The following is a 58,869-nucleotide window of genomic DNA, read 5'->3' as shown; positions in this document are numbered from 1 at the left end:
AATAATAATAATTTGCCCATCTAAATGTCACCAAATTTCTAAATTTCTAAATGAAAATAAAGTGTGTGTATGTGTGTGTGTGTGTGTGTGTGTGTGTGTGTGTGTGTGTGTGTGTGTATATATATATATATATATATAATATATATATATATATATATATATATATATATATATATATATATATATATATATATATATATTCTGTTTATGCTTTTTTTTTTTTTTTTTTTTTTTTTTTTTTTTTTTTTTTTTGAGAATAAATTAATATACTTTTTTCATAATACACTTTGGGACCAGAAAGAACAAAAGAAAAAACATCACTGTCCAAAAGTTTGGGGTTGGTAAGATTTTTATGCTTTTAATTTTACCATATATTGAAATTACACTACTTGTCAAAAGTTTGGAATAATTACTATTTTTAATTTGTTTGAAAGAAATCTCTTATGCACACCAAGACTGCATTTATTTGGTGGAAAAAAAATATGGTATAAAAATAGCAATATTGTGAAATATTATTATAATTTAAAACAACTGATTAAAAAGCATTATACAATTAGCTAAAATATTAAATAAATTAAAGAGTAAGAGAATATGCAGATATTTGTGAATGATGACTAAAGTAATAATGTTTATTGCTGGAAATGTATTTGTATTTAAAGGCATAGTTCCCCTAAAAATCAGTCATCATTTTCTTGTCTACATGTTATTCTAAACCTGTATGACTAATCTTATATTTTGTATGGATAAAACAGACACTTTATTCAAAATATCTCATTCTGTGTTCCTAAGAAGATGGAAAGTCATGACATGACATGAGGGTGAGTAAATGAAATTGTAATAATTTTCATTTAGGGTGCACGTTCCCTTTAATTCCTTTGACCTGACCCTCAGAAGTCGAGTGGTCAGGAAACACACACTTGCAACTCAGCACCTTGCTCTTATAGGTGAGAGGTCAAAGAAGCACAGCCGTAACTCTCTATGAATCAACCCCCTGGGAGTGTTTACGTGTGTGTTAGCCCCTATGTCAAGGAATTTATTAAAAACACTCAAGAGTAAAGAGCAGTCAAGAGAGAGAAAATATAAGATTGTGCATGCAAGCCTAATTAAGAAGAAACACCTTTCTTCTCACTTCTTGTCTCGCTTTGTCTGAGTGTGAGATACGGAGACAATATGCGTGAAGAAGGAGAATGTGTGTTGATTGTGAGCATGTGTGAGAGAGCGCTTATGTGTGAGTATGTGTGGTTGTGTGTGTGTGTGTCTCATCACCATACAGCTGAGACTGCAGGTGGTGGATCTTTCAGTGAAAGACTGTCTCACTTCTCATAAGAATCACTGCCAGATAACACACACAGGAGCCACTGTTTATCGCACACACACACGACTGCAAATGAAGAAATAATCAAGCCTGATCGCAAAACATCTTGGACACATTAAACACGATTACATAGTGGATCTCCGAAACAGATGTCTTAGAATGTATTAAGCATCTATCGCTCATAATTCTCTAAATGACTATAAAATATGTATCAATTAATGCTATAAAGCAGCACTGGTTACATAAGTACATCATTAAAAACAATGAAATATGAATTATGGGATCCAATATTGATCATTAAAAAAATTCAACCCATCTTGGGTGTTTAATGTGTTTTTTCCCCACCAGAGAGGCAGTGTGGAGATTAATTAGGGTCTGAACACACACACACACACATGCCGCTCAGTGCATGGGTACTTTCACTGTATTTTGTTCCTGTCTTCTATTCGAACATCGCTAGCTCAACATTATTTCTTTATCATTCTCTCTCTCATTTTTTCTTTCGCACACAGTCTCAGTTTCATGTTCCTCCGTCTTCTTTGTCTCGTTTTCTCCTCCTTCACGGGCTAAAACAGTAGAGGGACCATTAGACGTATAGCAGAGTCCCAGAAACAGCTTTGATCATCTGTTCATTAGATCACATGGGAATATCATGGAAAAGGAGACAGATACGGGGATGGGCGTTGGAGCATTTTCAAGAGGATGCACCAAATTTGTAATATCAGAATGTTTTGCACCCACAAAACTCCATATAAAAATCAATTTTACCACTTACATTTACTCTGACTATTTTCAATATTCAATAAAAAAAGAAATATTATACCATTTAAAACATTTATTAAATCATACACTTGGTGACCAGATAAAAAAAAAAAAAAAAAAAAAAAGAAAGAAAACAAAATATTTTTTTGTTTTAATTGGGCCTTGAAACCTACACTACCCTTCAAAATTTGTTAGTAGTTGAAAAACTTTTACCAGTAATATTGTGAAATATTATTACAGTTAAAATAAAGTGTTTTCTATTTTAATATATTTTAAAATGTTATTTATTCCTGTGATAGCAAAGATAAATCTTCAGTGTCACATGATCATTTAGAATTTTTTTTCTAATATGCTAATTTGGTGCTTATTATTATCATTCTTGAAAACAGTTATGCTGCTTAACATTTTGTGGAAATTGTGATACATTTCATTTTTTGTAACTCTTTGCTATCACTTTTCATCAATTAAATTAATAAAACTATTCATTTGTTTCCTTTAATTTCTCTGTAAACATATTTCTTTGATGATGGGAGTTCAAAAGAAGCATTTATTTAAAATAGAGATCTTTTGTAATATTATGAATATATTCACTGTCACTTTGATCAATTTAATGCATCCTTGCTGAAAAACAAATATTACAAATATAATCTTTACGACCCTGAATGTAATGTTATTTATGTGAAACGTTTATATCAAACTGAAAGGTACTGTATTTGTCGTCTCTTTTGCTTCGTAAGGGATCATTCATCTCACAGCTGGACCATACAACATTACTCTGCTTTTGGAATTTCACAATGTCTTTAATCTCTTCCCATCCCAAGAGAAATGGCACAGGAGCCCAGACCACATGACCTGTGTTATTATATAGGACAAAGCCAGTGTCCACCACTTACAGCAGTGCAATGGTTCACCCTTCTGTTCTCTCAGATGACATTACGTCCACCATATCCCCATTTCCAGATCCCACTGAGGCTTTTTTTCATTCTGGCAATGGAAAATGAATGATTGAAACCCATATCATATTTTCTTGAAGCAATCCACATGGACTGTAATGACATAACGCCAGAGGCCTGTCATTCTAGGCACAACTTCCCAGGCTGTTTGGCCAAGGAACCAGATTCAGGTGTCATGTTGATGAAATTATGTGGCCACATCCAAATGGCAGCATGTAAACACCTGCTCTTGTGTTTTGTACAATATATGACTTGACCAAACCACAGTACAGGCCTACACAGATACACATTTGTGTATACACTTATTACGTTACATATACTTTTTTATGTTTTTTGAAAAAAGTCTTGTATCAGTGCTGCATTAATCTGATCAAAATACAGTAAAAAGAGTAATATAATAAAATACAGTATTAAAACAATTTAAAGGATTTTTTTTAATGTAATTTATTCTTCTTCAATGTCACGATCCTTAAGAAATCATTCATGCTGATTTGGTACTCAGTTATTGCCAATTATTATTGGCGCTCAAATTAGGTTCTTCTTGTTAATAATGTTAAAAACATTGATTATTATTAGTGGATCAAGGTTTCCACACAACTATTAAGCAGCAAAAACTGTTTTCAGCATTAATAATAATAAGAAATGTTTCTTAAGCACCAAATTATGATTTCTAAAGGCTCATGTAATACTGAAGACTGGAGTAGTGGCTGCTGAAGATGAATCAAATAATAATTAATAAGGAATAAATTACTTTTGTAAAATAAATTCAAATAGAAACCAGATAATTTACATTTTAATTATATTATACTTTATTAATGTTTGTGTTTGTTTATTTTTTTTGTTTTTGTTATTAAATGCAGACATGGCGTGCATAAGAGACTTTTTCAAAAACTCTTTAAAAAATCTGAATTATTCCTAACTTTTAACCGGCCATGTACTTTCAACATATAGTCAAATTAAGTGTCAGACTGTTTTCATTAAAAAACAATTTGGTATGTTGATTAAGCCGTTTTTCTCGTGGGAACAGTTAACTGGCCCTCACAATGTGCTGCAGCTGATTTTAGGTTTAACTATCATTGTGGGGACATTTGGACCCCCAACAATGTAGGCTAAATGTGACCTACACACACAAAGAGCGGAGGACCTGCTGTTACGCTCAGGACAATCATTCTTTCTAACACTATAACCTTCAGTCAGTCATTTACTTTAACATTCATCCATCTCTCATACTCACGTATACACTCAAATCCATTAAGACTCAGGAAGCTGGGATAGCTGGCGTTAAAGTTATGAGTCATTAAAGTAAATCTGAGACAGATCAGACCTTAAGACATCACTGGAAAATGCAATACCGTTATACACTCAAGTGCAGCTCTGGTGTAGAAACACACACACACACACACACACACACACACACACACACACACACACACACACACACACACACACACACACACACACACACACACACACACACACACACACACACACACACACAGGTTTTTTGACTGGTAGGTAGATGCTCTTACACCCTGGAGGCAGCCTGACCCAATTCTGCCTCAGAGAAGATGCTAAGGAATCTTTTCCCCTCTCTTTCCTCCTGTTTCTCTCTCCTTCTGTTTCTCGCGTTCGCTGCAAATTATGCATGCGATATTATGCATGCGATAGTGACAGTTTAAAACTATAATATTACAAATAAAGAAACAGAGGTGTTGGTGTGAGAAAGTGTGTAAATTATGGAGAGCGAAGGGGGAGGTGTGAGTGGGGACATGCTGATGTAAGGTTTAAGGTTTCACATCGATGAAATGAGGGGTTTCTATAAAGCCGCATGCACCCTCTGCTGACAAGACAGCGGTACTGCACTCTCGTTTCAGCACCCACCCAGGTTTACCTCACCGTTCGTGTCTCTTTTTTAATCCCCTCCGAGTCTTTCTTTGTTTAAAGTGGGGGTGGATAGGAATGATGAAAGATATCTACCTCTGTGACTTACTTGAGTATGTCTGTCTCTACACTTTGTCTGTGATAAATAATGATCGCGTACACTCCCTCGCCCTCCCACGGCAGAACACTCTCTTGACGTGCTCGTGGACCACCGAGATTGTTCAAGGAAGGGACGCAGATGATTCAGGAGGAACATCAAACAGACCACCACCACACATTTATGAAATATTAATAAAGGCATCCCTCTTACATAATATACAATGCTTATGTAAGAGCTCTATTTAAGTAGAGGATATTGTCTAATGAAGAAGCAGGGAAGAGCCCTATGTGTCGGTTCCATTGATTAGGCTACAGCTGAGATAACTAATATGATCAGTGTTGCCAAGTCCGGCGGAATTGGGCTACTTTAACTCTCTGCAGGTTGTGTCTCATGTCCGCGGGTTGAAGCAACCCCAGTAGTGGTATTTAGACCCTGGCATGTGAATTGTACCAGGGAAACCCAGTCAAAAAAACGTGGATTTTATTTTACCCCACGGATTTTTACCTGGGGACCTCCCTCGAAACACGACTGGGCTAGTAATGGGCTAGTTTTGAGTAGCAATCAGCAGGTTTTGTTTTGAAAACCTGGCAACCCTGAATATGATCCTTGGTAATGAAGCAACCTGGACAGGGAGCCATGAATCTGAGCAAGTTCTCATATCGACTATTGAGTAAACTGAATCTGAAAAATTTATTTGGAATTTGCAGCTGGTGGGTCAATCTTGAAAAAAATTTTTAGATAGAGCTTTTCTTAATCGATTAGCTCTATACCAAGCTAGGATAAACTGTTAAGTTGCTATAGCGAAGGCTAACTAAATTATAGTTAAATAGGCGTATGTAAAACTTAAAAGAAAGAAGATTAAAAACATAAACAGAAATTAGAAATTGACAAAAGCTACAAAAGTACAAAAGAGGTACAGAAATTAATAAAAACATAAACCAATTCTGTCAATGGCAAAATGTTATAAGATAAAATGAAAAATTTTCAATTAATGTTGTGTTGCTTGCAATATATATGAAAGTGATAAAAAGGTGAAAGTGACGTGACATACAGCCAAGTATGGTGACCCATACTCAGAATCCGTGCTCTGCATTTAACCCATTCAAAGTGTACACACACAGCATTGAACACACACACAGAGCAGTGGGCAGCCTTTTATGCTGCAGTGCCCGGGGAGCAGTTGGGGTCTAAGTGCCTTGCTCAAGAGCACCTCAGTCATGGTATTGCCGGCCCAAGACTCGAACCCACAACCTTAGGGTTAGGAGTCAAACTCTCTAACCATTAGGCCACAACTTACCTGTATGTAGTATCTGCCTATTTTAAAATATATACCTATTTTGAACATATTTTCTTAAGAATGGTTGTCAATAAAATATTCTTTATGGCAGCAGAATTATTTTACAGCATCCACCAGCAGGGTTTGGGCCATACTAGTCAGTCAAACCATGATCCTTTATTTGGACCAGATTCAAGTAAGAGTGGATTTTCAATCTGTTTGCTTTCAGTCTGAAGGTATAATTACATTGTATTAAGTTAATGACATTCCATTTGGATGACATAACAATCAATACATTTAAGACCTTACAATCCATATTTACGTCCATAAATCACCATGGCAGAACATCAATTACTTAAACTATAGAGATTCTATTTTAAAAGTAACACTTTGGACAAGTGCCCTCATGCATTAACTATAGATTTAGCATTTGTATAATAGTTACAGTAGCTAGGACATATGTTCATTTTTGATTTTTGAATAGCCAAATCAGTTGAACAGTCTAATTTTTGTGCTCCTAAAGTCCACATAAAATGACTGTTTTCAAACAGGTTTCCCCATCTTCATTTGGTCAGATGGAAAATCGTTTATTGAGTGTGTAGTTACAGCAACTACCAGCAGGCCATGCTAACCACCAAAAACCTGAGCTAAGATATTGAGAAAGTAACATCAAACAAACCCTAAAATAGATAGGTCTACTGTTTCAATAGTAGGCCTCTATTCTCCTAATTGGATTAGACCACTGAAGTGAACAGGAAATGAGAGAAAGCTTTCAACAAAATATCCCTGTTGTTGGGAACAATCTCTCTCTTAGACTTGTGCAAACATGCTTACAAACACACAGCAAAATCAGTGTTTCTGTCGACTGGTAATGCTACGGTTACTGGCTCTCTCCTTTGATAAGTTTCCTAATGAAGGCTGTATAAATTTGAAGTTTCTCTCTGAATATTAATAACGCATATATCATTGGCGCTGTTGTTTCTGTTGCTTCCATGGAGCTGATTTACATATGAAAAATGGAAGCTTTCTGAAAACAGAATTTCTGAAGTTTTTGACCTAAAAAGATGCCCCAGATACCTCGAAATCCACATCAAACATGCTCCTCTCCCTCTCTTCCTCTCTCTCTGTTCCACATGTACACGCTCACTCGCAGGGACACAAGCACAGCCAACATTTTTAGGTACCATGACATCATCTCTGTCAGATTTTCAAAATAATTAGTTGCTTTCTTCATGGCTGGCATACGCTATAGTGAATCATTTTTTAGCTGAAGTTGTCATAATGATTCAAATGAGAGACTTTGATCACACCCTGTATTCACTAACGATTGGGGTGTTTAAACCAGTCATGATGTCTTTAACGATGTGTTTTTGATAGCATTTATGCTTTGAAAATTCCTGCAGCTACATAATCGTACTAGAACTATGCAAACCGTATTGTTCATGACTTTCACAGGGATTCTACTGTAAGAAGATGAATGTGATGAATAAACTATTTTGATCTCTGTCTGCAATTACGGTATTAGAAATGTGTGCAAGCCTACTCTCTCTGTATAACTCTCACTTTTGTGCATAGAGTGTCTTGCATACTGACATTAAGCTGTGAAGGCTAAAGGAGAGCCTGCACTTTGATATAAAAGTTAGATGCAGATGTCCTCCAAAAATCCCTTATGTTGTCATCATTTAGTGTAATGTTGTGGAAATAAAAGGTTCAGTTACGTACTATATAAGAAAAAAACTTATATTTTGATGAATATGTTTTTTTTAATTAATTTATTTTGTTTTTTTAAAAATGTTTTTTTTCTCTCTCTCCATGTTTCTGCATGTTGGTTGCACTAAAAGTTTTTCCAATATTAATAAACTGTGAAGCAGTTAAGCTGTATTTTTTTCTAAGAAATAAAAATTTAGGATTTTACATTAGCATTTAGCAGACACTTTTTATCCAAAGCAACTTACTTAAGAGGAACAAAAGCAATTCATCAAAGAACCAACCATATTTGTAATACACAATGCCAGGATTATTAGACAACTAGATTAGATTAGGTTAGATTAACAAAATTTGCTTTTCAATCATTTAATTCCTTTAATGAGGCTTTTCTTCATTATTTCTTAATGCTCTACCAAAAATAAATAAATAAATAAATAAATAAATAATCAATCATAGAAACTGTATCTGACTGTATGAATTGCATTTTTTTTTTACAAAACTTTTCAATAAATCAATAGATAAGACAAAAAAAATAGTGTCATGCATGGTCCCAAAAGCATTCCCTATGGCAGGGGTTCTCAAACCTCTCCATGAAGTACCCCCAACATTGCACATTTTGTATGTCTCCCTATATCTGACACACCCATTTCAGGTCTTGCAGTCTCCACTAATGAGCTGATGAGTTAAATGAAGTGTGATAATTGAGGGAGACATACAAAATGTGCAGGGCATGGGGTACTCCAGGTCAAGTCTGAGAACCACTGTCCTATGGCATTTTTTAATGGTGATCTCTTATCTCAGATCACACTGTCTGTGCGTATATGACAACATTTTCAAAAAGTGAGCAGCACAATAATGTTCCCTTTGAAACTGAAATAAAAGAATTGTTTATCCTTGTGAATTTCTAGGCCTCTAGCAAGTGTGTTTGTGTGTGTACGTTCAGCTCCCTCCTGTTGTATGAGTGTGTTTGGGTCTTGCGTTGCATGGCTCAGTAATCCCAGTGCAGTCACAAGCTAACAGTGTCTCTCTCCTGCCGGGATTTAGCGCACACAATGTGAGCGGCATGTGACTGCATTAGCATAGCTCACTGTCAGACTACACTGGTCTAATCTCTGTACAGTCACGAACCACAGCACCAACAAAGCCTAAGAGAATAATAAAGCAGGAGGAAACTCTCGAAAAAGAAGTATCTGTCCGCAGCGGTGGGTTACACATAGTTTTTGTTATTTTGGAAGCAACAAAACACTATTTTAATGCCCATTAAAAATTCCCTTGTGCCCTTGATAACATCATCGCTCTCACCAAGACCCATTGATTGGGGTCTGTCCTCTCTCACCTTATTCTATTTCCCTTTAGGAATACATTAAGCCTTCATAAAACTCTTTTATAAGAGCAGTTTTGTCATATGAGCGACGGAGCGAACGTTATCGGACACAAAGCGACTTTTATCAAAAACACTGTGTGTAAAAAGTGCAGGAACCAAACTTCTTACAAAAAAGTTAAGGTTCTCATGGCTGAGGCAATGTACCAGGAACTATGATGGTCATGTGAACTAGTTATGATGTGAATTACAAACTAATGACTGAAATCATGCCTGCTTTTGGGTCCCATTCAGAACAGTGAACTTCAGGCAAGAGCATTCCAGAAATTCTTTGATTTGAAGGAGTAAAGCCCAGCAGACCAAACGCATGAGGCGTTCAAGCTGCTGTTCATTAGTGAACAGAAGTTTTAGGTGCAAAAACTATTTTAATTAAATATCTGTCATTTTAATAACATAACAGAGCCAAAATTAGAAACTTTATTTATTGTAAAAGTGCCTGTAATCAGCTGTGAAAAAAGGCCTGTAGTGCATTCAGTTTTTAATCTTGATTTTCAGCATGATTAAATTGTTTCGGAATGAATGAATGCATAAACAAACAAACAAATAAATTAAATTTTCAATATATCTGAACTGATACTTTATACTATTTTTTAGCTATGATTCATAGCTATGATATAGGGTCAGTGCATCTAATGCAAACTGTTTTCACTAGAAATCACTTTTCTGATAAATGACAAAAATGTATCATAATACAGAACTATATTATTTAACACAAAATATAAAACTGACATAGTCACAGCCCTTGAGTAATACATGAAAAAGTCAATTCAATTTTGTAAGTTTATTTAATTTAATTTAGTTTAATTTAATTTAATTTAATTTAATTTAATTTAATTTAATTTAATTTAATTTAATTTAATTTAATTTAATTTAATTTAATTTATTTGTATGTTGTAAGTATGGTACCAAAAATATAATGGAAAGACAAAATAAAGGTAGAAAATAAATACATTTTGACCACATTTATGATCACAATGTCAAATGTTATTTTCTTGAACTTATGATCTTACACAATTTGTGTAAATGGACTACCTTTATGCATTGTAAAATAATGAGTAGCCACATTAGCATACAATGTAATTTATATAGGTTAACCAAAGAACAATAAACTGAGTACTTTCACACTACAATAGCAGTTTTGTTTACCCTCAATCAAAGTAAAAATGTTGAAGTTCCATAACAAAACTGTAGCACAAAACACAGTAGTCTAAGTCAAGACATGTCTGTCAATATAAATGTCAACATCTGATAGTAGGAATAACTTCCCTGTAGCGTAACACATACGATATGGGTTTGATTCGTAGGGAGCATGTATACTAATAAAACATATAAAGTCTTGAATTCACTGCTGTTTGCTTGGAATAAAAGTGTTTAGAAAATGAATTCATGTAAATGTTTGCCATCATATTTGCACACAGCGGTATCCTCATTGATGAGATCTCCATGATGATGTTCTCTCATTCTTGAATTGCCCTAATGTTCTGCCCTGATGAACTCACAGGCTGGCCTTAATTACTACATGAGTGAGATATGTCATCGTGGCTTGGTGCGATTCCCAACAAAATTCTGCAAAGCCTTGCGACTTTTCCAGGCGAGGGCAAATCCTTGTTGTTCCCAGTGCCAACTCAAAGAGAGATCGAGGATCCCAGTCCAGAGACCTCCGCTTTTGAGTTCAACACACCTGGAGCCAGCTAATTCCCTCATCCATCTCAAACACGTTAGAAAAAAAATAGACCCTACAAAAAGAAGGCAGTTTTGGACATCTGTGGTTTTCCACCATGGGACTGTGTTCTCATAATGGATTGTTAGTGATGTTGCTGTTTCATCTTTGCCAGGCACAAGGTATAGTAACATTTTCTTCAATGACACTGTGAAATTGTGCTTGAAAGCAGGTGTTAAGGAATCAGATTACAAAGTCTATATAAAGACTAGGAAAAGGATACTATATTACCCTTAGGACAAAACAGCTTAGTCTATGTTGAGTCAGCATTCGATTTCAGTATGTTTCACTGATTCATGGACTGCATCTAAGGTTGAAATCAATTTCTAAAGTGCTATCTGCATAATCAAATTTCCTGGTTATTTCCAAAGGCAGTTTGCTGATGATTGGCTTAAAACCCACTTTTCAGCATGTCAACCAGTTCTGAAACCAATAACAACTTCAAATCAGTTTGTCAAGGCAGAATGGTAACCACAGCACTGGCAGCCTCAGCTTGAGTTTGGCTGTAGTACAAACAAACTAATATCTCTATAGACCAGACTGAGATCCCATTAGCTTCTTCATTTCGGTTATAAAAGTGATTCAATTGCTATTTCCCAGCACTGCAACACCTTCATGCAAATCAACTGTGAGATCTCACATTTCATGGGAATTCACACTTTCCTTTGAAAATTACTGTGAAAACAAAGGCCTAAACAGAAGATGTCTTTTACAAAATATGTTACACAGAAAGTAAATATATAGTTTGGTACAGTAGTTTCTTGTTTATTAATTCAACTAATATTCTTTTCTTTCTTTTTTAAATATCTACTTTTTCTGTTTCCAAAGATAATTTGCACAAGTTTAATAAGTCTCAGCTTCTGACGATTCTTATGAGTATTTTCAGGCTCAGAGCTCAAAATGCACATAGAGTCACGATGTACAATCACTATTTTAAGAAACTGCAATATTAAAAGTGAAAACAACTGTTACCTTAGAGATAGTGTTAAGCTACTGTAAGTCTGACTGTCATCACAAATATAATTGGATCTTAACAGTATGATATTTGTTTTACAAGCTTGTTAAAGGCTTCAGATTTTAACTGTGGTCTCCAGTGACCCTGTGCACCATTCAGAACTTAACTTAGAATGGCTTAAAATTAATATTAACTGAGGTAGCAAAGACCATCAGAAAGTATTTATATATATTTATATATACTGTTATTTTTACATATATTTTTTTTTCAAGATATGCTTTAAATATTGGCTCGAGTTTAAAAACAAGCTGAAAGTCAAAATTATGAAAAAATATATTTTATTAATGCATGTTGTAGATCTTTTAGTGAGCTAATCCATGAGCATGTAAATTTGTCATAACAAATGTCATAACTCGATCTTCTGGTGATAATGAGTTCTCTCTGGGGATGTATGCAAAACATTTTAAATGCTTTAGTAAGCTTGCTCATGTCATAAACAAAAAAAAAAGTCCCAATTTCCTTTAGTACACTTAGTTTCTTTTTCGATAATCTGTTTACACTCGGATGCATGTCACAAAAGGAAGGAAAAGATATATTGATATTTATGTTTCATTGCAACTTTAAAAAGTAAGATAGAGATATAGATAGATAGATAGATAGATAGATAGATAGATAGATAGATAGATAGATAGATAGATAGGTGCTATTCAAACTCACAGACAGAATGATGTGATGTGACCCTGCTGCACTTTAGCAGCTTGACAAAGTTGACCTGGTCAATTTGCTCTAAAGTCTGAAGTTCTCTTCCCTGCTTTGCACAGATGATGCTCTCCCCTCCCCTGACCCCGAGCCAGCCCCACCAAGCCTGGATGATGTGATTGATGCAGTGAAGGCAGCATTTGAGCAGGCAGTACAGATCTCGACAACCGGCAAAGTACGCGAGGCCTTGGAGCAGGTCGAAGGTGAACTCTCACCACCGAAGACTCCAGAAGAGCAGTCTCCAGTGGTAGAGACCACAGTTGATTATATAACAGAAGTAGCAGCTAAAGAGGAGGCATTGGGGCTTACTGCAGGAGAACTTGATGCTCATTTGTTAGAATCAAGTGAACAGACATTTGAGGAACCAGCTCAAGAAGGTTTGACAAAAGATATTGAGCCTGCAGAGGAGATTCAAGGACTGAAACCTCAGGACGAATCATCAATTTCAGAGCCAGATGAGAAATCAGTTATAAAACCAGGAGAGTTGGTCCTTGAGGCAGTAGATTCAGTTCAGGAACCAGTTTTTCAAGACCCTGAGATTGCTGAAGTGGGTGAAGCAATGACTGAGGAAAGCCATGCAGATAAATCACCTGTCCAGATGTATCCTGATACACAAAAAGAAAAACAATCAGAAAGAGTAGCTGCAGAAATGCAAGTGGTTGACGATGCAGAAGAGCCAGAACAGGGATTAATTGAGAAGGAGGCTCAGTTGTCTGAGATGGAAGAGAAAACTGCAAAGGGGGAAATAGAGAAAGTAGAGGTGACGATAAGTAGGGGAAAAGTTAAACTAGAAGGACAACAAGAAGAAGAATCTGTGGAAAGGCAAGATACAGAATGGGATAAAGAATCAGAGCATAGTCAAGAGGAATGGCAGGCAGTAACAGCACAGATGGGTCCAGATGGTGGTGTATTTGGTATGGATGAAGTAGAACAGGAAGAGGAAGAACAGGAAGTAGCGAAGACTGAAGAAGGTGTGATTGAAGTTGAAGCAAGGAGAAAGGAGGTAGAGGCTGGATCTGAGGCACAGTTCCAGAAGGTTTCAAGAGAGAAGGAGGTTCATCCAACTGACAAAACAGTACTGGGAGAAAACTCAACAGGAACCAGGTAATGAACTTAAAATTAATGTGCATTTACCACCCAAGACAACTTCATACCAATAAAGGTTATAAATTTCAACCTCTAAATACTAAATGACACAATTTTTGCTTTCTGTTAGAGGCATAACATTTTCTAGACCAGTGTTGTACGCCACAGAAGCAAAATATTTAGTTAGCTATGGTTTCCCCAATTGTGATGATGTTTCTCGCTGCAAACCTAATGCAATTAGACTTTCACTGTCTGATCTTTGCACTTACAATAATACAGCAAAGGAACAAAGCTTCCTAAGGGCATCCCTTCAGTTTATAACAGCGAAAAGACTCATAACATGTATCTCTGGAGATGTCTGGCTCCTGGGTGCACTCTGAGTCATCTATCCACCATTAATTACACAGTCACACTGAAATATGCTGAAATACACTGCTCACTCAGGCTGTGCACGATGGGGATTTAGATGGTATTGTTTTATTTCAATTCTGGGCTGAATAGTTTGTAGAATTTTCCTAAACAGAACAGAACAGAACAGAACAGAACAGAATAGAATAGAATAGAATAGAATAGAATAGAGTGGCAAAACAGCAGTTGTTTTCTTTAATCAAAGGATAAGTATCTTTTGGGAGTATGGAGAATAATTAAGCCCACACAAACACCTGCAAACACTAATAATATCTCCTTCTACATGAGGAAAAGGTCACCAAAACAAATTTAAATAACTGAAAAACGAAATTTCCTGTCAGTGTCATTTTATAGCCTGATGTCAGTAGTCATATGTATTTGCACATAACATTTAAACATACATTTTACTATGTTTGGATATGTGCTGAACATACAATATGGCCATATTAACAGAATTTAGAGCATAAAAGTATTTATAAAAGTAAGTATTTATTACATCAGCTTTTTAAATCTTTATATTGTAAATGTAATAGTATTCATATGTATTTTTACATAACGTATTTATACATTATACAGTTTATGTATGTTTGTATATATACAGAAATATGCATATACACACTGACAATTACTGTATAAATATATTGGTTATAAATCCACCCCTGCCCAAAACTCGACAGTATGTACAGTATTAGACAGATAAATGTGATAAAAGTGATAAAAGTGACAATTCAGTTACATTGTATTTTTATCTATATATATATTTTATTATTATTATTATTATATTATATTGAATAAAAAATAAAAAATGCTAAAGTATAAATATAAGCACAAAGAGTGAGTGTGTGTGTGCGCATGTGTACACAAACACACACACTACACATTCATTTACATACTGTAAATTCAATATTCTATTAACCTAAAAGCATTCATAAACTTTTGTATGCCTCATGTACATATTATTCTGACAATATGTTTATAACATTTTGGAATCTGTACGAATATACAGAAATGTTTGTGTGTTAGAACCACACTCAGTGAGCAAATATCCTGTACTATATTGATTACTAATGAGATCATGTTGCATTTTAAGATCTGCCTAAACAAATGAGAGTGTGGTCTGTTTTGGTGTCTGTCCAAAGCTCCAGAGCCTAATTTCTAATGAACCACTGTCCTATATGTTTCTGTTCCTGTGACCTACATACAGAAACACATTCATCCTGCTGAAACTAAGATACCCCTAAATCTTAATTCCCACACAACATGGACTTTACCCTCCAATCCTCCTAAAAGCACTTCATGCTCCACTGAGTCAAATGGCCTCTGTCACAGTTGGTTGTAGTCAGATAAAGCAGACTTTCTTCATTTCTGTGCATGGGATAAATTTGTGTTTCAAATGTGCGTCTGTTATAATTGATTTAGTGATTTGAAGATGTTTTATGAAAGTTACAATTTCACTCAGGTCTTCATTAAAACCAGTCATTAGTTGCTTACCAATGTCTTTGGCCATTTAGGTCTGGGGGAAAATTTCCAACATCGTAGAAAATGGCTTCACATACAATATATAGCGAATAAAAGTAATCTTATCCACTGACAAACAAACATCTCTTTGCCAAAGCTTCTAGGAACCTATATTGTACTCTTTTATACCTAGTCGCTGTGTCTCACACATTTAAGTATATACTGTGAGAGCGTCATTTTAAATTCCATACGTATCCTCCAGCTCTCATCTCATCTTTCTTCTGCAATTTTCACCACTCTGTTAAATGTCTCCCCTATTTCACAACAGAGGTCACCGTGGATACTCAGGGACCAATTAAGCTGCAGGAGCCTGTTATTACGAAGTCAAAAGCAACAGGCGGTGAGACTTTTAATGACACAAATTCCCTGTCAAACCTTCAGTCGCCTGCTGTCTATTTGTAACACTATGAATGTGTGGAAACTTCTTCAGATTTTACAGGTAAAACACATGAGGCCAGTGATGTAAATGAGATTATCACCTCCAGAGACCCGAACAAGAACAATCAGGGTGTACCAGTGTTGATGAACACTGTTGAGGAGCTCCAACCAACACCAGTTCTCAAACTGAGGCTTGGAGATACTGATGCACCAGTGGAGGAACTTGTTGACTCTACACGTACGTATGTCAACTACATAAATATAATTTAAACACTCCATATTTAAATGTTAATTAAACAAACTTGCAAAAACTATTTTTGAAAACACATACAACCTCTCATCAATGTCGGTTTGATAGTCTGAGTACATCTTTCAGTAACATCTGGATATACAGTATGCTGAAACATGCTGTATTTGTATATGATATGATATGATATGATATGATATGATATGATATGATATGATATGATATAATATGATATAATACTATAGACTATTATAACTCCACCCCGACTGTAATTGAGCAATTTCAGAATTATTAATTTTTTAATCAAGATCGTTCTAGACCACAAGCCAATTGTTTATTGATTAAAACAACAGCAAAATCACCTAAATTAATGTTTTACTCAAAATAACTGCACTTGGACATTCTGATAACACAGTTGCAAAATCGCAAATGTTATAAAAATAACTAGAGAATAAAACAACATATTATTTAGTTGTTGCCAATCAGTATTTTCTTAAGGTCGAGCACCTGCCACTGACTATTTGTTTAAAAATATATATATATTTTTGAAGAGTTTTACTATTTTGTGCTCTATTTGTGGAAGGTGCCAGATGGTAGTCTCTACAGAGAGGCACACCTGCGCATTTCTCTTTTTTGATTTATTTAACTTTCTATATTTGACAGTACTTTCTCTTTCACGCTTCAGAGACCAAAGCCATAGGGCAGGAAACATGGAAGATAGGAGCCATAGCAGCAGCTTTCTTTCTCATTCTGCAAACTGCTGTCACCATTGTCTACATTCTGAAGTGCAGGCGAAAGGCAAATAGGTTTGTGTGTGCTTTGTAAGACTATAAGGAGTTTTGAAAGGAGAAGTGGTTATTGGAACAACTGCAATAACTGATGTGATATATATTTATATGTACAATATAGACATACATCTATACAGAGTGTTAAGAAGTACTTAACACACACACACAAATGATTTTTATTTTAGTGACCTATAGAACAAGATCCCTAAGACTCAAACCCACAAGTGAACTACAGGAACATTGGTTTAATGAGTTTTAATCCTTGTCTGATAGCTTTGAAGCCACCTATACCATTCAAACATTTGGGGTTGGTGAGATTTTTATTGTTTTTTTTTTAAAGATTCTCCAATGCTCACCAAGGCTACATTTATTTAATCAAAAAACAGTGAAACAGTAATATTCTGAAATATTATTACAATTTAAAATAGCTTTTTTTCTATTTCAACATATGTTGTAAGTGATCAATAGAAAGAAGAACAGCATTTATTGAAACAGAAATATTTTCTAACACTATAAATGCCCTTACTGTCATTTTATTAATTTAATGTGTCCCTGCTGAATAAAAAATATTTAAAAACAAATAAAAATAAATTATGTAATAATAATAATAATTATTATTATTATTATTTTTATTGACCCCAAACTTTTGAAGAGTAGTGTATATTTATGCTCCTAAAATTTTATGTAAATTTATTTTACTTTTATAACATACTTTTAGCAGATAAATGCAGTTAAAATTAATCAGTTGTCTTCTGGGAAAAAAATATTGATGACTTTCAGTACATTGCACTCATAGTCATAGTCAAACTGTTTTCCTACAAAATGCTCCCTACAGCATCGAAACAATGATATCTGAAAAGTGGGGGACACATTATAAGCCTTATTGTGACTCATGAATATTTTATGATGATATAAAGTTTGCACTGTGGGTGAGTGTGTGGGAGAATGGGTTGAATTGAGAGATTTCTAAGAATTATAATGATTGAATGAGAACGGTCCTCGCCCTAAAACCACCTGCCTATGGCTAATGATAGATTCTGATACTGAAAGATCTAAAGTTAATAATATGTTTGTTAGCAGCAGTGTGGCCTCAAAGAACCTGTGTGCTGGAGAAAACGGAGGCATAGAATGTGATGCAAACAACACAGATACCACCATTCCAATCGATGAACAGTGAGTATATATGATCACACACATACTCACCCTGATTATAAGAAACATAAACACACACACACACACACACACACACACACACACACACACACACACACACACACACACACACACATATGCATCGTGACTGATTGTTTGTGCTTACAGAACTGCTGTAGACGACCTTCCAGAGTACTCAGAGGTCCAGCAAGAGGACGTCGCTATGACAACTATCCAACTGGATTCCACAGAGGAGAATTCGTCCTATGACCCCAGAACCTCTGTTGTTTAGCATTGCTGACCTTAAGGAGAATGGGTGTAGATGTGCAAGTGTGTGTGTAAATGACTGAGTGTCTGACTGTGTGGAATTGTGTGTGTGTGTCTATATGTGTATCGAATGATCTGGTTATCCTTGACAGCAAATGTCACTCTAGTGTTATTCTTCATACAGTAAAACGACCTGTTATCTGTGGAAAATGCAGAGTACATATCATTTTTAGGCTGGATTCTTGTTTAAAATATCTAAAGATTCTGGGAAAAAGATGAATGTACTTGAAAAGCAAAACTGCATAAAATATTAAGGCTTGTTTTCAGAGAATATATTTAAAATTTAGTTTTTACTGAGTTTTTTTCTTGTTTAAAACATCTATAACATTTAACATGGTTTATGCTTAAAATGAATAAACAAACTAACTATTTGCTATTTTGCAAACTATTTGCACTATTTTCCCTTGCTTTTCAAGTATATGTATCTTGTTTTAAAGATGTTTGGTTATTTTTCTGAAAAACAAGACTAAATGCTTTTGAACAAATGTATTGTCCCACACTCTGAGTTAAATATTAATTTCCATCCATTTGGATTATACAGTTTTAACAACAACAACAACAACAACAACAACAACAAATGGGTTTAATGTGATACATAAATTAAATGAAGGAAACAAGTAAGATTTATTTTATTATTATTTAGAAAGTTTATTTTGAATTATTTGGAAATACATTTTAGTTAAATCATAAAAATCATGAAATCATATTTTCAAAATGCTCAAATTGCTTAGGATCTGCATAAATCTGTTAATTGTGAAAACACTTAGTATGAACATAGTTAAAATATGCTAACTCTGGAACAATCAATATAGTTAAAATGTATGAGACAGACACAAATTTGATTTATTAATGATAAATATGTAAAACTAGTTATTGTGCATTTAAAACACGTTCAGTTTATTTTTTGTTTCTTGATTCATTAATGTATAACTGGCAAATGGGGATCACATTAATTTATAAAACGGATATAAATATGGATGGAAATTTAATATACAATTCAAATACATAGGCCTTAATCATTTTTGGATTTTGATTTTGTACTGTTTTGTATTGATGAAGCAGAACAATATTTACAATACACATACATTTATTGCATTTAACAATTTCCATTTACTTGTAAATGTATATCCAATTTTATAGAAAAAAACAAAACTTGTTTATGTTTGGGATATGTACTAATTGAAATTTAAAGAGTTCAAAATAAAAACAATTGAAATGTCTTTCTGTTTCCTGCATAATCCTTTAATAACAGACTTGAGACACGTGTCTTTTCTTTAATAAATGGTTTGTTTCTGTCCATTATTTTGGCTGTTATGAAAACAAAGACCACTGATCTATCAGACCTTTGAAAAGGTCAAACCAGCAGACGCAAATGAAGAGCCACTTTCACTGAAGAGAAAAGAAAGTTGTAGGCTGTATTTTACCCTTTCTCTCTCTCTCTCTCTCATCTCCCTCTCTCTACTGGCTGCTGATCACGGGATGGAGGGATCAGAGAGATGAGTGCAGTCAGGAGGTGTGTAAGTATAAAAGAGTTGGCCAGGGGGCAGCACAGGGGGGCACTACAGTACAGGAGAAAGACAGAGTGTGTGAGAGTGGGGCAGAAAAGAGAGAACGGATGATATAAGGTACATACTTTAATTTGATCTTTCTTTAGTTGTATCGTTTTATTTACTCTTTTTTTAATCATTGTTTGAAGACTGACTTTGTGGCCCACTAGGGCATGCCATAGATGAATTGTTGTTTGATAAATCATTTCAGAATTTATGATGAGCATAGATACAGGATCTTTTGCCATCATAAGAGTCAAGATGACAAATCAATAAAGGAAATAATTTATTTTATTTTTGTAAGAACCATTAATACAATCCATGCGTGGGGGTTTGCTCTTAGGACATAACTAGTCAGCAAGTTAGACAGTCTGACGTGGTGAAGTTGGAACAGACTATATCCTATATAGGCTGCTATACAACGGCAAGCCTATTCTACTGAAAAAAAAAATACAATATTAAAGAGAAAGAGAGAGAAAACAATCTGTTGCTTTCCATTGTTTCTCTTTGACAGGGTAATACATTTCTTACATTTTTCAGATCGTCTGCTGTAGGAATGGATCTTACTGGGCACACCTTTTTTCTCTCTCTTTTTCACTAACAGTTAGAACCAGAGTGATTCTCATTTCCCTGAACCAAATTATAACACTAAATGGTGAAGGAATGCTCTCAATTCATGCTTACTTTTTCCTGTTTAACTGCAAAATAAAAAAAATATATATATGCAAAGAAATTAATAATAAAAATAAATAAATATTTTTAAAAAATTATACGTAAAACATAAAACGTTTTCCCAACAAGATAAGAAAAATAAAGAACTCAAATGAGTAAATTATTAATTAAAGATACATATTCTGCAAATGATTCTTAATATGTTTTCCAATTTTTTTTTCAACTGCTTACACACAAAATCTTTACCTGTCACACAATTTCTGAAACCTGGCACTCAAACACCAGAACCACACACTGAATCTTCAAAACCATACAATAATTTTTGGCCTTAGACTCAGTTTTCAATTTCATAAAAAACTTTAACACACAATTCTTTATGTAACACAAAAAAATTACAGGAACTAGTATTATAGCAAAAGTGTTTGCAAATGTTTGCTTTTGTGATGTGTTTGGGATATTTTGAATGCAGTGCTTCATTTTGCATTCTGTGTGTGCAATTCTTAGATTTATGTGTAAAGTTAAAAAAAAGAGGCAAAGTTTTGAAAATGTTTGTAAGCAGTCCAAAAAAAAAAAAAAACTAATGCATTTATTTAGTTATCTGATGTGTAGATACCATATATCTTTTCATGGAAAAGAGACAAAAATACTTTTTGTATACAAATAAAAAGGGTTTTTAAAGTGTTCTAATTGAATAGTTTGCTGATATTACAAGTATAAACTGCATGAATGACTAAAAAGCTGATTATCATGATTGATAGATACTGACCATGTTAACTTAAGTTTCACAATCTATGCACTTTTGGAGAGATATTTTAACATACCAATATATTTTACTCAACCTTATGCTGCTCCAAACCCATATGATTTTCATTCTGCCTGGCATCTGTTCTACAGATGAATCAAAGTTATACAAGTTTATAATAACATGCGGTTGAATAAATGATGACAGTCAATGATGAAATTGTCATTTTTGGGTGATCTATCCCTTTTAGCATATTTTAATGCATGTGGGGCCAATATATGCCTTTCCAGGATGTGGAAGAGTGTGTGTTTAGCGCTAATGTGCGTTGTGCTGACACACGCTCAGTTCCCACGTCAGTGTGTGACACCAGAAGGTCTCCGGAGTGGCACCTGCTGCCCATCACCTACTGGACTGCCCAATGATGAGTGCGGATCCAGTACTGGGAGAGGTCAATGTGTGTCAATTGCTGCTGACCGCCGCCCACACGGGCCTCAGTATCCTCACGATGGGCGGGATGATAGAGAACGATGGCCACTGAGGTTCTTCAACAGGACCTGCCAGTGTAACGGAAACTTCAGTGGATTTAATTGTTGGCGATGCCGACATGGCCTGACAGGGCCAAACTGTGATCAAAGAGCCACCGTGGGTGAGGACAGAAATACACACAATACAGATATGTACTGGAAATCCATACAATATGTGATGTTTGTGTGCTTTGATTTCTGTTTCATCTGGGTCTGTGTGTGTTCTCAGTGCGTCGTAACGTTATGCAGATGTCTACAGATGAGAAAAGAGCCTTTGTGAATGCTCTGGACCAGGCTAAAAGAACCGTCCATCCTGACCTGGTCATCTGTACCCGTCGCTATCAGGAGATTTTTGGCCCTGATGGAGCAAGTGTACAGTGTGAGAACATCACCATTTATAATTACTTTGTCTGGACCCACTACTATTCGGTCAGTAAGACTTACATGGGTCCAGGCCAGCAGAGCTTCGGAGGTGTGGATTTCTCTCACGAAGGACCGGGATTTGTCACTTGGCACCGGTATCACCTGTTGCAACTGGAGAGAGACATGCAGGTGACCCAAAACAGATAATGATAATTATACAGCAGGAAACAGAAATACAAAACCTGTTAAATAATGTCAAGTGATTCCAAAACCGTATGACTTACTTGTTTTGTCAAACACAGAGGGAGATAAAGATAAAGAATGCATTGGTTGCTCTTTTCCAGGCAAATGTAATGAATGGGGACTGGAGCTTCCAATCTTCAAAAAAAAAAAAAAAAAAAAAAATCATAAAAATTGTTCATATGACTCATACCTTATAAGACAAGTTTTCTGAAGTCATACAGTAGTTTGTTTGTCAGGCAAAATGGTAGATTTGGCATTATGATTGGTCAATCAAACTCCCAGCGAAGGGAAGAAATATAAATATATTATTTATTATGCATATATATATATATAATATATATATGTATATATATATATATATATATATATATATATATATATCATATACAGGTATATGAGCTATCTGATATAGGCTTCCATACTAATAGAAAGATTTCCCTAAAAAATGAAATATATATCCTTCCAAATCATACATGTAAAAAATAACAAAATTTTCATTTTTGGGGAAATCATTCTTTTAGTATGACTCCCATCTCTGCCACATAAGGAAAAAAAGTCATGCTTTGGTACATCATATGTCATAAAAGTTATAATTCTGACATGCAAAAAAATTGAAAGTATGACATAATTATTACATAATTATGACAGAAAGTTTAAATTATGACAAAAAGTCAAAATTGTTCGATATTTTGTCATTATTGTCATTATTTTGACATTGAGTATCTAATAATTTTGACTTTTTATCTCCCAAACTATCTCATAATTTCAACTTAATTATAATTATGATTGACTAATTGACAACTTTTTTTTATTTGGCTGAAATTTGTTTTATTCATTTAATTTATTCATTTTATTTTTAATCCAAAAGAAATAAACAAATATACTAAGAATCAATCTTCGTGGGAACTAAGAGGATGTATCTTGAATTAAATTAAATGAAATCTTTTTATCTTATTTTTCCTTTTTCATTGTTTTAAGCATAATCCTCTAAAGTTTTGTTAGATGTATGCTTTATTCAGGAAAAATCAATTTGGCAAGTCTTATTATCTTGTGCAGTGAGCAGAAATACCAACTATTCCCCATTGATAGAAGGATCGGCTAATGGGACATGTTGGGATATGCGTGTGTGTGTGTGTGCACAGGACATGCTGGGGGACCCGTCGTTTGCCCTGCCATACTGGAACTTTGCAATAGGAGGCAGCAAGTGTGATATCTGCACTGATGACCTGCTGGGAGCCAGAAGCAGCTTTGACACCAATGGCATCAGTTCCAACTCTGTGTTCTCTCAGTGGAGAGTCATCTGTGAGAGTGTGGAGGAGTATGAGACACTGGGGACCATCTGCAACAGTACGACACACTCACACAACATACCAATAACACACTGCCTCTCTATACACCACACAAACACATACACACAGAATACTGCAAAAACACACGTCTAATTTTGTGTCCTCTCCCTGGTGGGAGATCTGTGAGAGTGTGGGGGAGTGTGAGACATTGGAGACCATCTGTAACACTAAGACACACACACACACACACACACTCCCATGCATGCATTCCAAGACCTAAGACTGCTCACATGCTGTTTGAACTAATCCTTTGAGGCATTTCGAGAGCTCAGAAGAAAGATCAAACCTTATATGGGCAAAACGATTAGGATCATGTGATTGTATTTGCAAGTGACTCACGATTGCAGACAAAGTAAATAGTATTACATTCAATCTTATGATGCTTCTTTCTCACAGTCGGCAGGACCTCATAAAGAGATTTGGTTCATGGGTCAAAAACAAATGACAAATTGTGATTAAAAAAAAAACTAGGTATTCATTTTGATTTCATAGGGTTATAAAAAAAACTTACAAACTTTAAATTTACAAACTTTAAATTAATTGACTCTAAAAATATAATGTGGTGTAACCATGAAGTAAAAAGTTATAATTATTTTCCTTACACCATGAATACGTGTGTTTATACTGGTATTACTGTAAGTGTTCAAATTTTGTTGTGTGTTTTTGTCATTTCTAGTAGCTTTTTTATGTTTCTCTATACAGTTTTTAATCAGTTCTATATAACTGTGCTATTTTTTTTTAATTTTATTTCATTTTTAGGTTTAATTATTTCAGTACATCAAGTTACTGAAACTAAATTAAAATGAAAAATGTTGCCTTGGCAACTAGCTAAGATAAATAGATTTTCTATTTTATTATTATTATTATTTTTTTTTTAAAATTTAATAAACATTTATTTTATTTTATGTTACAAATATTTTTTTTTTTTTTTGGGGGGGGGGGGGCAGTATTAATTAACTATAATTTTATATATATATTATATATATATATAGATATATATATATATATATATATAATGCAATGCAGCATTGTTTAGCTATATATATACTGTGTGTGTATATATATATATATATATATATATAAATCTATTATATATATATACTGGTATATATATCTATATATATATATATATATATATATATATATATATATATATATATATATATATATATATATATATATATATATAAATATTTTAATTCTAAATAAACATAATTTTTACAATTTTTATTAATTAATAAATTATAAACATCATCAAGTTTTGATGGAGTCACACTACATGACACGATTTTACATCCTAAACAAATCTTAACATAAAAAGGTTATGTGATATTTCATGAGACATATTGCCCTTGACACACAGTACTGATGGTCTTTAATGAAGGTCTTTAATAATCAAAAGTTATCAAAGTTATTTACCTTCTCTGACTGGTGTGTATTCAGGTACAGAGACAAGTCCAATCAGAAGGAACCCTGCTGGTAATGTGGCTCGACCCATGGTTCAAAGATTACCAGAATCACAGGACATCCTTGACTGTCTAGAGCTGAACACTTTTGACACGCCACCATATTACTCGACTTCTTCTCAGAGCTTCAGGAACACTATTGAGGGTATGATTCACCCACAACTGCAGATAAAACTACTTTTTAAAAAAGTTTTTTGAAAAATGTTTGAAGCCACAGCCAAAGAGACTAGCACACCAAACAACCACCTGCATAAACTCCTAAAAGCGAGGAGACTTTTAATTGGTGTTCTTGTGTGTCACTAGGTTACAGTGCTCCCCAGGGAAACTATGACCCAGTAGTGAGGAGTCTGCACAACCTGGCTCATTTGTTTCTCAACGGCACAGGTGGACAGACTCACCTGTCACCAAACGACCCCATCTTTGTCCTGCTTCACACATTCACTGATGCCATCTTTGATGAATGGCTTCAGAGACACACTGCTGGTGAACACACACACACACATAATGTACATACATACAGTTTCATCTTTCAGCTGTATTCTAACTAGTGTTCTCTGTACTTATGCAGCAGGCACAGTGGTCTACCCTGAGGAAAACGCTCCAATTGGGCACAACAGAGAGTTCAATATGGTTCCTTTTTGGCCACCAGTCAGAAATGCTGAAATGTTTGTCACCGCCCCAGAAAACCTGGGCTACACCTATGAGGTTCAGTGGCCAAGTGAGTAACACAGCAAAAAATACATACATACATCAATAAAAAAATACACTTCAGAAAAATAGTCTGTCATAGATAGTAACTACAGTAACACTTCAGCTACTACTATAAACTAATATGGAAACAAGATAAACTTAAGGACTGAGGTAATCAATAATGACTGAATAACATTGTCCTCATTACAAACTAATAGCTAACAAATTATAAAGAATTACCAATTAATTACTAATCTCAGCATTACCATCTGTCCGAGATTAAGAGCAATTGCCTTTTTTCTCTCATTGCATTCATCAAGTGTGAGTAACACTTCAAGAACTATTAGTGATCTGGACCAGTATTTTAAAGAGGAAAAAAGGTTTCTTCTCTTTAAAATAATGGTTCAGATCATTTGTAGTCCATACAGAGTGACTTGGTAACATTTAAATAATTACTATGCATTGTATGACCATATTAAGAATAAAAAAAGACAATTTATTATGTCTCCGACAAGTTGATGTTGTGATTAGTAATTAATTGGTAATTCTTTATAATTTTGCATCATTAATTATTAGTTCGTAATGAGGCCGTTCTCACTCAGTAATTACAGATTACCTAGAACTCTCAGAGCTGATTTGACTATTATTTACTGATAAGTTATACTTGTTCTATATTAGATTATAGTAGCAGCAAAAGTGTTAATGTAGAACTACTCATTAATCCTGCATTGTTACCTATTAATTATTGACTAGCCTATTCTGAAGTATTCTCTCTGGAATGCTTTATTAGTATAACTTATCTGAACTTAAAGTTGCTTAATTGAAGGAATAGTTCTCCCAAAAATGAAGACTGTCATCATTTACTCTCATCTTTTTTCTGCTGCATAACACAAAAGTAGATCATTTAATTAATAGCCAGCTGTGTGAATTGAGTCTAATGGAATTGACTCACTTCAACACTTAATGAGGTACCCAAAAGTGCAAACAAACGCTGATGATTTTTCAAGTGCTCTGTTCAGTTTAAATCATTTTTAACAGTAAAATTGCTGCAGGAGCCATCGATCTGTTGTGTGCAGTTCAGTAAGTGGAAGAAATGTTCACCTGCTTCTTCTGCCAGTGTCTGATCTTCCCACTCTTCATTTACATTGGTCTTTTTATAAATGAATTCTCTGGATATTTAACACATAATTACATTATAGACTGTTGTGAAGACATGTAGGGCAAGTGCAAATGAGTGGCGTATAAGCCAAGCTATTAGGCTAATTGGGTATCTGTATGCTATGCTAGTACGAAAGCTAACAAAGACACTGATGGTCATTATAACATAGTCATTGGCGATTGTTAACTTGTTTTGCCGAATTAGTGGCTAATTTATATGAATTTGTATGATCTCATTCATAAGTTTTAGTACACTCTGCATACTCCCCATTAGCGATTCGGTTTAGTGATGGACCTTAATGTTGTTGTTTTTTAATATAAAAAACATGAATTTTCTTATGAATTGCATTATGTGGTTTCATAATAAATCACTACCTTGTTATGCTTTCTCATGAGATTGGGTTGGATTTTGTAAGAATCATGCTAAAAGAAGTACCCATTAAAAGTTTTTGAGCCATTGGGATCTCATTTTTAGTTTAAAGAAAGTTGGCAAACCATAGAAAGAAGCATTTCTGCCACCTACTGGACTGGAGTGTGAAGTGCACACAGGAGAGCAATGGGGCCACCTCAATCATAGTGTACAAATAAAAATTACTGTTGACCTTTATAGATTTGTGGTTTGATTTATATAAAAAGGAAATCTCTCTCTTTCTCCCTTGCCAGCTCGGTCATTCACTATTTCAGAGATCATCACCATAGCCATTGTTGCCGTGGTGCTTGTTGTGGTTGTGGTTGGCGGAGTCATCGTGTGTGCTGTTCGGGCACGTTCTTACCGCTCAGCTGAGGGCCTGGAGCCACTGCTAGGGGAACAGTTCAGGCGTTACTCAGAGGATGAGCGGCATGCTTCTCAATCTGTGGTGTGATTGAAAAAAAAAAGAAAAAAAAAACCCACATCTTAAATGTTTTTTTTTTGTTGCACTGTGCATCCACACTCTGGCCTACTGAAGGACTCTGAATTATGAATTATTAGCATTCAAAAGCATTGTAAATGACACATTTTGCTGACACAGGGGCTTAATTTATGACTATTTATTATCAGATTTTTCATGTCCAGCAAGAAACTGAGAATACAGTCATATGTGCCTATAAAACACATTTCATGTCTCATTTTAAATTGATGCACTGCTTTTAATGAATGCCCTATGAACACATGACTTAAGTTTATTGTACAGTGTGACCTATTTTATATTCCTCTGATATATATAAAACTTTCAAAATTCATTATGGTTTGATTTTTGTGTACTTTCAATTTTATTTAACAATGCAGACGATTTAGCAGCAACTGCAAAAAAAAGAAAAGAAAAAAAAAGACATTTCAAAGTTTCAGCATGCATGGATATTACAAAATAAAAATTTAAGTAAATTGTATATATATACTGTATTAATTTATTATATATAATATACTAAATTGTTTTCCAAGAAAAAACTCCATCCTGGTTGCTGTAAACCAACCTGGTCGCCATAAATTGAAAATAATGTCCCCGATATTGTCCATTCACAGACATATGACATGGTTCATGTAATGCCATAATAGTGTCATGATTAATAATCATAATCCATCAGAACAAGTGTCCAGAATAAAAAGTGTCTTATGGTAAAATAAAGTGGGACAACAGCCAGACCCTCACAAATAATTTACCTTTTTTTTTTTTTTTTTTTTTTACAAAACATACTTTTCTGTAATTATCATTAAATAATTAAAATAATAATTAAGAACTAGTTTGTGTGTGTGTGTGTATTCTGTATAGATTCTGTGAGCATTAATTTCATTTAATTTGCCAGAGATGAATTGGATGTTAAAGCATGATTGTTTCCACTGTGATGCATGATTGTGATGCAAATGAAATTATTTGGAATGACAACTACCCTTGTGGCATCTATTAACATTTGATTTTCTGCTATTTAAAGGGCAATCAATCATGAAACATATTCATCCCACTTCCCCCTGTGTCACCCTATTTACAAAGAAATAACACATAAAATAAAGTATTTTGCTGACCTTTTTCATCTCTAGGGAGTGGCAATAATGACTAATTCAGCAAGCCATATCATGTCATGCATGCCACTGCTACTTAGTCAAATCCTGAGACAAGAAAGGAAGAACTTCACTGTACTTAATGGGTACATTTAGCAAAACCTGGCAGTTTCAGCCATATTACAGTATCACAGGTTTTCAGATCCCATCCCATCTTTTTAAACCCTCATCAGGTCCCTCTGCACTGCTGCCCCCTAGTGGTCCAAAAAGAACTGCATGTTAAATCTTAAATGTTCATTTAGTTTAGGGGTGCCGAGTCCTATTCCGGCAAATCTCTGATCTCACAAGATTCCGTTCCAAACCTTATCATACACACCTGAATAATCTACTTAAGATGTAGTGATTACAGAAAAGTGTACTGAAGCAGAGTTGGAACGGAACTTTGCAGGATGGTATCTCTAGATCTGAATTGAGCACCTCTGCTTGAAACAATTTGGTACATTTTATCCATCAGAAGATATCTTCAACCCTCATCTTGTTGAACCCTCATCTAAACTTAATGATTATTTTATAATTGGACAATTCTGAAAACAAAAGTAAAAGAACACGATTGAAAAGATTTAAATAAAAATATTGCACATTTAAATTGTTTTAATTTTTTTTTTAAATAGCACAATTGCTGACAATTTTTTGTAAAACTATTTTGTGTAAAAGGTGAGCAAAGAAGAAAGGACAAGCACAGATCTTACTTTTCTTTTTGAAAATGCTTTATTAAACTACCTCTATAAATACAATGTCAAAAAAGCTTTAAACAAACAATGCGAAAAAGAAAACAGTTCTAAGTAGATCTAAAAAAAAAGAAGATAAGAATATTTTGGCAATAACATTCTACATTATCTAACTGTCCTCTGCCGAGGTCAACTTGTCTTGTTCATTTGTCTTTTAGTAACAAGAAACAAAGTCTAAAAATGGATGGAGAAAAGATAGATGTGTGTGTTGTTTATTTTATGATTTGATTGGAAAGGAAGGAATTTTTTGAATGTGTGTGTGTTTTTTTTTTTGGGGTATTTATTTAATACTGGAATGGCAACTGCCACATTTATATATCCACACATTTGCATTAGCTTTAGCAAAAAAAGAACAAAAAAAAAGATGTTTTTGTTGTTAAACTTCTCTAAACCACATATAAGGAGATGGAAATATCTTCTTAAAATATATTATAGCATTTCCTCTTACTTCATTAACAAAAACATTGTACTGTATATATTAAATATATCCTGACTGCTTCTCTCATAATAAAAGATTAGATAACAGACAGAGAAAAACTACTGGGGATGGTTCACTTTTCTCAAAAACACACAGATATGCCATTTCCGAGAGAGAGAGTGTCCTCGATGGCAGTGTGTAAAAATGTGTCTCTAGCTTACGTGATGTGAACTGCATGGATTGTCATTCTTTGTTTGTTACATTGTGAAGTTTTCTCCAAACTTTCACTCAGTCTCTTCTAAAAAAAAAAAAAAAAAAAAAATACAGGCTATACTTAATAAAACATCAACTCTGTTAGAACATGAAACACATGAAAGCATAATACAACATAAAGCAGCACTCTAACACTCAGAGCCCCCATAGAAACAACAGTATAACACACACAAAAAGAAGAAGAAAAAAACTTGACTTTCTGAAAGAAAATAGGACAGAGCAGGCACCGTGGTATCACAAACAGTGTTTAAGAGGTCACTTGACAGACAGCAGTCTGAATAAAGGCACATGTGACATACACAGTCCTACAGAAGGCATAGTGGTGGCATACAGCAGTCTTCAGAAGGACATTAATATGATATACAGCAGTCATTGAAAAGACAATGAGGATATTAACAGGTTCTCTGAGCTCCCTGGTTTCAGTTTGGTCCAGTTCATTCCAGTTCTAGGAGTATCAAAATACCCCTAAAAAGACAAAAGTGCCTGCTCACACATATTGTAAAGCATATACATACACAAGAACCTCTAACACCCTAAAATGTTTAAGTGCACCTCAGAACAGTCATCACTGCTAACATACCATACTACAGTAGCTACACAACATGGAGTGTGATCTACAAAAATGCAGGGTTAGAACTACAAAAGAAAGCAAAAAATACAAAACTCGATGGACCATCTGCTGCTCATCTATAGTAGGATTTTGGGGGGGTGGGGGGGTGAGAGTATCGCGCCATTAACCTGATTTTATTCTGCAACTCAAGGTCTGCAACTCAAGACCGTTAATAAACATCATGAACATAACTGGTTCAGTGGTAAATGGGACAGTACTTCAGGTGTAATTTGTATTAATGGCACAAAAGCAGATATGAGGGAGCCTGTGCTCTCCTAATGATGCACATAAGACTTCACAGGACTGGACGCTGGGAATCACAGTAGTGGTCTGAAAAATAAGGGTTGGTCATCAACAAACACAACCAGTACAATTAAGCAGAACTAAGTCATCATAAATAATGCTGTATCTTCAACCCAGCTACTTTTTTGTCAGTCCAGTTTGTGCATTTAAAACACATTAAAGGGATAGTTTGCACAAAAATGAAAATTTTGAAAATCTTTGAAAATAGTGTATTCGTGTCATTCTAAACCTGTATGACTTACTTTCTTTCGTAGAACACAAAAGTAGATCTTGGTAACCTAAAAGTTTTGATTTTCCATTGCATGGAATGTCAAAATATCATCTTTCATGTTCCACCAAAGAAAGTAAGTTATACAGGTTTGGAAAGATATGTAATTTCATTTTTGGGTGAAATATCCCGTAAACAGGGAACAAATGCTATCCAGCATATATCCGACTAACTGAAAAACTTATCTTTTTCAAGTTTTCTTTTTCTTGAACACATTGCCTCTGAGAATGTGAATGAAAACAGTGTTTGTCTATCTTCCAGTTTAGAGAAGAAAAATATCCTCTAGACAATAAAAACAACATCTTCAAACCAACTAAACAGTACAATCGTAAAATAATCTAAATATAAAAATGCATAAGCAAATAAACAGTTAAGACGGAAAAAGGAATGCAGGTATTTGCATATAGACTTGCGTGCAGGAAACCCAATGGACGGAAGATTCCGACGTCTTCAATGCATACGTATATGTTATAAACTCAAAATACAGCATTTTCATGAAACACTTTCAATCTTCTACTTCTGTGGTTGTTGAAGTTCCTGCTCAGCAGTTGTTTGTTCATTTTACAGTTTTTCTTCATAAAACAAAAGTAAATGCTCTAAAGCATACAGAGGCATTAAATATGTTCTTTTTAAAGTCCACAAATACTACAGCGTTCCTTCACTATTCTTGTGGCCGTGAATGCAGAGGAGCGTTATTAGGAGTGTGCGGCGACAGGAACGCTCAGGCTCACGATTCTCAGCTGGAGTGTGTGGGGAAGACAGTGATATGTCAGTAGGTGTGCTTCTTATGCGAGTCTTATTTTGAATTACTTCATATGAACATATCCCTCGGAGTCAGTCCACATCTGTACTGGTGATCAGCTAATATACAAGACCTCTGCAGAATGATAAAAGATGCAAATGAGCATGCGAGAACAGGAGTTGTCATTCATTCAGTCGTGTGATGGCTTTGGAAATGAGCAAGTGTTTGTTCTTTAGGAAGTCGAACTGACAGACTGCTTCCTATTGATCTAAAGGGAAAATAGGTGAGGTTCTGGTCACATTGCAGGGTTTGAGTCCATAACTTAGAACACAAAAGTCTACCTGTCTTGGTAAGTTAATCAGGAGCATATGAAAGTGGGTTTTGGTCTAGGTCATATGTCTGGATTAATAAATGTGGGCCAGAGGGGCTGATGAAGTTGTGAATAAATTTAGCAGAAATCTACATCCTTGCTGCCAGCATCTAATCTAAGGGCTTCCAGGGAGCTTCACACGAGTCAGAATGTGTTAGTTTTGTTGTATGTCAGTTTCACTCTGCGTGGTTTAATTAACCAGCAGACCTCATAGTCGTGCCGTAAATGTCTGATGGCCTGTGGCGACGCGGTGGGTGTAATTGTAAGTCACTGTGATTGATGCTGTGGGTGTCTCAGTAGGTCTGGTATACATCGTGAATGGGCATCTGGAAGGTGGCACCGGCAGGGAAGGCCTGAGGCACATACCCAGCGTACCCTCCATAGGTTGCGGCGGCTGCCACAGCAGCATTCTTCTGTAGCGCTGCCAGCATGGCGGTGTTGGCGTGGGTGGCGATAGGCATGTAACTGGCTCCATACAGACTGGCAGCTGCAGCCGGAATCCTCTGCACATTATGAGCCATGGCGTAGATGGGAGTCATAGGACGACCCTGTGAGATGAAGACATAGATTGTTACACCATATCCTAGCTAGACACCATAAAGCAACGATAAATAAAGTGTTTTTGACAATGACCATGATGGCGGGTCGCTTGGTTTTTATTTCCACACTGTCATGCTGGGTAGTGCTGCCTAGAGTGAAATCTCAATGGTCTCAAACAGAATACTGTATGTGAATGGAGGGGTTGTCATTCTCTGCTCAAAAATTTTATAAAACTTGGTCCAATTTCCCTCCACAGCAAACACACTTGCATATTAAAGGGTAAGTTTGCCGATGTTCAACCAGCTTTGTATTTTTACAATGTTGATAGTATACAGTAAATTAACAATATGTATTACAGTATTTTTCTGTTACCTGCACCAAGATTGAGGTTATCTGACAGCAAAGTTCACTGTTTGACTCAAACTTGGCTTTTATGTTATTTTTATGTTGATTGAGGTTATTTTGAGGTTATTTTAAATGAAAGTTCACTGTTTGTCTCCAGTGCATTATGAGTGTTGAAATTTTTCTGCATTTTTCAGCACATCACTTTTTCTTTGTTTTCTCTAGTCATGTAGCACAGTTTAAAAAAAAAACTTTCTTTACTGTATAGAGAGCACACTTTTATTAAAACCCCATATTACCGGTGGTAAATTATCCCTTTAACAGTCCAATAAATTTCTTTAAATGTTTTTTTTTTTTTTTTTAACTTATCATGACCGTATGAACACAAGATTCATACAGATTTCCATACAGTTGTGAAGGTGATATTCAATATTATGAAAATAGCGTTTTGACTAGATGTTGTGTATTTTTGGTCAGTGGTATTATTTTTCTGATACTATTTTAAAAATTCAATGTCAATTTTTGACTACTAACAGTGTTTTTATGTGATTCTTTAATTACAGGCAGCAACATATTATGCTCATCGGAATTCATATTTTTAGAATTGGCCTCCTTCCAGTTAATGAGAATTTTAACTGAATAGAAAGCTGAACTGGAATTTGAACTGGAATTAGAAGAAGTGGAATTTATAATTACAGTTCAAAGAAATGTAATATACTGGAACACTATTTATATATTTTTGCCTAAAACCTTCAAAATTAAAACTATTTCAACTTTTAGAGAAGGCTTTTCAACTTCCTTTTCAAGTTACAAATTACACTTACTGAAGTTACAAGAATTTCTTTACATTTGCTACTGCAATTCAAATCTCATGGTAGCAGTATCAGTTGGATCTTAAAGTGTAAGAAAACACTAACGCTCCACATAATTGTTCAATAATATTTTCATTTGCTGTTAAAGTGCCATACAGCACAGCATTTTTGTTTCCGGTGGTGTTAGAATTATCTGAGTTTTATAATAACTGCAAATTGTCCCATCTGCTCAGGTGCAGGTGAGTACCTGGAAAGGTGGTGGTGTGGAGACCGCAGGTATGACTGCTGCAGTGGCCGAGGCAGCTGTGGGGTCATGCTGGAGGGCCAAAGGATTAATCAGGTGCTCCACTGGGTGCATCTTCCCTTCCTCCATTAACTTAGTTGCAGGGGCAGCAGAAAACACAGCAGGGTACTGGGCACAGAGGCCTGGAAGAGTCACTAAACATTTAAGTACAATTAGGACAATGGCAAAAATATGCAGACTGTATAGTGTACTTTACGCAATATCATATTTTGTACATCACTATGTAAAGTGTGTACCATATGTTAGGTAACATATAATTTAAAATCTGAAATGAGGCAGTATAGAAATCCAGGAAAGTGAAGATAAGTCAGAAAGTGCAAAAATGATAAAGACTTAAAGCAGGAAAAAGGGGAAGACTGAGACTTACACAACCTGTCCTCATTTACAACAATGTATGACTCAGCTTAAGATTAGCGACAAAAAACACACCCACACACAGCCACACACACACACACACACACACACATTGTTTCCATGTACAAAAACTCTTTTCATTCCCCATGTTAATTCAGACTTAGGTTTAAGTGACGTCAGAATACTCCAGTCAGGATTTCACAGATCTCAGATCAGATTTCTGCAAGATCAGTCAGTTTCGACACAGAGCAGCTGATTAGTAAGAAAATAAAGTCATTAAGAACTTTGAACTCAATGCCCAAACAAAGTCAAACACTCTCAAAGCATTTTATAAGTGGTTTTATAAGTGGTTCCTGTCTTATGTTGATGTATTTAATAACAGTCTATTCAGATGACTGTACATTGTAATATTTAATCTAGAGGTATATACAAATTTGAGAGTTTTTTGAGAATTGTTTGAAAATTGAATGTATAATTGAAAGAAAGCATTTAAGCAATAAAATAAAAACCAAAGGCCTGCTTACTAGGGTAAGCAGCGACAGCCATGACAGCTGTCATAAAGGGAGTTAGTGTTCCACTCCAGGCCAGTAGGGGCAGTACAGTTTAATAAATTATCTTTACATTTTTTTTAATAAATCCAGTTTACTTGATTGCTATTTTTAGATGTAAGAGTTTAATGTAAAACTAACTGGTGGTTCAGTTTCAGTAATAAATAATATTAGTAAATTATGGTTTATGGTTCAAGAAGTTTCTAGATTCTGCCTCCACTGAATGGAGTAGAGCACAACTGAGTTAAATTCTTTATATATGTGATTTAAATTCACACTGACTTGTGCCAGGCTTGATGCCCACTGGGTTCATAGCTGCCAGCTCTAGATTGGGCATGATCTCGTAAGGTTTGTCCGGCAATTTGGCCTTTCCTTCATGGTAGCGGCTGTAAATGCCTCGGCCAGCGGAATAGCCACCAAGGTATGAGCCGCGGGGCCCTGGGCCCCTATTAACGGCTCCAGCACGGCCACGGCCTCTTACAGTACCTGCTAGATAAAAATGAAAGGAGGTGCTGTTCAGGTACAGAACCTCAAGGAGGCACATACATACATACATACATACATATATATATATATATATATATATATATATATATATATATATATATATATATTATATATATTAGTACTGGTAACCCCATTGCATGGCGTTAAGCAGACAACTGAAATAAAATCATTAGCTTTCTCTGTCAGCTTTCGATTCTAGTTAAATGTATTTGCTAAAAAGGTTTGCTAGCACTGATGACTTTGTGATCGAGATAGGGGTGTGGTACTATCACTCTTCGGCATTCTAATTCAAATTGCTGTCAGTGTGAACACCTCTTGAGATATTTGCAATTTCCTTCCATTCTTTAAGATGGGAGTGGTGGCATTTGAGCGAAGTTGAAATTAAGAGTAAAGATAAAGTTCTGTTTTAATCAGATAATAGATGACCAAATATGTCTCAGATTGAATACGCAATCACAATTCTTTACTCAATTTGAAAGAGAAAAATGATCTCAGTTGTTACAAACCCAATCCAAAACCACAAGCATTTGTAATTGATGATTATGGATTAGGAAACGTAATAATACCAGATTCCCATCATTAGTTTCAGTATCATACATTTTGGGGATCTCAGCTCTTCAGCCCAAAACAATCTCAAAATGCATGCCATCTAGTGGCCATACTAGAAATGTGATTAGCAACAAACGGCAGAGCTTCTTGTTTTGGGATGTATCTTTTAAAACAGCTGTTCTCAAATGGTTTTGTTTCTGGATTTTATATTAGATACCAAGTAGCATCCACAGTAACAAAACTGTTTATTTCTTCAAAACTTAAAATCACCATGAATTAAAATGCAAATTATTAACATGACTAGGCTGAATAGGAAAAGTGATTTTGGGTTCTAAAAGTCTCTTGAAATTAAAGCCAATTTCAACATTTGTGTCCAACCCAACCATTTTTATCTTCATTATATTTTAAAGTATGAGTACTCTATTAAGACAAAACATACTTGATGAAAGTGAAAATTTCCCCTTTTAATTGTACGTAAGTGTTAAAAAGTAAATTTGGCTTGGCTTCAGTGTAACTGGTAATGATGTGCAATTACAGCACCCCTTACACCCACTGAATGGGTCATACTGTATATTACCGTATATCTCGTGGGTTTTGATTTTCAGGATTTTTAGCATTGGTTTTTTTTTTTCACCAGTTGAGAACCACTGTTTTAAAGGTGGTAGCCATATGAAAGTTCTGAGTTAAAGAAGACATAATTTTAACATTTATTGTAATTCATCCCCTACATTTGTTTGTACAGATCAAGTCTGATTACTTGTGTAAATGTTAAAATGTTTATCTGCATAATACTCAAGATAATTCAGATTTTATCAAATGGTATTGCATTTCTTGAGTACATATAGGATCTTTTTTTAATTAAGAATCACACTCTCCCCACTGTTCATTTTGATCTTAGAGGGAAGAAAGAAAAAAAATGAGGTGTCCAACCTTTGATGAAGTAGTCTCGGTTGGGTCCAATGAGTGTGCTGTAGGGATAGCCGTAATAGGCGAGTGTATATGGGTCACACTGATACACGTAACTTTGTTGGCTGTTGTCAGTAGTTGTTGCAGCCGCCGTTCCCTTCGATGCTTTCTGATAGCGGGTGTACTGCTCCTTATCCACAGGCTTGGCCAGGGTTACTTCGATGCAGGAACCTTCGATCTCTGTGCCGTTCAGGTTGTCCATTGCAACCACCGCATCTTCTCGACTGGCAAAGTGAACAAAGGCGTAGTCTCTGATTTTTTTGACACGTTCCACACAGCCAGGATTGAACTGGCTGAAGGTTTGGTGTAGAGTGTCTTCGCTGGTCTCTATCATCAGGTTGCGCACATACAGAATTTTCACTGTTTCCATCACATCCTCGTCAACGTCGATCTCAGGTTCTGCCCAGTCAACTGCAATCTGGTGACCCCAGAGCTGTATTCATAGAGAAAGAGATTTACACACAACCGGTTTAAAGTAAGGTAGGTATATTCACCAAATATCATAGATAAAGGAATAGTTCAGCTAAAAATTAAAATTCTCATTATTTATTTACCCTTATGTCATTTCAAACCGCTATGCTGTTATTTTTTTTCTATAAAAATCTTCACACAACTGTTTTTCAATGCAACAATACTATAAAGCTTCAAAAAGTGCAAATAAAAATGAAAAAAGAACCATAAGAGCGATCCAATCAAAATCTTCCCATTAAGTAAGTTGTTAACTGCTGTGATGGGATCACTGAAACAGTCAATCAAAGAAGGATCGAGTCAGTGAACTCAGAACCGGATCAGTCCTATTTGTTATTCAATTAGTAAGCTTAATTTTCGAACAAACCATTTTTGAAAAGAATCTTCTTGAAAGAATGATTTGTTCATGGATCTGACTGATCCAGTAAGCTTAACTCAACTCATCCAGTCTCACTCATTAAATTAGTGAGTCAATCAGTGAAGCAGTGAGTCATTGAACTAGGAATCGGATCATTCCAATTTGCAATTTAATCTGTCAGCCTTGCTTGCAAACAAGCGTTCTTTGAAAATAATAATCTTGAAATAATTCCTTGTTCTTGAATCTAACTGATCCACTTCCCAAGTGTCAACTCACTGACTCATTAATTCGGTCTTAGGTTAACAGCTCAATGGATAAGAGAATTTCTAGTGAAAAAAATCAGTTTTTGGTCTATTCCTCATGCAAATTTATCGTCTGACTTCAGAAGATGTGGAATACAGTACATGAGTCTTACAGAATACTTTTATAATGATTTTATAGTGTATTTTGTCCTTTTTATAGCATTTTTAAGCTTAGTAGATGTGGTCTATCACTTCTGTTGTATGGAAAATAGCTGTGTAAAGAGTCTTCAAAAAAATTATACTTTTGTAAGTATATAATGAAGTGAAAAGTTTCAGTGGAAAATGATGTTAACCTGAATTCGCCCTGGCATGAGCTTTCTTCTGGCCATAGCAGCAGCACGGTGAGACTCATACTCTACAAAGGCAAAGCCCCGATTCTTCATCTTATCCGCAGCACTCGCGTACACAATCACATCCAGCACCCCCTCTGTCACCTTTGAAACTTCTTCCATGATCTCTTCACGTTTCTTGGTTTTGGGATTTCCACCAATGAAGAGGCGGCAGTTATCTACACTAGAGCACACACCTAGCAACCTTCCTGGACGAATTTCGAAGTTATTGAGTTCACGAACTGCTCGCTTAGCCTCATGCTTCTGCGTGTACATGACGAAAGCATAACCACGGTTCTTCCCATCAAAATCCATCATTAGCCGCATCTCGTAGATCCGTCCAACAGTCTCAAATACTGGCACCAGCTCGTCCTCGTAAACGTCACGTGGGATTTTACCCACAAAGATTTCGCAGCCGCGTGGAGGGGAGGGGCCTTGCCAGCCAGGTGGTGGCCCATATTTGCGTTGTCCATTTTCTTGCACCATACCATAACCTGATTGCTCCATCAGGGCCACAAGGGCAGCTTCATTGGGGGCCCCAGCCACTCCCTCTGGGATGGCGCTGTGATGCTGCGGATGCCCAGAGGAGGCCTTAGAAGAGGAGGAAGGGCTAGGGTTACTCATAGCAACGGCAGAGGCGGAGTCTTCTGCTGTCATTCTGAAACAAGCATCCAATTAGGATTGGAGTCTAAAAAGAGACAAAAAATTTATTCTGGTCAGTATGTATATATTGTTTGTACTCATCACCACATAATTAGCTAATAAATCTACTTCTATAAAGAATACAATTTCAATCATTTCCATCCCAGTTCCTCATATCAACTAGGGATGTACCAATATTAAAATTCTGGCCAATAATTTTATTTTCATCTTATGGTTAAGTGGCCAGTATTAAAATTATCTAAATTAATTAAAAATAAATTACTAAAAAATTAAATCTGTTATTTTGAATGCAACTAGTGAATTTAAATTATAATGTACAGTATGAAAAGCTGACATTAATTTTGACATTAATTTTGAGATTTGCTAAAGATTACTATTAACAGTGTTATTAAGTTGTTTTTTAAGTGTTTTAAATATTGACTTTAAGTGAGCCTTAGATGACGGTAAAGGTCTAAATGTAAAAATGAAGGAAATAAGCAACAGTTTAATACAATTTAATAGTATAATTCTATATCCTTTTTCACATTTAACATTGCTGATAAAAATATATAATGTTTATATATAGATAGATAGATAGATAGATAGATAGATAGATAGATAGATAAAATTATAAATAAATAAATTATAAGTCCTATTTTCTCTAAGACACACACACTGACAAAAAGTAAATCCTCTTCTACACCTAAAGCTGCCTAATAAACCCCAGTAAGCCGCGTCTACATTCTCTAGCATGGAAAAAATCTCCAAAATGCTTAAATCCTACAGTCTAGGAATTTCCATAATCAGAACACAGATGCATGGAAGCAAAATCTTTGACAAAGAAATCATGTTTGACATAAAGAATTCATGGTTTTGAAGGGAATTAGTGTGTTTGTTAGTAATGTTTTACTGAACATTATACAGTACATATATTCACTGTTTTGCAGTTAGTTTGCTCAGGACAGTAATTTAGCAGTTAGCCGGACCTTGATGCCTGCAGAGACGGTAAGGTAGTTAGGTTGTTTAGCAATGAAACCATGGTTGCACATACTGTACAGAGCATGCTGACCCATACACAGCTTATCCTGGAGCACACAACGTTCACATAACTCACACTGACACAAAAATGCAAGTAAACATAACTAAAATGACAAAAGTAACAAGGTGTAAAAGTTATTAATTATTAAAATACTTCAGGAATAAAGTTTAAACAAATGAACAACTACAACACCCAGCGTGCTTAAGTTGGTACCTGGTGTTTTCATGATGAGTTCTAAGAGGCTCGCTGAAGAAGCATGTGACTGTGACAGTAAGGTCGGAATAACAGGCAACTCAGCAGTACTAAACCAAAGCTCTCACACACACATCCATAAACACTTCCTCATTCACACGCTTGCACACACATATACTGAAAATCAGTACATGTGTGGCTCAGGCCAAGCTGAAACAGGAAGAAAAGCAGACTGACTAATCAAAAGCCATGAAGACCAAGCAGGCCAACTAATAAGAGATATTTAAATCATCTGTGGATAGAGCATTTCTATATTCACTTATGCAAAAGTTGGGCAAAAACAGCTAATAGAGCCTGATTTTCATAAAATTATGTCCAAATTAAATCATAGTACAAAAAAAGTTAAGAATTTAAATAATAATGGGCATTTACTACTACTACAAAAGATGCTTCCTTTAAAATAAACTACTGGTTGTCATATTAGATTGGGGGATAGTCTCTTGGTGGAAGTGGGGTCAGTGGAAGTGTATGTATGAATGACAAAACTGAGAGACGATTCAGCAGAATTCTGGAGGAAGGAGAGGTCGAGAGAGAAGATATTATGCATAGCTGCCAGAAACTAAACAAGTAAAGAGAGAAAGAAAGCATAAGAAAAAAAATGTGACTCGGCAAGAGGAGCAAAAATAAGTAGGTGTCATTTTCATGCGATTAATTATGACAAAAAAGCGCGATAAAAGCGCAAATAATGCCTCCTATAGAACTAGGCTACGTGGGGTCAATAAAACACGTGAGACGAGCTGTAGAAAAAAACGCAAGATCTCGAGACGTGTTTTTAAATGTTTAACTTGTTTTAACTCGACATCGCGCTCAAAAAGTAGGCTTCTTGCGCAAGACCCAACAAAAGACGCAAACGCAACTGTCCAAAGACGTCAAGTCAGTCTAGCGCATATTCATACTCGTATTAAAAAATGGAAAAGCAGCGAAGCAGAGTACAAAACTGTCTGCCTCTCCAAACACTCTAACCGAGAGCATCCAGCACAGAATGAATGACCTCTCACGCGACGCGTTTCTATGCTCAACATCTGGAATTTTACAGAACGCAGGGGTTCAGATTTTTTCTCTCTCGAATGTACTCACCTTGACACGCTTCAAAAGGCGGAGCTCATGCACCAGCTCGACTGCAAAAGAAGTGATGTGGACTGCAGTGATAGGCTTTTGATATGGGCTTCACGCTTTTTAGCAAAATACATTTAGGTTAGGTTTGCTTTAGGTCAGTTTCTGTATACCTTAAGATTATTAGTCATTATAACAACCTCCCTGTGTTTATTAATTGTGATTAATTAATGACTAATTAATCACAATAGGAAGTAATTAATTCTTGTAATTAATAAATATTCTAGTAATAAATGTAATTAAAATGATTAAGGTAAATCACTGGGGATAACAAAGACTTGAAAAGCATTTTTTATGCCCTCGTGTTTCTGGAAGTGAGATGTTTTAGAAGTTTCCTTGTTCCGTACAGATATAGCCTACAGAAATCAGCAGGAAGTGAAAATCAGTGGCAAGAAAATGCACGATCGAGAGGTTGGAAAAAGATTTTTCATTTTCCAGCCAACATCAGGTTCCATATCTTATTGTACCTGCCTGGCAATGGTTGACCTTTATAAGTCTATGTGTACTTGGTGCAAGGAAACCTGAGGCAGCAGCAGGTGGATGATTAACCAACACAAATCACTAGCTACGCACACACACACACACACACACACACACACAAGGAGTGCAACTCATTTCAACAAAATAGACAAATTCTCACATCTCACAAACTTTTCTGAAAATCTTAAAATATTCTAACATTTTTCAAACAAAATAACAATGCAAAACACAGCATTAACACTTAATAAATATTGCATTTGTTTACATTAGTTAAGTACATTTATAAAACATATTACAGTCTTAGTTAATGTTAATTTCAACATTTGAGAAATTCAAACTTACTACAAAAATACGTTAAATTTACTTGAAGAAAATGTGGAAACCGATTGCACAATTTAGCAAATTCTCCATAGCTTAAAATGGAAGATTAAACCCATCTTGAGAATAATAGTATTTAAGATGTATTTATTATTAAAGAACAATATAACACTGTTTTTAAATTGATATTCTTACTATTTAACTTTAAGTAAGATTGATAAACATCATAAGTAATAACTAAATTATATAATCGAAACTGCACATGTACAGAAACAGTACACTTCAGTGTACTAATATATCATTAAAATCAGAAGATGTATTTGTTAATATTATTTAATGGCTCTGAGCTAACATGAATTAATAATGAACAGTTACATTTGTAGAATTATCAAAGATCAATAAATACTGTTTGTTATTGCTAATTTGAGAATGAGCCAGATTTATAAAATATTGTTGATTTCATATATTCCATACTGTCTTCCAAGAGTGTGTGTTAATTTGGATTCAAGTTATTAAATAAATTGTTTGTTACTAAATAACAAGTGATAGAAATAAATGAGTTTATGGAATGAAGTGTGATAATGAAGCAGGATTATTCTTGGAAAGTGTGAGGTTTTCTGTGTGCGATCACAATGGTTTTATATTATATAAGATACTGATTGACAGAAGTATCTGATCTTTGGCTTCTTTAACACACAGGACAATATTTGACAATCAGCACATATAAACTCACACACACAGGTACACAGGAACACACACAAGGCTTTTGTATCCCGCAGATCAATTAGTATCTCTAGGGTGAAACTCCTTCGATCTCAGTGAAAGAAAAGTGTGAAATGTAGAAGGGTAGAACAATACACACGCTGGCCTCCCAGAGTACTGTACTGACAGCAAACAAACACACATGCTGTACAGAGCTGGGTCACTGTGGCTTGGAAAATAGATCATCGCTGACATTTTGCATGATGGGAAAATGTGTGAAGGATAAGACTCCAAATCATTCACTAAGATTTTCTTTTTTTTTTTTTTTTTGCTTACGTTTAATAACCACATGTGTTTGTACTCCAGTTTGAAAAGATTGTAGTATTGCCGTTATGCGGCTACGGTGTGATTTAACAATGAGGTTGTGATTTTGGCCTGGTTGCAAGATACAGCCTTAAAAGTGCAAATATACACTCTCTTACAACAGATAATGAAGAAGCATTCGAGTCAATGACAAATAAGAGTGTCCATGATAAAGAAAAATGTAAAATAATAATAATATTAATATAGTTGCAAAGTTTTGAAAATGTTTCCATTTTTTAAGAAAAGTTTCAATTTGATAACCATATTAAAAACTTGTGCAACCATCAAGTGCAATATAACATTTTTCTTACACCTTAAATACATGTGTGTACACATTTAAATAATGACTCCCTAAAATAAAATAAATATTATGCATTTTTGGGAAATTGCTACACATCAAATTTTAAGACCTGAATTAAACTTTTATAAAAAAATATGTGCAGTGTTTTATCTATAATTTAGAAATTGTATATAATTTGCTGTTTTATGTGATAAATTGTATAATATATGTAATTTCCTGTTGTATGTTCGCTGCATGTTTTGCATGTTGGTCACAGCAGACAACTTTGATTTAACAAACAAAAGTTTTTCAAATATAAATAAGCAGTGTAGCAGTTTTTGTAAATTCATGATTTTCCCCTATATATATATATATATATATATATATATATATATATATATATATATATATATATATATATATATATATAAACAAAAGTACGCAAAAGGAGTTAAGGAGTTAACTAATATATAATTTTATGTTTTCTCAAATTTTTTTTTTTTTTTTTTTTTTTTTTTGCATGTTTGAATATTAATAACCAGTGTAGCAGTTTTTGTAATTATGACTTTAACAAAAGATTTCTTAATGCTATCAGGACAGTTGTTTCACCTGATGTTTATGCCCACAAAAAAATATCAAAATAATTTTTAGTTAAGGGGTTAAAAACATGGTTTTCATAAAAGATGCATATCTAAGTTACTGCACGCATGCCTTGCATTTTTATGTATTTTTGAATAAATGAATAGATGAGTCAGATAAGCACATCATGTCATTGACCCAGTTGTGTCTTTCTGTTTATGTGTAGATACTGGGCATTTCTTTAGTCATGTCAAGGACTCTTCAAATGATATACACCCTATAGAGCAACCAAGAGAGCGCAATATGCACAAAAGCTCTGCTGGCCTGAGTGTCATTAAAGACTCTCAGGGGTAAAAGGTGGCTAAAAGACATGGGTGAGAGAGTGTTTGTGTGTTCTTACTGTGTCTGAGTGTTGGTGTGTCAGCAAGGTTTAGATTAACTCCTTTTACACTCAGCATCCATATAAGCTGACCAGTGCATTAAGTCAAAGTTTGTTGCCATGGCCAACAGATAATCTGGTGAGTTAATGTTTATTGCTGAAGAGACTCTTAAAACTGCATATTTTAAAAAACCACTCACACAATGAACTGAAAAGTTCAGAACCTTGTGTTCTTCTCAGTGACTAAGCAAAAACTCTATAATGGTGTCCTATAATTATTAAACCTCATCTCTGACAAACGTTGACCTTTGTGACACTTCATAATCACTGTGCAGATCATTAACATTAAGTGTCTCTAAACCAGGCTCCACAATTCTTTTTAATTTAACACACTCTCTATACTCTATATAGAATTTTTCGGTTTGCCAATGGTCAGTATCTAGGAATTTAGCACTACAAAATGGCAATAGATACAGATAATATGATTTAATGATAGTGAAAGAAAACAACTACAGAAATTAAATTGACAATTTACACAACATTTACTTAAAGTTCACGAAATTCAGCTTTCATTTTAAATAGATTATCCAGTGAAAAAGCTGCTGGTTGATTTTGAAAGTGACACAAGAGGGAACTACAACTTCTGTTAATCAGCCTAGCAGTTAAAGTTATAGGCCAAAGTGGCCAAATGTTGGCCAAAACAAATATGTAAGCATAGACTATACTTTAGCAGATATACTTTATTCTCATTGACTGTTCACTGGAACTTTGTGTAATGATGTGATCCAAACAGCTAGTGCATCATCTATTTGTCAACAACATCAGAGTTACAAGAAAAACTCAGTATTAAAAGGTCTTTATATGGTCCGATAAATATGCTATGTGCATTGCAGATGAACATCTGTATCACATGACTTTACGATATTACATAAAGGACACATTACGGTTTCTTAAAACAGAACACTGGCGTCAAACAATGTCAGACAGAGTGAGAGACGTGTGGATATGGTGACCATCATACCCACAACACCGTTCTCAATTCCTGTAATCCTCTGTTTCAATTCTCTATGAAAACATGCTACAGTAAAAACATTTATCCAGTCATTAATATAAATCACACACAATGATTTTGTTCTCATGACTTAGAAACTAGACAAAAACAGGCATTAAATAACCCAAACAATCAGTGTTATTTTAGTATTATTACATACTCTTATAATATTCATTAATATTTTGAATTAATTTTTATTCATAATTTTTGTTTTGTAATTTTGTGGGGGGGTTTTAATCTCTATTCAGCTTGAATTTATTTTATTTCAGTTTTAGTTTTAGAAATGTTAGTACTTCTACTTAAACATTTTATATTTCAATTAGTTACAAAGGCAACCTTTCTAATTTTCACTCTTAAAAGTTTATTTTTTACCTAATATAATATTTATGTTTTATTTTTATTTCCGCTTTATTTCAATCAATGAAAACAATGTTTATCAGTTTTATTTTTAGTTAACACTGCTAAACGTAGTTTATTTCAATTAGTTAACTAAGAGTATATTTCTAATTGTTTTTTACTAATAGTTTTGTTATTTTATTTCTGTTATTTCAGATATTTAAATTTCAATAGTTTTAGTTAACAATGCTAACAATCAATAACAAATCAGGAAAAAGGAAGTAAAAAACTTAAAATGATTAAGGTTAAGTGTATACACACACACACACGATCAAACACAACATCACATATTAAGTGTTTTTGCATACACACACACATATCGAGTGGACAAATCACAAATGCACACACATCCTCCCATAACCTAAAGCACTTCAATCCTTTTTACCATAACTACACTGCACACATTAGAGCATTGGAAAGAACCACAAATGCTGCTGACATCTTGAGGTTTCTTATCATGCAGTCTGAACTTTTCACTCCTGAAGTTAATCTACTTACTGCAACACAATGTGATGAGGCCTGATCAAAACACAATCCGCTGATATAGACACACACAGCTGATGATCTGCTCAAAAATGCCTCAGGTAAGCACATCACTGAAGTCTCATCACTTTCTCCTGATGATTGTTCGGTAAGAAATCTGCACACGGAGAATCAAGATATCTACGGGAACCTTTCTGATAACAGTAACTTGCACAAGTCTGGGCCCACCCTAACAGTAAACATAAGGCTGAAGAAGTCAAGTCCAAAGACCAACAAACAACGCAGCGAACTGTGACGCACAATTACATTTTACTCTATTTTACGCTCACTTGCATAAACACACAATGCTGCTAGTCAAATTACCTAAGATGCTATTTATATTTCAACAGTACATTTATATTTCAACATCCTTACCATACAGCAAACAAATGTATCGTTTTCATTTTTTAAGTTCCCCTGAAGGTCATAAAAGGTCATTACAACATTACCACTTAAAAAGAAACACAACAAGTAACCACCAATAATTTAAATAAAGCCTTGACCAGAACTAAATAAGCAGAAAAAACACACGTTACCTGCCTTTTCAGGTGAATGAATGTGTGTCCGAGTGGGCAGTGTAGCTGGTGTGTGTTTCACTCACACAGTCACACACACACACTCAGTCCTTCTGTTTGTCTGGCGTCAGCGGCTACCCTCTTCTCTCTCTCAGTCAATCTCTTGGTCTCACACACACAGTCTGTGGGGTAGAGAAGCAGAGTGTGTGATTGGAGGTGCAGTTGGTAAAAGAGTGTTTACTCAGTGCATGTGAGGGGTGGAGCAGAGCAAAGATGCCCCCTCCCACACCTCTCTCCTATATTTCTTTTTTTCTTCCTTCCTTTTCCTTGTCACACCCAAGAACCCTTCTCTCCCGTTTTTCTGGGAGCAAACAAGATGTCTGTGCAGGAGTGTGACTGTGTGCGGTGAGCTGTGAATGAGGTTGTCCATTGACTGAGCCAAAGTTCATTATAAGTGGCAACTGACTATGAAAACTATTCAGTCTAACCTGAAATCAATTTCCTGAATTCCTGCATTCAAAAACATTTCAAGACAAACAGTTTGAAGCTCAGAGGCCCTCATGCACATTCAAACCTGGAAAGGACCTGGAAAATCTTCTCATTCCTGTTCCTAAGAAACAGGTACTTACACGTTGCAGTGTGTTTTATGTTGCTTTAGTTACTTCGATAAGGTGGAAATCATTGATTCACAGAAGGGAGTGTGTGCTTGAGTGAAAGAGCATACAGAAACTGAGATAACCAAAACTGGTCATATAAAAAGGAAAATTATTTATAGCATAGGTGCATGCTATACTTGACCAAAAACTATTTGTTTGTATGTGCACTGAATATTTTTTCCTCATTAAAATATTTTACAAATGAAGTAATAAATATTACTTTAAAATGTTTAAAATCACATTAAATAAATCTAGTGATATTACAGTGGTAGCTTAATAAAAGTAGCCATTTTGAGATCACATGACAATTACAGTCTGGAAACACTGATTGGCTGGTGGCGATTCTCTAGCGACTATCCTGAGCTGTGATGTGTAAGGTAGCAGACAGGAAAATATATATATTTAACACTTTTAAGACCCCTCCAACAAAACATTTGACATTTTATTTACATTATTTTGTATATTATTTATTTATATACATAAAAACACTTTTTATTTTTAATCAGAATACACTTTTTTGTTGCGCTGACCACTTTTTTGACTGCCATAATGGTTGGTGTAAAAAAAAATTTTAATCAGAATACACTTTGTGATATTGGGGTTTGTAAAAAAGCTTGTTTGTTTATTTATTTTTATTTTCATTTATTTACTTATTTATTTAAGAAATCAAAACTTTTATTCAACACGGATGCTGATCAAAAATGACAGTAGAGACATTTATAATGTGATTTCTGTTCCAAATTAATGCTGCACTCTATAGTCATCAAAGAACCCTGAAAGAAGGGAATCATGGTTTCCATTGAAATATTAAGCAGCACAACTGTTCAGCTGATTTCAACTTAATAATAATAAAGTGTGTTTCCTGAGCACTAAATCAGATTTCTGAAGGACCATGTGACCCTTGAAAAACAAAGAAAGAAAGTCAATAACCCTTTTAAACTATGCTAAAAAGCAACACTTTCCTTTATTTTTGAAAACATAGTTCATGGACATGTTATTTATCAACTACCCGATTATATTTTTCTGCAGAGTCAGTAAGATGTCATATGATGATGGTCACTTGTTACACATTTAGCTGTGACTACTAAACATGGGGGAGGAATGAGGGAGGTCAATGAGAGAAGAGCGATGGGGGACTTGCACAAACAGGAAATGGTGGTGCACTTAAGAGGCAAAACTATTTTTGTTTGAGGTGGTTGGCTGATCAGAAGAAGCCTTAGTAGCCACACAAAATAAACACACACTCACACACACACACACACACACACACACACACACACACGCACTCGCACAAACACACACACACACACACACACACACGCACAAAGGGGTGGCAAACCAGTTGGATGGATCCCTCAACTGTTAACAACAGTCCTGTGCTCACAATGCTAGTGTACACACATTAATTATCTAACATTTCCGAAGTTTATCCCCACTCGCTTAAAATGCAACCTTGAGATGTAAAATAGCACCATCAGATATGATCTTTTAAATCATTAGCAACATTATGAAACCTGGGCACATGATACATTGTGGGTAGGCCATAAAGCAGGGTGAGGCTGTGTAGAGTCAACATACTGTACTTTGAGAGGGTGCAAAGTCTGCATTTATAACCTTATCAGTGCCCACTATACACATCTAAAACCTTATTCTTTATTGAGTTCAAGTTCTTCTTCTGTGCTTCCTCAAGATAGAGTGTGTTTGTTACAAAAGTGGGACAAAGTATTAGATAAACATAAATGAAACTTATTAAATATATCCTCAAGTGACAGTTGGTAGAAGACGTGTGTGTGTGTGTGTGTTGGGGGGGGGGGTAAAGATATACTGTGAACGTGTGTTTTAGTTTTGCACATATTGCGTCACACATTGCAGGTAAAGGTAACTGGAAAATCAGGTTTAACTCAGTCTTCAGCACTGTACGAATACATGAATAGAATCAAGACACACACACGGACACGCAAACAGACATGCGCTCTGACTTTCTATGCTAGTATTACGTCTGACCTACAGTAGATCTCTTAGTCAAGGTCATATGATGGTGACTGCGTTGATGGCTCAACTGCTTAAGAGCTTTAAATAACTCCAGACACGGAAGAGCCATATTGAAGTGTAATACATAGGGTGATTTTAAAACAATGAGATTTCAAGTGCAGTGAAGTCTTATTGGTCCAATATGTAAGCATAGTATTAAGATATTGGACCAATAGATGATCAAAACATTATAGATTTGAAGAACACAAAATATTTCAAAGCTCCAGTTCTGAAGTATAACAGAAAGTGTTGAAGGGTAATGCATTACAAGTAACACATGTAGTATAACAGAAAGTGTTGAAGGGTAATGCATTACAAGTAACACAGTAACGCATTACTTTAAAATTTACAACAAAATATCTGAGGTACTTTTTCAAATAAGCAATGCAAGTTACTTGGATTTCTTATTTATTCACTGACACCTCTCCTGTCCCCGTGTTGGGAGAAACTGGGAGTGAGGTGCAGAGGCTGAGGCACTTCCTTCAGCCCGAGGCTTATTAATTTCACTTTTAGTATGGAAGTTGGCAAAAAGATAACTTTTTATTTTATTTTTTTTTAATTAAAAACAACTAAGCAAACCCAGCCCAGGTGACAAAAAGAAACACAAAAGAAATATAATGCATTACTTTTTTAAGTAACATTTTTTGTTAAGTTATTATTTAGTATTATTATTTTAAGTAACACAATTAGATACTTTTCCATGGAGTAACACAATATTATAACACATTACTTTTAAAAGTAAACTTTCCCCAACACTGATTATGGCATTAAGTGGAGAAGATTTCCACCATCTGAAATAACTGTATTGTTGCAGTTTGTATTTTGTTTAAAAAAAAAAACAAAAAAACAGAAGCCCTAGGAATATCATGCTGAACTCATTTGTTGCAATGTCTGAGACACTTCACATTCTGTTCAGGTAGGAGGATACTCTTTTTAGAGGATCACTCTGCACATCCCAACATATAAGACTTTAATATTTGAAACACAAACCAAGATTATGAAACTGTGAGATTTCTGTCCCTCCATTTAAAGTCCATTCTACCAAAATTTGACTCATAGATATCCTAGTAATCCATATGAATCAAGTGGCTAAATCCAAGTCTTCAAAAGAGACATGATCGCTTTATTTGATGAACAGATATAATATAGGCATTTATTTACATATTTATGTACAGTATAAACATTAATCAGTACATAAGAAAAACATCAAACGTGAGAAACAGAAGTTTAAATATACTCACTTAACACACAACAAACCTTCATATCAAGCAAGCACGTTTGAGCTTCTGCTGATGTGCTCTATGTGTTGATCAATGTTAATATGTGAATAAAAACCTAAATTAAACCTGTTAATCATATAGTGCAATCATGTGTCTACAGAAGACTTGGATAAAAACATGATTCATATGTGATTACATTTACAATATTTTTATACATTATAACATTAAGAGAAAAGAAGTTGATTTTTGTACTATGTTTTCTGGTTGAAAAATCAACATTGAAGGTCTTGCTGGAAGGACAGGGTGTACTTGGAAACACTTTGTAAGTGTGTGAGTCTTCAGTATCAGTGCAAGAAGGACGAGATGTTTTAAACAGTTTACTTTTAAAAGAGGACTAACTACAAGGGATCGTTGTGTTCTCTTACCCCCTTCATTCTACACATACACACACTATAACAGAAGTAAATAATATTCACACACCAGTCCAGATTTTGTCCTGTTTGTTGGGTTCAATGAACAAGGCCTATTATTACACACTACAACAAAGAAAAGAAGAAAGAGGAGAGAGAGAAGAGTGTAATGAAAGCGGCATAAAAAGCATTAGCAAGACAAGAGATAAATTGAGCGACTTGATTCAGACATGCAGAACTTGTGTCACTAAGGAGACTAGTGTGTGTGTGTGTGTGTGTGTTGTGTGTGTGTGTGTGTGTGTGTGTGTCACACGGTGGGATATCCCAAATTAAGCCTTTGGTCTAAAAGAGCTCCACCCCTCAGAAGTCACTATTAATCAAAGTACCTGGAGGAGAACCATGCTGAACACACACACACACACACGCACGCACGCACGCACCACACACACACACCACACACACACACACACACACACACACACACACACACACACACACACACACACACACACACACATACACACATACACACAAGGCTCTTCTAGTCTGTCTATAGAGACAGTATAAGAATGCATTCATTGTGAAGTGCAGGTATTTGGTGTGTGTTAGGGAGAGAGATGGGAAGAAAAGCAGAAGGGAGAGAGAGGAGATCCTGTTTCACTCACTCACACACACACACACACACACACACACACATACACTTGTCCAGATGTCTGTCAGGGTTAAAGTCATGCTGAGGAGGTCACATGATCAGTCATATGACTTTAAGAAACACAGCAAGAGAGGGTGACCTGTCTTGCTCTCTCTCCATTTCCTTCTTTATATCTAATAGTATGTTCTACAAGAAGTCAAGGAAGGCTGACTGAAGTGCTGAAGGTGGATGAATAAGAAAATGTGTGCTTCCCTCAAAGAGGAAACAAAACTACTGAGTCACTAAAGGATGTAGAATTGAGAAATGTCACTAAACCTACAATTATATTCAATTTAGAGTTTGTGGGGGATCAAGGTTTTTTTAAGAAATAAAAGACATTTGGAGAATAGAATTTGATATGATATAGCAAAGAAAAAAAGAAAGAAAAATATCTATTTTTATGCTTTTACCCTGACATTAAGGGATGATATTTCTATAAACTAATAAAAAGGCCATCATTCATTAAATTTTTGCATTTTTATAATAAAAATCGTTAATTTTCTGTCATTAAATGTAAGGAAGAATTGTTCAAGATTTATGCACCAATATAACAATAAACAGTAACAAAAAGCTATATTTATGAACTTTTGAATATTACATTTAAAATTTTGCATGATTATGGCAAACATTATTTGCATGAATATTTGAATGTCACATTAAAATATTTCATGAAAATGCTATGCTACACATCATAACATTAAGTCAGAATTGTGAATCAATTTTTTTAAAACTATTTGAAATGATTAGCAGAAAAACAAACATGAAACTTAAAATTTTGCTCTGGATTAAATGGATTTTTGCTCCTGTCTTAATGGCTATATCTACCACAATGTTCAAAAATGTGAATCAACTCATTAAAACATAAAGTTTTTTGAAGCGATTCACAGAAAACTTACTGAACTCTGATTCTGATTCTGAAGTTTAAACCAGAAACACAAGCAAGGCATCTCTTTCTCAAAGTTTACACTAAACAATTCACAAGACAAAAATCATTTAAAGGCCAAATAAAATGAAAATTAAAATCACTTAAATATTTAATGAAAGTGAAATGCATATAAATTCCAAAAACACACATGCACCTTAATATGCTGCTTTATGAGAATCAGATAAGCAACTGAATGGAGGCAGAGAGAACTGGTTTAAGTCAGAACCACAGCCAATCAGATTTCCAATAGACACACACACACACACACACACACACACACACACACACACACACACACACACACATACACACACACAAGTGTATATACTGCTGGGCCCCTAAAGGTCTGTCACCAAATAAACACGCCTACACATTTAACAGATGCAGTATTTAGAGTAACAACAGAGAGTCACATGACCACTGAGACACACACACACACACACAGAGACATTGTCTTTTCATTGTACTTCACCTCAGTGTTAATTCTTCTCAAGTTCATTTAATTTCTTTTAAACTACATCCCCCACAATGCAAAGTCACAGTGTGTTGCTCTCAAGACCCCTGACCTCTTTACCCCCTACGTGAAATAACCCATTCATAGGCACTCACAAACACACACACATTTACCTAGGGGACTTAGACTTTTATGATTTTTGTATAAACATATAATTACTACTGCTACTGACTACTACAACTAAAAGAAAATGTCTTCTAATTTTAGAAGAAGAAAAGTTTTATGGATCATATTTTTTTCCAATTGAAAACGTCCATAGTTCTCCCCTAAAGGGAGGTTTTGTACAATTTAGCTCACTTCTGTAGACAAAATTATACCTCAAGTACAGCTAAGTAAACACACCCACCCACACACACGTTTACCTAGTTATCTAGCTATTCTTCTTACATAAAGTTAATTATAATAGCAACAAACTAGCCCTAAACCCTAAAAGATAAATTTGTTTATGACATACAGTATATGAGTCATTTTTTACCTTTTGGATATTCCTAAAGTGAGGTTTTCATCAGATGTAGCTTAACATCACATTAAAGTTGTAGTTGAAGCACTTCCCCATTACATGTTTTAAGACTTAATATCCATACATTGTTGGTAGAAAAACACAAGATTCTACGGGTCTAGAAACAATTATTTGCTTATGAAACGGTGATTAATCTGTAAAGTTAAGTTGCATGTGTCTTGTCTGTTCATGTTGTGCCATTCCCCTCTGAAAAAAGTACACGTCTACACTCATTACACTAAGCATGCAAACTATTAGGTTGGCTGGAATGGGCCTTCAAATATTTTTTATTCGTTGTTTTTTCTCTTAGATTGAGCCATCTCATTGTCAGAAACCTGATTCTCTCACACACACTGAATTATAGCACACCCCCTGAGTGCAGTACACAACACACATGCACACACAAAAGACCCGCAGAGCAACTTTCAACACAGTTTTCGCAACACAAGGACATTCTAACCTACTAACTGTAAGATGGAAAAAAGAAAGAAAAAGGGAGGGAGGGAAAGAGAGATGTCAATTTAACTCTATGAAAATAAATAAGGTCAGAGGGGAGAACGTGATCGCTGGACCATCTGTGAGAAGATGACACACAGAGAACAAGAAAGGAAAACTGACAAAACATGAGACAGTGAAGGAGAGGATCACAAAAAGACATGCCTGAGAATGTAGGAACTTACCTGCGCTTTTAGTAGCTGTCAAACAGAGTCTATGTGTTGCATTAATCAAAGGCACATGCAGATCAACCATGCATTCATCCCGGTTTCTCTGTATGCTTTTTCACGTCTTTCCGTTATCGTGTCTGTTCTCACAGGTCTTGACAGTCCAGAGTGATGAAAAACTTTACGTTTCTCTTCTTTTTCTCTTTTTAGGGTTTCTGTCTCCAAACTGTTTCACTTCCCCGTCCCTGCTGTTCGTTCCCCTGCTTGTCTCCTTCACTGGCAAGGAGGAGGAGGAGGAGGGAGGGAAAACGAGGGAGACCGGGCGGAGAGAGAGAGAGAGAGAGAGAGAGAGAGAGAGAGAGAAAGAGAGAGAGTAATTAGCGCTAGTCTCTGTACCTGCCTCTCACTGACATAATCTTCACATTCCTCTGCTGTGAGGATGAAAAAGATCTGTAGGAATACTGAACCAGTCTGTAATGCAAAGGTCAAAGACAACTTTTCACAAAACTATATATTAATCTTTAGAAACTGATAAAAAGAAAGTGTGTGTGTGTGTGTGTGTGTGTGTGTGTGTGTATGTGTCAGTCTCTGTCTACAGCATTTAGTACAAACGGGAAATGTTTCGTCTCACATCTTTCTCACCGGGCTGGTCCGAGCAACCTGTTCCTTTCTCTCTCTGTGTGTGTGTGCGTGTGTGCACACCTCAGAAACTCACCAAACCAGAATGTTTCCAGCCTCTCGGATTGGAAACGCTATCCTCCCTAAACCTGGAGACAGGCCAGAGCAACATTCCACACACATACACACACCTTACACACATCAGTGCTCTCCATCCCATTTGGTTTCTCTGATATACACAAAAAAGGCATCAAAGTGACACAAAGATGAACACACACTGTTTCTCATAGACCTCTGGGAATGTTTGAATGAAATTGGAAAAAAAAGTTCCATCGCCAAAATAACCCATTTCATCCATTTTACTGACCTCTAGCTCTTGTGTGTGTCTCTGTGTGTGTATTAATTAATGAAATGTGGTCGTACAGACACAAAAACTGTTATGTTTATTTTACTTTATTTTAAGTGTGACCAGTTAATCGTTTACATGCACTCACTACAGTAATAACAGTAACCGATTAACGTAAAACCAAACAATAAAACTTAACCATATAATGTAATAAGTACAATGCAGTTAATGAATATTCATCAGTATTTATTTGTGTAATTACACTATAACAACATAAAATAAAGTATAACCAACTCAGATCATCAAAAAGAAAAAGAATTTTTTATTTTTTTTTTCCATACAATGACATCAACTTGTGGAACATGGAAACATTCTTCAAAATAACTTCCACAGAGGAAAGTTAGTCATATTCGCACTGTACTGCAGTACTCGTGATACTATATATATATATATATATATATATATATATATATATATATATATATATATATATATATAAATAAATACTGTATACAGTGGGTACGGAAAGTAATTCACTCACCCCCTTAAATTTTTTCACTCTTTGTTATATTGCAGCCATTTGCTAAAATCATTTAAGTTCATTTTTTCCTCATTACTGTACACACAGCAACCCCCATATTGACAGAAAAACACAGAATTGTTGACATTTTTGCACATTTATTAAAAAGGAAAAACTGAAATATCACATGGTTCCTAAGTATTCAGACCCTTTGCTCAGTATTTAGTAGAAGCACCACCTTTTGATCGAATACAGCCATGAGTCTTTTTGGGAAAGATGCAACAAGTTTTTCACACCTGGATTTAGGTCCTCTTGGCCTATCCTCTGCCATTCCGTCCTTGCAGATCTTGTGCTCCAGTTCTGTCAGGTGTGGATGGTACACGACGAGGCGGTTGGTGGACAGCCATTTTCAGGTCCTCTCCAGAGATGCTCCAAGTGGGTTTAAGTCAGGGCTCTGGCTGGGCCATTCAAGAACAGTCACGGAGTTGTTGAGAAGCCAGTTATTTTAGCTGTGTACTTAGGGTCATTGTCTTGTTGGAAGGTGAACCTTCGGCCCAGTCTGAGGTCCTGAGCACACTGGAGAAGGTTTTCATACAGGATATCCCTGTACTTGGCCGCATTCATCTTTCCCTCGATTGCAACCAGTCGTCCTGTCCCTGCAGCTGAAAAACACCCCCACAGCTTGATGCTGCCACCACCATGCTTCACTGTTGGGACTGTATTGGACAGGTGATGAGCAGTGCCTGGTTTTCTCTACACATACCGCTAAGAATTAAGGCCAAAAAGTTCTATCTTGGTCTCATCAGACCAGAGAATCTTATTTCTCTGTTTTTTAGCAAACTCCATGCAGGCTTTCATGTGTCTTCCACTGAGGAGAGGCTTCCGTCGGGCCATCTCTGCCATAAAGCCCCCGACTGGTGGAGGGCTGCAGTGATGGTTTGACTTTCTACAACTTTCCTCCCATCTCCCGACTGCATCTCTGGAGCTCAGCCACAGTGATCTTTGGGTTCTTCTTTACCTCTCTTACCAAGGCTCTTCTCCCCCGATAGCCGGACGGCCAGCTCTAGGAAGGGTTCTAGTTATCCCAAACGTCTTCCTTTTAAGGATTATGGAGGCCACTATGCTCTTAGGAACCTTAAGTGCAGCAGAATTTTTTTTGTAACCTTGGCCTGATCTGTGCCTTGCCCGCAATTCTGTCTCTGAGCTCTTCAGGCAGTTCCTTTGACCTCATGATTCTCTTTTGCTCAGACATGCACTGTGAGCTGTAAGGTCTTATATAGACAGGTTGTGTGGCTTTCCTAATCAAGTCCAATCAGTATAATCAAACACAGCTTGGACTCAAATGAAGGTGTAGAACCATCTCAAGGATGATCAGAAGATCTGAATACTAAGGACCATGTGATATTTCATTTTTTCTTTTTTAATAAATCTGCAAAAATGTCAACAATTCTGTTTTTTTCTGTCAATATGGGGTGCTGTTTGTACATTAATGAGGAAAAAAATGAACTTAAATGATTTTAGCAAATGGCTGCAATCTAACAGAGTGAAAAATT

At 35.3% G+C, this 58,869-nt stretch overlaps 3 protein-coding genes across 11 annotated transcripts; 2 read left to right on the top strand and 1 right to left on the bottom strand.

Moving 5' to 3' along the window:
* The first annotated feature begins 10,866 nt into the window (after positions 1 to 10,866).
* LOC122135874 (probable serine/threonine-protein kinase kinX) lies at positions 10,867 to 19,319 on the top strand. Of its 2 annotated transcripts, none has more exons than XM_042716650.1 (7): positions 10,867 to 11,217; positions 12,872 to 13,913; positions 16,090 to 16,161; positions 16,252 to 16,437; positions 17,132 to 17,252; positions 18,312 to 18,407; positions 18,555 to 19,319. In XM_042716650.1, exons 1-3 carry the CDS (start codon positions 11,154 to 11,156, stop codon positions 16,118 to 16,120), a joined length of 1,137 nt encoding a protein of 378 aa, XP_042572584.1. In that variant the 5' UTR covers positions 10,867 to 11,153; the 3' UTR covers positions 16,121 to 16,161; positions 16,252 to 16,437; positions 17,132 to 17,252; positions 18,312 to 18,407; positions 18,555 to 19,319. The 2 variants fall into 2 exon arrangements, with proteins under 2 accessions (XP_042572584.1, XP_042572583.1); XM_042716649.1 differs by having other exon boundaries at positions 18,315 to 18,407; positions 18,555 to 19,318.
* An 879-nt stretch (positions 19,320 to 20,198) lies between these two features.
* LOC109079718 (5,6-dihydroxyindole-2-carboxylic acid oxidase-like) lies at positions 20,199 to 28,688 on the top strand. The gene is made up of 8 exons (XM_042716648.1): positions 20,199 to 20,338; positions 21,965 to 22,320; positions 22,428 to 22,750; positions 23,947 to 24,151; positions 25,597 to 25,764; positions 25,923 to 26,102; positions 26,188 to 26,337; positions 28,131 to 28,688. The coding sequence occupies exons 2-8, from the start codon at positions 21,966 to 21,968 to the stop codon at positions 28,328 to 28,330; spliced, it is 1,581 nt and encodes a 526-aa protein (XP_042572582.1). The 5' UTR covers positions 20,199 to 20,338; position 21,965; the 3' UTR covers positions 28,331 to 28,688.
* Positions 28,689 to 30,915: 2,227 nt separating this feature from the next.
* Positions 30,916 to 55,918, bottom strand: LOC109079619 (RNA-binding protein 47-like). 8 transcript variants are annotated; one of them, XM_042716641.1, is made up of 6 exons: positions 55,851 to 55,918; positions 39,558 to 40,281; positions 38,101 to 38,569; positions 36,397 to 36,603; positions 35,156 to 35,346; positions 30,916 to 33,762 (listed from the first exon to the last, which is right to left on the bottom strand). In XM_042716641.1, exons 2-6 carry the CDS (start codon positions 40,248 to 40,250, stop codon positions 33,508 to 33,510), a joined length of 1,815 nt encoding a protein of 604 aa, XP_042572575.1. In that variant the 5' UTR covers positions 40,251 to 40,281; positions 55,851 to 55,918; the 3' UTR covers positions 30,916 to 33,507. The 8 variants fall into 8 exon arrangements, with proteins under 8 accessions (XP_042572575.1, XP_042572573.1, XP_042572574.1 ...); XM_042716639.1 differs by lacking the exon at positions 55,851 to 55,918 and adding an exon at positions 48,250 to 48,338; XM_042716640.1 differs by lacking the exon at positions 55,851 to 55,918 and adding an exon at positions 48,246 to 48,333.
* Between the last annotated feature and the right edge of the window lie 2,951 nt (positions 55,919 to 58,869).

Source organism: Cyprinus carpio, chromosome B1 (genome assembly GCF_018340385.1).
Source record: "Cyprinus carpio isolate SPL01 chromosome B1, ASM1834038v1, whole genome shotgun sequence".
Lineage (NCBI taxonomy): Eukaryota > Metazoa > Chordata > Actinopteri > Cypriniformes > Cyprinidae > Cyprinus > Cyprinus carpio.
Note: the sequence above shows the minus strand (reverse complement) of the source record. Positions and strands in the feature narration are given on the sequence as shown.

What these genes read in the sequence shown, in the direction of transcription:
- LOC122135874 (XM_042716650.1), top strand. Translation starts at nt 11,154, where the DNA reads ATGGGACTGTGTTCTCATAATGGATTGTTAGTGATGTTGCTGTTTCAT. An exon ending in TCATCTTTGCCAGGCACAAG is followed by an intron (nt 11,218 to 12,871) that starts GTATAGTAACAT and finishes TGCTTTGCACAG; the next exon opens with ATGATGCTCTCCCCTCCCCT. An exon ending in GAAAACTCAACAGGAACCAG is followed by an intron (nt 13,914 to 16,089) that starts GTAATGAACTTA and finishes ATTTCACAACAG; the next exon opens with AGGTCACCGTGGATACTCAG.
- LOC109079718 (XM_042716648.1), top strand. Translation starts at nt 21,966, where the DNA reads ATGTGGAAGAGTGTGTGTTTAGCGCTAATGTGCGTTGTGCTGACACAC. An exon ending in TGATCAAAGAGCCACCGTGG is followed by an intron (nt 22,321 to 22,427) that starts GTGAGGACAGAA and finishes GTGTGTTCTCAG; the next exon opens with TGCGTCGTAACGTTATGCAG. An exon ending in AACTGGAGAGAGACATGCAG is followed by an intron (nt 22,751 to 23,946) that starts GTGACCCAAAAC and finishes GTGTGTGCACAG; the next exon opens with GACATGCTGGGGGACCCGTC.
- LOC109079619 (XM_042716641.1), bottom strand. Translation starts at nt 40,250, where the DNA reads ATGACAGCAGAAGACTCCGCCTCTGCCGTTGCTATGAGTAACCCTAGC. An exon ending in TCATGCCAGGGCGAATTCAG is followed by an intron (nt 38,570 to 39,557) that starts GTTAACATCATT and finishes CTATGAATACAG; the next exon opens with CTCTGGGGTCACCAGATTGC. An exon ending in CCACACCACCACCTTTCCAG is followed by an intron (nt 33,763 to 35,155) that starts GTACTCACCTGC and finishes TTCATCTCACAG; the next exon opens with GGTCGTCCTATGACTCCCAT.